At 36.2% G+C, this 55,843-nt stretch overlaps 4 protein-coding genes and 1 pseudogene across 6 annotated transcripts; 3 read left to right on the top strand and 2 right to left on the bottom strand.

Annotated features, from left to right (window-relative positions):
* The first annotated feature begins 3,741 nt into the window (after positions 1 to 3,741).
* LOC145228493 (uncharacterized) lies at positions 3,742 to 5,927 on the top strand. The gene is made up of 2 exons (XM_080093566.1): positions 3,742 to 4,844; positions 4,906 to 5,927. Exons 1-2 carry the CDS (start codon positions 3,742 to 3,744, stop codon positions 5,855 to 5,857), a joined length of 2,055 nt encoding a protein of 684 aa, XP_079949692.1. The 3' UTR covers positions 5,858 to 5,927.
* A 17-nt stretch (positions 5,928 to 5,944) lies between these two features.
* On the top strand, positions 5,945 to 7,720 carry LOC145228512 (uncharacterized; annotated as a pseudogene). Its single transcript, XR_013860090.1, has 5 exons — positions 5,945 to 6,125; positions 6,294 to 6,420; positions 6,488 to 6,761; positions 6,892 to 7,072; positions 7,367 to 7,720. The product of XR_013860090.1 is annotated as an uncharacterized LOC145228512 (transcript).
* Positions 7,721 to 9,658: 1,938 nt separating this feature from the next.
* LOC145228501 (uncharacterized) lies at positions 9,659 to 11,299 on the bottom strand. The gene has a single exon (XM_080093578.1). It carries the CDS (start codon positions 11,282 to 11,284, stop codon positions 9,917 to 9,919), a length of 1,368 nt encoding a protein of 455 aa, XP_079949704.1. The 5' UTR covers positions 11,285 to 11,299; the 3' UTR covers positions 9,659 to 9,916.
* A 2,431-nt stretch (positions 11,300 to 13,730) lies between these two features.
* On the top strand, positions 13,731 to 15,915 carry LOC145232422 (cilia- and flagella-associated protein 20). The gene is made up of 5 exons (XM_080097045.1): positions 13,731 to 14,044; positions 14,482 to 14,673; positions 14,752 to 14,940; positions 15,054 to 15,164; positions 15,401 to 15,915. Exons 1-5 carry the CDS (start codon positions 13,961 to 13,963, stop codon positions 15,404 to 15,406), a joined length of 582 nt encoding a protein of 193 aa, XP_079953171.1. The 5' UTR covers positions 13,731 to 13,960; the 3' UTR covers positions 15,407 to 15,915.
* Positions 15,916 to 19,689: 3,774 nt separating this feature from the next.
* LOC145232407 (casein kinase II subunit alpha) lies at positions 19,690 to 52,295 on the bottom strand. 2 transcript variants are annotated; one of them, XM_080097023.1, is made up of 14 exons: positions 52,199 to 52,295; positions 51,163 to 51,267; positions 44,050 to 44,161; positions 43,883 to 43,987; positions 42,463 to 42,516; positions 38,654 to 38,704; positions 25,335 to 25,394; positions 25,162 to 25,245; positions 24,930 to 25,040; positions 24,596 to 24,697; positions 24,252 to 24,352; positions 23,850 to 23,998; positions 21,157 to 21,246; positions 19,690 to 20,091 (listed from the first exon to the last, which is right to left on the bottom strand). In XM_080097023.1, the coding sequence occupies exons 2-14, from the start codon at positions 51,255 to 51,257 to the stop codon at positions 20,087 to 20,089; spliced, it is 1,119 nt and encodes a 372-aa protein (XP_079953149.1). In that variant the 5' UTR covers positions 51,258 to 51,267; positions 52,199 to 52,295; the 3' UTR covers positions 19,690 to 20,086. The 2 variants fall into 2 exon arrangements, with proteins under 2 accessions (XP_079953149.1, XP_079953157.1); XM_080097031.1 differs by lacking the exon at positions 42,463 to 42,516.
* Positions 52,296 to 55,843: the final 3,548 nt, after the last annotated feature.

The raw sequence follows: 55,843 nt of genomic DNA, 5'->3' as shown, positions 1-55,843 counted from the left end.
GGAAAGGGGTTTGGGTACGGGAACGAACATACCAAACTGGGAACACATATACATTAATAACTATATTTGTACGATAGAAACAAAATTACGAGCCTTTCAAATGAAATTGAATTTAAGAGCCATCATAACTAATGATAAATTATATAGAGTTGGCATATTACCCTCAAAACAGTGCGTTTTCTGTAAAGATTTTCCAGAAACCCTTTTACATATATTTTACTCATGCACTGTAACTGCAAAGTATTGGGAAAATGTTACTGCGTGGATTTCCAGCAAACTGTTAATTGATGTTAGACCTCGTGCTATCTTATGTTTGTTTGGAACTGATGGCCAAGAACTGTTACTGAATACTGAATAAAAATAACATATGTGTGCGCGATATGTTATTTTTCAGAGCAAATACGCGCAAAGTAAACCAACTTTACAAAGATTTATTTATTCCCTAAAAACGGTGAAACAGTCGGAATTCCTACTTGCAATTAAAACCAACAAACGCCCGGATTGTTTACGTAAGTGGTCCGGCCTTTGATTGTCGCGTACTTGACTTAGCGTATTTCTTGTCTTGTGTTCGTATTCTTTCTCATTTCACTTGTTATCGTAATAAAAAAATAAAAAAATAAAAAAGGTGTAGGGTTGGAAGGTAAGTTTTTGTAAATTTTACATTGAGGCCAAAATTTTAGATTTGGTTTGATTGAATTTTAATGATAATACCTAACCCTAACTATAATAGCCCTAACCGTCAACATATTTTGAGATATACCGTTTTTAATAAAATTTGTGCTCTTTGCGTCACCTATCGAAAATTAGCTAAATGTGCGCCTGGCGTGAGGGCATTGTCTGGGTAATACTACTAACACAGGAACTCGTCTGACGCCCGGTTTTTTTTTTATTTTTTTATTTTTTTTTTATTACGATAACAAGTAAAATGAGAAAGAATACGAACAAGACAAGAAATACGCCAAGTCAGGTACGCGACAATCAAAGGCCGGACCACTTACGTAAAAAATCAGGGCGTTTGTTGGTTTTAATTGCAAGTAGAAACTCCGAGTGTTTTAGCGTTTTTAGGGAATAAATAAATCTTTGCAAAGTTGGTTTGCTTTGCGCGTATTTGCTCTGAAAAATAACATATCGCGCACACAGAAGGATGCAGTTCAGTAACAGTTCTTGGCCATCAGTTCCAAATAAACATAAAATTGCACGAGGTCTAACATCAATTAACAGTTTGCTCGAAATCCACGCAGTAACATTTTCCCAATACTTTGCAGTTACAGTGCATGAGTAAAAAAGATGTAAAAGGGTTTCTGGAAAATCTTTACAGAAAACGCACTGTTGTGAGGGTACTATGCCAACTGTATATAATTTATCATTAGTTATGATGGCTCTTAAATTCAATTTCATTTGAAAGGCTCTTAATTTTGTTTCTATCGTACAAATATAGTTATTAATGTATATGTGTTCCCAGTTTGGTATATTCGTTCCCGTATCCAAATCCCTTTCCCATATTTCTTGTTGGTGGAGAGGTGATTCTGTGGTGTAATCTGTTACGTGTAGGTAGGCTTGTTTTACCTCGCTAAATTTGGTGATTGTGTTTAACCAAAATGGGGTCTTTTGAACGTTTTCTTGGCTGGCATGTTTGTCTAGTTCATCCCAATTCGCTGGGATGGCAGAAACCAGTCTAATAAATTCAATGAATCCGTGATTGGTTGGTGTGAAGTTAAATCTTAATGCGAGGTCGTCGTAAGTCATATAGTGGCCTTCTTTGTTAATTAGATCGTAGTAACTAAGTAAACCGGCGCGAATAAGAGTTGGGATGTAGAACGCATTGGAGCGATATTTAATTTCTTTGTTGAGCCAAAGGGGCCTAGAGATGTTTGTGGGTAACCTAGTTAGTTTAGCAAAAAGTTTGCAATCGGACACTGCTTTTCGTAGCGTGCGAAGTGGTATCGATTTTACGTAAGCTTTTGAGGTGGGCGGAATGTTACTGCTTAACCATGAGTTGAATACCCTTGAATTGGCAAGTGAGGTTTCGATGGTTTTCCAGGGAGACGTATACGAATCATCAAACAGCCGGCTGACCCATTTAACACCGAGTGACACTAAGTACGCGTCGAGGTCCAGCATATTAATGCCTCCAGCCTCAATTTTTCCACACAACTTAGTGCGCTTGACCTTTTCCCACTTTGAGTTCCAGATAAACTTGAACATTGTCCTTTTGAGGTCTTTTAGAAATGCACTTGGCAGAGCGATAGGCACGACATTAACTTTGTCGGTCAGGGTGGGAATAACCAAACTTTTTAGTATGCATACCCGTCCGATCAAGGTAAGTCCCCTAGAGGACCAAATATTTAGTATTGTTTTGGTTTTTTAATAATACCAGTAAAATTTAAGTCGAAAAGTTCTTTTGGCGACCCGTTGACAGGAAATTCGATTCCGAGATAACGAAATGACGTCTCTGGCCATGTTAGGCCTTTATCTAGGTAAGGTTTAATCTGCGATGATCTTTTGGACCCAATGTAGAACGCTAACGATTTTTTGATGTTTATTTTACAGCCCGACATAAAGCCAAACTCATTAAGAATCGCAAAGGCTCGATCAAAATTGTTTGGTTCCCCTTTCAAAAAAACCAGCGTATCGTCTGCCAGGAGCGACACTTTAAAGTCATTGCCCAATAAATGAATTCCTACTTCGTCATCTTTTCGCATCGCAGCCGCTAGGCATTCAATGGCAAGTACAAATAAAGTTGGAGATAAAGGGTCTCCCTGCCTTACCCCCCTTTTGATACTAATCTGCCGTGACAAAAAATTATTGTTAATTATGGTGCTTGTGGGATTCGAGTAACAGCATTGTACCCAATGCAGAACATTATTTCCGAAACCAAATGTTTTTAATGCGGCGTAAATGAACCTCCACTCGATTGTATCAAAAGCTTTGTACATATCAAGAGACAGTATAGCCCCTGGATATTCCCAATCAGAATTTTTGTCCGATTTATACCCGATCATGTTTGAACTCTTTTGGGTTTTCTCCGATTATCGTTGGCAAATTATCTCAACGATAATAAGTGCATAATCTATGCACGTATTTTCTACGATCGTCATATATGACCCAGTTTCTTAATTTCAAAGGTAATAAACACATGATCACACCATATAATTCTATGATCACACATCTGACGTAAGTTTTCAATTTTGACCAGAGTACATTTTTAAATTGCTTCCCCCGTTTTTTATCCCCTTACAATAAACATCAGACAGATTTGCCCTGAAAGTAGTATAAATCAGATATAAAGTAATAATCAAGAATTACTTCGATTTGAGATCTTTATTGACCCAGAAAATAAAAGTTTGGATTATGATATTAGATTGTACATTTTTTGACCATGCGGTAACTGGTGAGACAATCTTGTAAATTACTTGTTTAGCGCGTTTTTTGCGTCACGTGACTTGTTTTAGCCAATAAGTGCCTTTCATCGTTATCTCGGTCACGCTTGACAAACGCGCTCTGAAAAAAAAGTTAAGGTAGGCGACAGGATTGGATTGCCGACCAAGAAAGGTAAGACTTGTTTGTTTGGACATTAAATACTGCTATTTTAGTAAAAAAAGTGTTGTTGCCAGTCATGTTTTATAAACCTTTCCTTTTGCTTAACATGCAGTGTTGTCAGTGTTATGTAGGTTTAGGCCACAGCTTGCAAACCTTAAACAAACTGCTTTGTGTGTGTGTGTTCAGCTCTATGCATTGAAAATGCCTGGTAAAAGACCGAAGCTCCAAAGAACTTTTTATAAGCCGTACAGTGACTTATCACGAAAGCAGAAATGGCTTCGTCGAAAAAATGCACAGCAGTTGTGTGAGACTACATGCAGCGATAACAGTTTGGGACTAGGTTCACAAACTGTGAGTTTAGACATTCCTACTTCAAATTTGCCTGTGTCTGCACTAATTATACCTTCAAATAATGAGATCGAAAATTCAGCAGCTGGGAAAAATGATGCACAAGATGTAGAACAAAGACCATTGACAGTAACTGAATTAATAACTGATTGGGCTTTATCACAAGTTAATGTACCAAAAGCTGCAGTCACAGCACTTTTAAAATCACTGCAACAAGTCCATAGTAACCTTCCTTGCAGCTATAAAACTTTAATCCCATCTCCAAATCTTGCCTATGAATGTATGAATGAAGGCAGGTACATTCACATGCCCAACTGGGTATCAACATTAAAATCTGTGTTAGGTTATTGTTATAGCAGTTCGAATGGATCTGTACCTTATTGCCTGGTAATAAATATAGATGGTTTGCCTTTGTTTCGACATTCACCTGACTATAAGCTATACCCAATCTTGGTGTCAGTGTACAAAACAAAGATGCGGCCAATTTGTGCGGGAATCTATTGTTCTGAAACAGGTTGTAATCGAGAAATGCCAGATCCCGGAACTTTTTTGTCAAAGTTTTTGTCAGATGTGAAAGAACTGATTTTAAATCCCATTGTTATCAATGATGTTTGCTTCAATCTTAGTAAAAACTGCATCTTTGTTTGCGATGCCCCTGCCAGATCATCGTTAAAAAAAATCAAAGCACACTCCGGTTATAGCAGTTGTGAGCGATGTCACATTGTGGGAAAATATGATTCTTTATCAAGACATGTATGTTTTTTAGAAACCAATTGTCAGCCTAGAACTGATGCAGTGTTTGCATCAAGTTCATGTTCTGTTCACCATAATGATGACACTTCTGTACTGACAGAGTTTGGAATCCCTATGGTTTCTTGTTTTATATTAGATTACATGCACCTTGCCTGCCTTGGTGTTATGAAGCGTCTACTTTCCTTTTGGAATGGATCTTATCGGTAATAAACAGTTTTTTTTAAACATAGGATGTAATAAAATTTACTTCTTTTTCATTTGCAGAAAAAGACATGCACAGCTTTCTAGTTGTGCGATAAGACTTCTCAGCACCAAAATCAATGAAGTAAAACTGTATGTTCCAAAAGAATTCAATAGAAAACTTAGGCCCATGGCTGAGTTAAGTTACTGGAAAGCAGCAGAGTTTCGGATGTTTCTTTTGTATGTTGGTGTTGCAATTCTAAAGGACAAAGCAATAATGTCGAAGCAAACATACAAGCATTTTATTAAATTTAGTATTTCAATGAGAATATTGGTATCACCGTGTCCAACTGATTCAGACATTGATGTGTCTCGAAAGTTGTTGAAAGAGTTTTGCATGGATTGTCCCAAATATTACCAGGATGGTTTCATGTCTTACAATGTGCACAGTCTAATCCACTTGCCAGATGATTGTTATCTCTTTGGTTCTTTAGAGCTAATAAATTGTTTTCCTTTTGAGAGCTATTTGGGTATTTTAAAACAATGTGTGCATTCTGGCTACAAGCCTTTTGAGCAAGTGGGGACACATGCCTACAACCAAAATGAAAATATTGTAATATCCATGAAGAAAGAAGTTTTATCTTTGCCTCCTGGTTGTGTTTTTAAATGCAATGTAAATGGCTTATCATTGACTGGGTTTGAAAGAACCGATGTACGGCATTATAAAAGAGCAAGGTTGTTTAATGGTTGTACTATTTCTGTTTCAAATGTTGCAGATTCCACCATAAAAAGTAGATCTGTTATTGCTGAAGTAAATGATATTGTTACATTCAATTCAGACAAGTATTTTGTAGTAAAAAAATACTTAAAAATGAAACAACTGTTTAAAACACCCGTTTCATCGTTCACTGTTGGCATTTTTGTTGTTTTTGATTTGGAAAGTGATTATTGTCTTGTGCCATTTGATGTATCTGTTAAAAAATGTTTTCTATTACCTTATGGTAAAAAGTTTGTGGCCATTGAGTTACTTCATTAGGCTATATAAATTAAAACAAAAAAACTATATGAATATGGTCAGTCATTTCAAAACCATGTTTTTGTTTAGATTTCTGAAGTTTAAAAAATGAAAAATTTTGTGTGTGTGAGATTTATCCGAGGAAGCAAATCTGATATTGTTTATAAACAATGGATGATTACTGAAACACGATGCAGATGGCCACAAAATGTACAATAAATGGTTAAGAATAAAGTTTTATCGGAAGAAAATTGGAAAGTATTTTCATGTGAAATTTTATGTCAGTCAAGTAAGTATTTTTACTTGCAAATGTCAACAATATTCTCCTAATTCACAAATATGGTGTATCTTCCTGAACTTTTGCTTTAAATTACACTTTAACTATTACATTGAACAAAATCCTTTGTGTGGCCTTGAGGTGTAATTGTTGGCTACATAATTTGTTCATGTTTATTAGATTCCTATGATTGATGCTTAAAAAAGGCTTACACTGCCGAGGAGCTTAATGACTCCTCCGAAGATGATGGCAGCACCAGTACACAAATACCTACACTACCGCGGGAGAATGCTATTGCACCAAAAAGGTATGTTTAGTGGGTAGAATACAAACAATGTATAAACTACATTGCAAATTTAATGCTTGTGTTTCAGGATATTTTTATCTCCTCAACATCCAGCACCAAGAAAAAGGGCAAAGGTAGATGACCTAACTAATCTGAGCAACATTTGTTGGGAGTTGAACATTATCAGAACGGATGTTGCTAATGTTTTGAATGCTGTAAAATCCAACAAAGTCATGATTGAAGATGCTCTTGCCTATATCAAAAGTTTAAAACAAGTAGAACACCAAAAGGAAACTACATGGACAGCATTTCAACCAGCTTCATAAGAAGAAGAACTAAGTCAAATTCTGAATAACTTTCAAGTAAAGATGGTGTTTTATTTTTAAAATGTTTGTTATACACAATGTTTATAATGTTCCAGTAGAATTTATAATGTTTTCAAATAGAATTTTTTGGTCAGAGTTATTTGTTAAGTACTTCTTATATTTACAGGATTTTCAAAATATTGGAAGAAAAATTGATCGCGGAATGCTGCGTGCAACTGTGAGAGCATTTATGAGGTGCTTCATGACAAGGCCCTTGGCTATGACCTACTCATGGTCTGGACTTGGCAGTCAAAGAAAAGCAACTAAGAAACCATTTGGTGGTTCTCAATTGGATGATGTCCGTCGAAGTAAGTTATATTTACACTCAACTCAACACCTGTGGCATTGCAGGTTATTCCTAGTAAGGTTATGAAAAAGGTTTTGGGGTTAATGACCAATATTTGTAGATCTGTTAATCACTGATGCCTAACCTATTGGCAATGGAGAAATAAAATAGGTAAACAATAGAACAAATTTATGGCTGGTATAGGATTTTTTCAGTTTGCCATGTACCCCTGGAGGTCCACAAACCGCAGTTTGGCATTTCTTGGTTTCAACTGCCCAACAGTGTTGCAACTTTATTGACATTTTTCCTTGTTTAGAGTGTCTGCAATTCACAAGCCATAAATCAGCAAGCAGTCAAGAGGTTGTCAATGACATCAAGACAGTATTGTCCGGTGCTGCGGACTGGGATGGCGGCAGAAATTTAAGAAAAGGCGAAAAGGACAACAAAACATGTGAAGGTGCAGATGTTTCATCTGATGATACCATAAAATACGTTTCATCAGAAGATACAGATTCTGATTGAGTGCACACTGCACTTGTTAGTTGCACACCCTTTTCGTTATAATACCTTCGCTATCTTGCACATGTACTTTTTTACGCATTTGCAAAAGTCGTGATTTTTGTTGTTTCATTTGACTGGTGTAATGTGAAATAAACGTTGATAGACACTATTGCAAGTCTTGATTATGTGTGGATTATGACAGATATGCGTGTATTATCAATGGGCATCATGCTTTTTACAAGCATGATGACAAACATGATTCATCCAAGAAAATCTATCTATGGCCGATGTTACATTTGCGTGCACAATCGGGGATAATAACAATGGGCAATATAGGACATGTCTAGCGTATTATCATACATGAAATCGTGATAACTTTGCTTTGATCGGACATAATTTTTCCGATTGGGTTGTTGATTATCAGCAAGGTCAATCACATCGAACAGTAAACGAATATTATCCCCGATGAACCTCCCTTTAATGAACCCGTTCTGGTCTCGATTGACGAGGTGATCCAGGTTGGATTTTATGCGGTTGTTTATGACTTTGGACACGATTTTGTAGTCAGCGTTTAACAGTGTTATGGGTCTATAATTGGTGATGAGCTGTTTGTCTTTATTGGGTTTTGGTATGAGGGTCACCACTCCTTGGCACTGCGTTGGACTGAAGTGTCCTACTTGCGCGGAATAAGTCCATGCATCCTTAAACATGTCCTTAAGGTCATTCCAAAATGTTTCATAGAACTCGACAGGGTATCCGTCTGGGCCCGGCGATTTATTTCGGGGCATAGATTTAAGCGATGCGTTTAACTCGTTTTCGGAAATCGGCAACTCACTATTTTCGAACTGAGATTGATTTAACGTTGGCAAATTAAGTTTTAAAAGGCGTGATGTCACCTCTGATGTTGCATAATGAGAATCAGGCTGTTGGTAAAGATGTTCAAAAAATTTTACCAACTCATCTAAGATCACCTTTTCGTCTGGGCAAGCGTTATTGTCTATTTTCAACTGATCGATCGATTTTTTCAACGCATGGCGTTTTTCCAGGTTTAAAAAATACTTCGTATTTCTTTCGCCTTTTTCTGCCCACTTCGCTCGACTTCTTACCATCGCACCCTTTGTTTGGGCCTCTATTAGAATGTCCAATTCAATTTTTAATTTGGTTAGTTTTTCTATTAACTCAGGGTTACCTTGGGTTATTTCCTGTTCCAGTTTTTCAATTTCGCTCTCCAACTTCCGCTGTTTAGCAGAGTTTTTTCGATTGACTTTTATGCTGTATTTTATGGTTTCTCCACGAATTACGGCTTTTAAAGCATCCCACCGAATATGCGGATTTGTGTCACATTGAGCGTTGTTTATCTTATAATCCTGAATTGTTTTTTGGATGATGGAAATAAACCTCTTATCCGATAGTAAATTTGTGTTTAATTTCCAATACCCTTTACCTCTAACAGTTTGTGAGAATTTCAGAGAGAATGATACGATCTTATGGTCTGATTTTACCCCCTGTACAATATCGGCAGATGTTACTTTGTTATTTACGTATTCCGAAAGCAGGAAGAAATCGATGCGGGTAGCTACCAAAGGGTTAAGTTGTACTCGCGAAAATCTTTTGGTGGTCGGATGCATCTTACGAAAAACGTCGCATAAATTAAAAGTTTCCATATGTGAGAGAATACTGTTTCGTGAATTACGATTGGGATTAGGGGGCCCTTGGCTTTTGTCTAAATTATCCTGCAACGTTACATTAAAGTCACCGCCTATGATGAGATTTGAGTTATCCTCCTCGCCTACTTTCGCAAAAAGCGTGTCGAAAAAAACTGGGTCATCCTTGTTTGGCGCGTATAGATTGCAAAGTTTCAATTCGCGGTTGTTATATTCGAGGTCGATGAAAACGTACCTCCCTTCGGGGTCTACTTCTACGACTTTGGGTGAGTGCAAAAAGTTTTTTGTGAGCAGGATTACCACACCTTTACTGCGGGTAGAGCCATGTGCCCAAACTATTTTGTTACCCCATTCTAATTCCCATAATTTTTCCTCATTAATTAAACAATGCGTTTCCTGGAGAAACATGATATGAAATGCCTTCCTTTTAAGAAAGTGAAATATAGTTTTCCGTTTTTTATGATTTCTTATACCCCCCACATTAAAAGAGGCAACATTTAATACAGACATCACAGAAAGAGAAAATTAAAAAAGCAAAAAAACAACAACAAACTATTGATATTTTTGAACACCTTCTTCTATATCCCACTCATACTCAAACCCACAATTACAATTATAAGGTTGACTAGGTTCAATGTTGACAGCGGTTTTTTCCCACAACTGCAGTGGACTAATTTTCTTCTACAGGCGGGATTTTAACATTATTTGCTCATAGCTATCTTAGGAAGAGCGTTAACTGTATTACATTCACAAGTAATGGCATACCTTTGGCATCGGATGCATTCGAACAAGTTTCCGTCCATTATGTATTCTGGTTGCATTTCGTTACAGCATGGCATCAGCCTCATTGGTGCTTGACATTTTGGACATTTTGTTTCTGTTTCGAATTGTGGCAAAAGGAACAAGGTTGCCTCATCGCAACAAGCCTTAGCCACTATATATTCTTTTTTGCATTTACAGCAGAAGAAATTCTTGCAGTCTGGGTCCACTAGGCTTCCAGTATTGTAGCTTGGGCACTTTACTGGGATTGTGTATTCGCATAGACTACGAGATTTACTTTCCGGAAAATCTGTTGGGCTATTACGTGGTCGTTTGCGAGCCCCTGTCGGGGCAATAATTGCCGAGATCTCCTGCTTTTCTTGGTTGATTTGTTCAACCTCATGTAATGCCTCTGGGACAGGGTCACTATCATACTGGAGGCGTTGAGTCGTCACCTCCTTATCTGAGATCTGGGTTTGCAAGCGTGACCCAGTTTCCTTATCTTGCGGCGCTGCTTGGGTTTTGTTTTGTTGCTGCCTGTTTTCTAACAAAGGAAAATCCTCCTTTCTTTTTGCACAAGCAGACTGTTTGTGGCCTGTTTCTCCACAGTATTTACAGGTAATTGCTTGACCGTGATATGTTACATAAAATTCACAACCATGTACCCGGATGTAGCTGTGTATGGGGTTTTTTTCTAGATCAACTTTGTTCATGGTAAGTATCCTCATACCGGAAAAAAGTCCTTCTTTGTCTTTTCTATGTACTATTTTATTTACTTTGCCATAGTGCTCCTCCATGTTTTTAGCAATTAAGGCATTTGGAAACGGTATCGGGACCCATCCAACGCCTACATTAATCGTATCGCTTTCATACAGCCTTGAGTTTTGAACATACGATACCTCCAATAATTTCCTGTGCAGGTCCAAAACGTTTTCTCTTGTTGTGCAGGTTACATCCACAAGAGTGCCCTTCATTTCAGCTATTCCTACGATTTTTCTTAAAGGGAAATTGATTTCCTTCATTAGGTTCCATAATTCTTCTCTTTTAAGCTGTTTCGTAGCTTTAAAACTCAAGCAGTTTGGCCTTTTTAGTGCACTCACCGCACTGTCGGTTGCCGCCTGCGCATAACTTGGCTTTTTGCTCATACCTCCTTCCTTCATGAGCGCCAGACACCGCCACTCCGTCTGACGCCCGGTTGGGTAGGTGGCACAACAGAGCATAAGCGTTGCGCCACCTACCAGACATTCCCAGACCGGGCGCCGGCCAAATTCCAGTGTTAGTCGCTCTACTTTTTTGCTCTGCGACCCCATTTTGGAAAAGAAAATTCTACGTGACCACTTGATGGGTATAGCCTAGGCACGTGAATGATGTTTAAACAATAAATTTACGCACGTATACCATGTATTGTGGCAAATGTCTTAACGCATAATGTTTCGCGACCCCAAAATTATATTCCGCGACCCCAATTTGGGTCGCGACCCACAGTTTGAGAAGCCCTGGTCTAGGTCAGTAGTCTTCAACCTTTTTTATAGGCGACCCCAATTTAAAAGAAAATTAAATCAGATTTCACATGCGACCCTATTTTTGTCCGATAGTGAAAAAATGTTTCAAGGAATCCCGAAACAGAAACTATCTTCATGCAAATATGCCAGCCCAATTTTAAAGTAGGCCTTAAATATTAGCATTCAGTGTGTAGCATTACGCTCAAATGATAGCACCCACAAGTTTTATTTAATTTGGCCAACCTAAATAGCGTTAAAGCTCACCAGTTCAGCAGAAATCAGTAAATTTATGTTTTTTTTCCACGAACCCGCTGTATTATTTTGGACACATTATGTCATTCATGGGACTTTATCGCGTAACAATGGGTTGGCCAACTTGTGTTTTATAAGGATTATTGCATCACAATCAAAATGTGACACGAGGTACCAAGCTGTACTGCAAAACATTGGCAAAGGTTGCGAATTAGAAAAAAAACATCATTTTTTTGGTAATAAATTCAAACGCCAATAAATTAAATTTATCGCGACCCCAGAAAAAGTTTGGGCGACCCCAATTGGGGTCGCGACCCACAGGTAGAAGACCACTGGTCTAGGTCGGATTGTGCAGGTTTTGAAGAACTCCACCGAACCCCAAGAAGAGACTCGCGCACTATGGCAATTTTAAAAGCGGCCAAAGGAAACTGAACTTAGACAGGCACCAGTACGAACAGAAGGCGCAATCACTTCTGGATGATAACTCGATATAGCCTACCTACGGTTACCGAAGAATCCGATCTAAAGCATAAAACGGGATATGGTCGTCCGTAGCCTAGTATAGCCTAGTCACAGTTGGAACTTGTATGTTAAAGGTTAAATTAATGGCCCATAATATCACATACATAACGTTTTACACCATATACAATTGTTTCTGGTGTGGTGTGCTACTGTGTTAATAGTTACCTATTTAATAACGTTTTCAACTGTTAGGCTACCATTGTATATAAAGCAACAGGTTGCAGAAAAACACTATAAACATAAGTGCATGAACACAAGTAAACACAAGTAAACTAATTTAAAAAACTACAAAATTTGACTACAACAGTAATAGAAAAACAAACTATAACTTTAAAAAAAATATTGTTACCTAATTGTTCTCGTTCACTATCTTTATTTTGTGTTCCCTTTCCGAACCTTCTACGCAGCGAAAATTAGGCTATAACAAGGCATGTTACGAAAAATGCCACAATAAGAATACGCCACAGTGACGGGCTTTCCAAATGAAAAATGATTGCTGAAATGCTCGCAACTTTCTAGCCCAGGGGTTCCCAAACTTTTTTGGTCTGTGGCCCAACTGTCTATTTAATAGCGATTCGTGGCCCACCACGTGCTGTAAATTTGGGCACAAACAAAAAAATAACTCAAAAACAGGCGAAATTGTCCAGCAATATATTTTTAATGAGATACATGCTCCTGAAATTTGGCTACTAGATTCAGAATTCTTTGCAAAAATTACGTTTTTCAAAACAAAGCGCATAACATCTACAGTATTACAAAACAGTAGAATCTATTCAAATGGCTCTGTGGCCCATTGAAAATGTCTTAATGGCCCACTACTGGGCCATGGCCCACAGTTTGGGAACCACTGTTCTAGCCGAAGGTAGCCTACATATCGATGTCCTTTTTTGTGGTGGGTCATCGGTCGACCATTTGAACGCTACGCTAGGTTACTCAAGAGTAGGCTACATTTTCTACAGTTTTAAGTTGTAGGGCCTACAATGTCGGCTACTTTATTTGCCAACCGAGCGTTTTGAAGAAAAGAGAAAATAAACTTAGAATTCAATCAAACGCACCTTATTAATCTTACCTGGTGATTCGTCAACATGGGGACCAAACTGTCCGGTGAAAAAGGGGTGAAGAAAATCAAAACTATAAAAGTCCTCATAGATAACTAGTATATTTTTTTTTTACAGCAACGACTTTTTCAAAAGTGAAAAAACAATATATTTTGCTTCCATGTGCTCGCGCAAGCGTATCTTTTATCGTGCTGCTTAGCAACATACCGTTACGGTTGATTGGCGATATGCGTTGTTCATGGTTACATAGTAAAGTTTATTAGCAGACAAATGCAGGTCATTGTTTGTGCTTGATTTTTTTGAAATACTTCATTTTATATTTTTAAAGACAAACAAATAAAAAAATTTGATAATTTTAGGATACAGTGACTTCACGTAACGTTGTGGTGCCGAGGCGGATGAATACATAGTTGTCACGGGTCCGTAGTAACTGCCAATTTTCGATCACTACGTAACAACCACATTTTCCCATCGTATACAAATCGTTGACTGAGGTTCAGTGGCCAGTTGCTGTGGATGTTGCCAAGAAGGGCTATAAATTGACGCTATAAACTTTGCTTTCGTTGAGAGTGCAAGATTCAGTAACTAACTTGATATTTTAAGCGCAATAAAGATTTTTATCTGGTCACCGTAACTCTGCAAAAGATTAGCAATGTTCAAAAACACCTTTCAAAGTGGATTTCTGTCCATATTGTACAGTATCGGCAGTAAACCGTTACAAATTTGGGACAAAAAGGTTAGTGCATTTTACGTTAAAATGTGTATCTGTTATCGACAGGGAAATAATTAGCTGATCAATGTACATTTTTTTTTGCACAAATAGCAAGTAGGTTTTGCAAAACGTCGCATAGTAGTGCAGTTCGATTTTTTTTAATACACAAAAATATAGATGTATTGATTTGAACTAATTTTAAAATCTGGATAAAAACAGAAGTTACTTTGTATGATTAATGTAAATTATGGTGGCGAAATGTTTTTTAAGCAGGACACTTGGCAGTTGTGGGATTGGGTAATAGTAACTGATAGATTGTGGAAAGATAAGAAGTTTAGCTTTATTAACAATTAGTTAATTAATACATTGCACCTTGTGGTACCGATTTAGATTTTCTTCCAGAAAATGCAGTAATAAACATGATTCATAGTTTTTTTTTATCAAATCCATTTTTTGTTCAGGTGCGAAATGGGCACATAAAGAGGATAACAGATAACGACATCCAGTCCCTTGTACTCGAAATTGAGGGGACTAATGTCAGCACAACATTTATAACATGTCCAGCAGATCCAAACAAAACTTTAGGAATCAAACTACCATTTCTCGTGATGATCATCAAGAACTTGAAAAAATATTTCACTTTTGAAGTGCAGGTAAAGTTACTTACAATTGCATTATTGCTTGGACTTGTGGTTACAAGCAAGGATTTCTTCAAGCATTCTTTTACTTAGGTTCTGGATGACAAAAATGTAAGGCGACGGTTTCGAGCATCAAATTATCAAAGCACAACCAGAGTTAAACCTTTTATTTGTACAATGCCTATGAGGCTTGATGATGGCTGGAACCAAATTCAGTTTAACTTGTCTGATTTTACAAGAAGGGCATATGGAACAAATTACATTGAGACCCTTCGAGTGCAGGTATTTCGCATTTGGTTAAATGTGCAGAACTGTTTGGTAATCTGATTTAACAGGTCTATTCATCAAAATGTGTACTGTTTGCTATTGACTCTTTTTGCTTTTCATTTTCTTAGATTCATGCAAATTGTCGTATCCGACGAGTTTATTTCTCTGATCGATTATATTCTGAAGATGAACTTCCTGCGGAATTCAAACTATATTTACCCGTACAAAACAAAACGAAGGTAAGTTATTTAAGCAAAGAAAGTTCAGTTAATGCATGTAGAAATATAATGCTTATGAACTACAGTTGATAACCTATCTTTTTCGTAAATATATATGTTGTATGTCTGCACAGAAGGAATGCAATTTTGTTGGGGTATAGATGTTTTCTTAGTTTATTGAGCACAAGAAACTGTTTCATGTATGGCATTTATTTAATCTACACTACTGCACTAACAGCCATTTTTGTGTTTTTTAGCCATAAGGAACTCAACCCACTCTTGGCTGGATTTTTTACCAGCATGCAAGCCACTTTTGATGTTATTCTTTAATGTTTCAACATTTAGGTTTTTTCGTATGATTGGTAATAAAAATAAGATCACCTGCATTCATGTACCAGACATGCAAAGTGAACTAAGTCAACTGGACAATGGGCGCGCTGCTACATGACCATATTACAATGCTTAATGACCAAAAATAACATTGGATGTAAGTAAGCCAATGTATCAATGTTAGTGCGAAAATGTGTTTCACATAATTTTGCTATTTCCAGGCAACTGTATAATAACCATTTTAAAAAGCTGCAAACACAAATTTCCAATGCTTTAATACCCTGTTATTTACTGCAGTAAAAAGCATTGGTTCATTTGTTGCCTATTATTACAAGCCCTATCACTACAATTTTGTTTCCATTGCACAATTTGTTATTACTTTTGTGTTTTGTTAAAATGTTGGTGACTTTTTATTGCGATAATTATAGATTACTTTAAAAGATTCCTACCTAGTTGATTTACAGATCGGAAAGGGTTTACTATGCAGTAGCACAGTCTTAGACATGTCAACAGACTTATTTTAAACAATATGTTTGCAGGGAGCATAATAGTTGGATTTAAAAGCAGGTCTGAGGTAGGCAATTGACAATTCTAACAAATGACCATATGCATATGCCTTATATAACCAACCAATTGTAACATTGTTAAGCCCCCAAATAACAAATTTTTGATATTGATCCCCTTCCTGAAGGGGACGCATGATTTCCTTTTGTTTTTTTTCCCCCAAGGCCTTTCTTGAAATTCACAGCTTGGTATATGTAGTCATGTATTGATACTGTTTCTTTGCTACTTGCCCACAAGAAAAAAGGGTAGAGAAACAAACACTAGAATGGACTATTTCCAGGCCAAGGACAATGGTTTCCAAATGTTTTGATTTACATAACAGTTGTTTCGTAATTTTTCCGAGTAGGACTTGCTGTACAAGATGAATACAAAGCTAAATAAACACTAGAATAGCGGTTTTCCTATATATTGCTGGGTTATATATACTACATCATATTTAATGATGTATCACATATTCCATTTACTATATTTATAATGGATATATATTTGGCACCTACATTTCATTGGGTCCCTATCTTTTTCCTGGCACTTTATAACCTAATTGTTTCTGCAAGCATAATCTAATGGGTCCCCACACATATGCATTGCGATTTGGTAACAGTAAAAATAGGGCACAATCACTGTTAGATATTTACCAATTTACTATACACATCATTTGATCTACATATATGATTGTTTTTGCAAGCAAAAACGAATGGGTCCCCATATGCGCGTTTGTGCGGATTTATGGTAAACAAACATCCTGGTTATTTTTAGATTCTTAAGGACAAGCTTAACCAACTTTAGCCTTAACCCAAAAAGTTTTGTCCGTATTGTTTTTGCATCATTATTGTCATATAATTACAAAAAAACAGTAAATAGGAAAAAATAACAGGAAATACTTTCAATTTATTCTCATGCTTTGACCTTGATATTGTCGTTCAAGGTCAGTTTTCAAACACAATTTTCCAAAACTTAAAATGTGCTTGATAACTTAATAAAACGACATAGCATAGCTGCGCAAAAACAGCTGATTTCTAATCACCGACACGACTGCCTCATAAAACGTCGGTCCGGACGTCAAGCTGAGCACTCCCGCTGCATTCACCCGCCTTAATCGTAAACAAGTGAATTACTCCCTTGAGAGTTGATACTTCTATCTGACTGAGAAAATGGTCACGTAACGACTGCGTTCATGCGTGAAGCAGAGGCATTTTTTCTATGCGCCACTATGGTCAATCACTCCCATTGCGTCAGCTGTGCACTGAGCGACAGGCAAATACGGTCATGACGTCATACGCATCGCCTGTCCCTGCCGTGACCCCGCAGCGTTAACGTTTACAGCGCAATATCACTAACACCGTATCATCTCAATTCCAACCAGAGAGAAAATGGTCAAGTGACGACTGAGTTCATGCGTGAAGCAGAGGCATTTTTCCATGTGCCACTATCGTCAATCACTCCCATTGCGTCAGCTGTGCACTGAGCGAGCACAAATATGACAGAAGACAGCATGTAAAAACATATTTTTACTATTACTGAGCCGATTGCACTGAAATTTTTACCAGCCAACAAGGAGCACCCTATCCACAGCTGTTAAAAATTTCAGCAGTTTAAGTCTTGTATTTCTGGCCTCAATAACATGTGAACAAACAAACAAATATTTGGGGGTAAAGGGGTGAAAATGGATATATACAACTTCAAGTTACAAAATAGTTTAAAATACGCTGCAATGTACCAATCAAAAAGTACGAAACTCCAGAAACATCTGCTTTAGCAAGTATAGCCGTATAATTTCACGTTTTGGGGGGCTGTGGGTGAACCGAGGGGTCAAACGGGGTCAAAATTCACATGGACCATCGTTTGACCAATATCTATAATAAGAGTAAATTTGAGAAAGTTTGAACCATTCTTTCTTGACCAAAACGTGGGAACAAATCTGCGTTAAAAATTTCACGTTTTGGGGGGCTGTGGGTGAACTGAGGGATCAAATGAGGTCAAAATTCACATGGACCATCTTTAGACCAATATCTATAATGTGTGTAAATTTGAGAAAGTTTGAACCATTCTTTCTTGACCAAAACGTGGGAACAAATCTGCGTTAAAAATTTCACGTTTTGGGGGGCTGTGGGTGAACTGAGGGATCAAATGAGGTCAAAATTCACATGGACCATCTTTAGACCAAAATCTGTAATGTGTGCAAATATGAAAAAGTTTGAACCATTCTTTCTTGACCAAAACGTGGGAACAAATCCGCGTTAGAAAGAAAAAAAAAATATAGACAAAAACAATATGTGTCCCCTTCAGGGAAGGGGACCCATAATAATAAGCAAAACGACGCTGACAATCAACAGGCTTTTACGTTTTCCACCTCAACTATGATAGTTAATTGACCAAGATTCGCTTGTGGCGGAATTTTTTTCGGCTGGTGCAGTGTACAATGTCAGGGTCTAAAAGAGTATTTGACATTATTTTACAATGAATAGCCTGTTGTACTGTTTCAACACACAGGAGTTCGTGTTTTTTAGATACATTTTATTATTCCTGTAAGCCAGAGTAGCAAATTTATGTTGAACTAATCAGAAACTTCCACAACAATCACAAATGGCCTTACTTACAATTAATCAAATATCCAACACATTAAACCTTACTTTTTTTAACCCCAGGGCCTGTAAACATGAAAACAATTCTTTAGGGTGAAGGGGTGAATTCAACACAGCAAATTCTACAAGCTGTCCAATTTTCATTCAATTTGAACATTGTTAAAAGAGTCATACATTACAGGGCCAGTTGGTTAAATTGTGGTGCTACAGGGCAAAATACAACAATTGAGGACTTGATTACATGATAAACACATCAATCGAAACCTACAAATGGCATATTTTACATGCCATCCAATTTTAGCCCATTCCGACACTGTTTAATAAACTCACCCATTTTAGGGGGCTACAAGGTTAAACACAACAATCGACACCTATAAATGGCATACTTTACAAGCTATCCAGATTACAGCCAATTCCGACACTGTTTTAAAATTCACCCATTTTGGGGGGCTAGTGGGGTGAATACTGGGGTTATCAAGACAATCAAAGTACGATGCACATCTACATAACTATATCTGCCATCTGTGTAAGTTGCAGTGAAATCCATCATACATTTGATGGCAAAACGATTTGGATAAACTTTGGAAAGAAGAAAAAACATTTTAGGGGGCTAGCAGGGTAAATATTGGGGTTATCAACACAAACAAATTGGGATGCACATCTACAGACTATATCTACCATCTGTGTTAGTTTTATCCAAATCCATCAAACATTGATGACTTTGGGAAGAAAACAAACAAACAATTCAAGTAAAATCAATTCAGGGAAGGGGACCCATAAAAATTCACTTTTAGGGGCCTGTCAAAATTTACATGGACCAACTTCAAGTATTTATCTTGTGTGTTAAGTTAAACAAGTGTCTTAACAATCTTGCATTAGTCAATAAAAAAGGAACAGATGAAAACAATGTGTCACCTTCGGGGCAGGGGATCCATAATTAAAATTACTTGAATTATTCTTATGAAAACAAGAGTATGTACCTGCCTTGCCTCAGGATAAACCAACGTTATTTTTTGCAGTTTTTACTCTCCATGTGGTTCCCATAGCGAAACATTCAAACTAAGGAAACATGAACAGCCAAACAAGCAAGTTTATTTTGAAACATTTGTTCACTGTTAACTCTTACGAAGAACAAAAGATGTCCAAGAATTCAATAATATATCACACAAATATGCTGGTGATCTGCATTTAAACAATGAATTCAAAAAATACCATTGTGATTGATAACAGGATTTATATACCACGAAATATAAATGTTTGCAACAGTGGTTATCCAAAACTGTTGTCAAAAAAATATCATAATATTAACCAGTTGGCACCAATGGTTTGAACGCCCTTTCAACATAATAGTCTTAAAGTAAACTTATGAATTGAATAGGAATATATCCATGAAAAATGTGTCAGAAAGCAAAACATGGATTTTCCTTGATAATTCATCACCTCCATAATACACGCATCAAGCTGAGTTTAAACTGTAAGTAAAAAAAGTTGACCTGAATGTTATATTAGTCTTTCTACCTAAGACAACAAACATCTATAACTATAACACTTTGTACAACATTTTATAAATTTACATATTCATGAAACCTTAGTCAGTTTGTCGGTGACAAATTATTAGCACTCCAAAACCTATTTGCCCACTATTGCATCATTAGTACAAATAGTAAAGATCTTGTTTTTTACAAATAGTAAAGATCCAGGAAAACATGACAGAAAAAGTGGGGCTTTCTTCTATATTTGCAATTTATATTTACACAAATTCCCACATAACATTGATAGTGGGAAGTATATTAATTGGATCCCTATCTTTATCCTGCATTTTACAACAAGTCTCTTTAAGCAGAAACAACTGGGCACCACATATATGTGTCTCTAGAGCAATGGTTCAACCGGGAAGTCCGCAAAGCATTTCCAGGGGGTCCGGAACACCTCTTAATTCGCACACAACGACATTGATATATATATCGCAATTTAAAAAATGGTTTGGTATTTTAAAATGGTGTGAAACTGGTTGAAAAATGTTCTTCATAGATGACAAATCAAAATGCATTATAACATTTAGACTCCATTGTGATGCAACAGACGTAAATTGTTAGTGAAATACAACGTCACAAGACGCAATATGTCTTTCTTGTTGAATCCAGACGTCACAACCCAAACAAACGAATTGAAATTTTGGTCCTGGACCGAAGGTGGTTTCTATTTTATGCACCATGTTTTTGTTGCTTTTTAATGAAAAAAGGATAGAAATACCTAAAACTCAAAGGGGTCTGCGATTAGATTACAGTATCGAAAAGGTTCTGCAAGGGCAAAAAGGAGTCAAAACTTGCATGGACTAAACGAAGTTTAACAAAGGTATGTAGCACATGTGTAAATTTAAATAGTTCTTTTCTGACCAAACATGAGAGACAAACCCACTTAAAATGAAAAAGAATGGACATTATGCATCCATTACAGGAAATGCATAAAAATACAAAACCACTTGGAAACCACAACAAATGCAACCAGTTAAAAGCCATTCAACAACCTATTCATACCAGAGCCAATTGGCACTTGACCAATTTGTGTAGATGATGACGGTAATGTAGCATTCGATGATAAGCCTCCTTGTTCCTTTACTACTGGATCTGAAAAATGATTGCAAAACATTATTAACTAGAAAAGTGGCTTTCTGATATACTTCAATTTTATATATTCTATACCAGGGGCGGGCAACATACGGCCCGGCGGGATTTTGAGCGGCCCGCAGACAGTTTCAGGTCTTACATGATAATGTGGCCCGCGGCCACAGTCTGCCGCAATCCCCCACTACTTGCTTACTGCGTCAAATTATAGTTATAACGGTCAGTAACGCTCCCCAATAGCAAAAAAACTTTCCCGCCGTTGTTACCACCGCACCATACATCCATTGTTACGACATAACTGCCAACCTTGCGTGTGGCCTGCTTTCACTGTTTCCTTTGTTTCCACATGTGTAGCCTAGTTAGTGTTTCAGCAGTATCTAAGTCTGTGGTGTATGCATTAAATTTGCTGTGGCGAATAATTTTATGTTATATCAGTTAGATTGTTTGGACTGTATTGTATTTGTGATGTTCTTGAATGTATTTGGTTTAGGTGGTCAAAAATCCGTTTTAAATCACTGGATAAATACGCGATTAATGTATATCGATTCAGGAATCCGGCCCGCCAAGTACTTCATTTCCCCATATCCGGCCCGCCGACTGGAGAAGTTGCCCGCCCCTGTTCTATACGATATTTACCAATTTACTATACTATACACCAGTGGTTCCCAACCTATGGGTCGCGACCCAAAGTTGGGTCGCCTGAACATTCTGTTGGGTCGCTTGTTTTAGTGACAATTACAGCATCTACTTTTTGACGCCTCGTAGCGTTACTTTTATATTACCCAGGGCTTTAAATTGTTGCCCAATAATAACTTCATCACAACTTATCGTGATAATAGTTAAAACTGTTTGTGACGTCATAAAGTGATGTCTCACAGTAGAGCGTTGTCTGGCAAATAATGCCTCGATTCAGCTCCAAGTTGGTCGTAAAAAACAACAGCGTTTGTTCGTTATAAGGTTGTTGATTTGCTAAACTGGCGTAGTAATTTTCAAAAAACTTTCCTATCTTACAGACAAAAATATAACTAAAATAGCATATTCATGGGTCGCGAGAAACCACAAAACTAAATTTTGGTAAGTATTTGGGTCGCGTTAAAAAAAGGTTGGGAACCACTGCTATACACAATTGTATCTACATGTATGATTGTTTTGCAAGCAAACACGAATGGGTCCCCACACGCGTGTTTATGCGGATTTACGGTAAACCTATATGTTGCAGTTATTTTTAGATTCTTAAGGAAAAATTTTTCACAAAGCATTAACTTAACTTTAAAAGTTTTTGTCCGTATTCTTTTTGTATCATTATTGTCATATAATTACAAAAAATCGGTGAAAAAAGAACTGAGAAAATACTTTCAATTTAATCTCTTGCTTTGACCTTGATATTGTCGTTTAAGTTCAGTTTTCAGACACATATTTTCCTACAAAGCCTTAACTGTTATATTAGAGGCTATATAAAAAAGTCGTTTGCTACAAAGGTATACATAACAACTTGTTTTTCACTTAACTTTGTTTCGCAAAAGCGACCGTTTAATGACCTTTTGACACTGTTTTTAACAGCATGCAGTCCTTAGTGTTCAACAATACCGTTCAGCCTAATTTATACATGACTTAAGTATTGATTCTTGAATGGATTTGTCAAAAATAAAGAAGATACGTTATGACAAAAAATTCTTATCTGTGTTGTAATGCTTACAAGTTGACCTTTAGTGACCCGTGGTTATGCGACGGCCAAGCTGACAACAAGAATTTAAAGACCATTTATCGCGGCGTTCGAAAAAGTTAAGTTTATTTTTTCATATTTATGTTGATCAACGACGTTTTGCCTGACATAAACGAAACCGAAGTACGTTTATCGAGTTTAAGTTACGTCTTAGGTGTAAAACTTTCGCCAAAACTGAAAATGCGTGTGATAACTCAATAAATCGATACAGCATTGTTGCACAAAAAACAGCTGATTTCTAATCACCCAAACGACTGTCTCGTAAAACGTCTGTCCGGACGTCAAGCTGAGCACTCCCGCTCTGCCGCCTTAATCGTAAACCAGTGAATTTCTCCCTTGGGACTTATATCTGACTGATAGCGTACACATATTATGGGTTGTAAAGGTAACTGGCAAAATTTTAAATGCTAAACAAATACCCCGCTTAAACAATTTTTAATTTTTTTCAATATTTCTGCACAATAGGGCCTGTATATCTGGCCTAAAACTAAAACCGATTATTTCGGGGTTTAAAGGGTAAATCCGAAAAAAAGAAGACAAAATTATTTAAAACATCTTACATTGCACCAAACAACAAAGCATGAAACTCCAAGACGCTGTACTTTAGTCAGTATAGCCGTTTTAAAAAATTTACGTTTTGGGGGCCTGTGGGTGAACCGCTGGGTCAATCGGGGTCAAACTTCAGGAGGATCAAATTTGGATTATTAACTAACATCTCTGAAAATTTGAATAAATTTAAAGCACTCTTTCTTGACCAAACGTGTCTCACAAACCAGCGTTAGACAGAAAAAAAATACGGACAAAAACAATGTGTCCCCTTCATGGAAGGGGACCCATAATTATCAGCACAATTCATTTCTAACAACATATACACCAAAATTACAAAAATAAGGGTGTTCCATGGCCTCCCTTGCAGTAAGTCGAGCCTGGTGGTCATATTTGATTAACTTGTCAAGAAAGTCGATAGCTTCTGGGCTGACAAGATGTGTGTTCTCACTGTGGACAAACCTCTCCCATCGTTTTCTTGAATGTCTGAATCAGAGACAAACATGTTTTAACGTTGCCACACGGTTTTTTATTGACCTATATGCCTTGATTTTAACTTTTTGAAACATATGTCTTGATTTCAATGATGTCGTTAACTGAAAAAGTTTTGTGGTATTTGATATGGATTAAACAAAACAGTTGACAAACTATACAAATTGCAAATACCAGCTCTAACAATGTGGTCTGATTTAAAAGTAACTCATTACATACATCAATTGAGACAACTTTGTCACAGTACCTGCCAAGAATATCATTAAATCTGGGATCCAATTCAATGTTGTATTTATCCAAATATTCATACAGGTCCTCTGTACCAAGAACTTTGGCAATTCTTACCAACTAAATAAATAAAAAAGCTTATTAACACGAGTCATTTGAGATTTTGTTCCCTTTGTATACATGTTCCCTTTTATTGCATTCTATGATGATGTAATATCAGTAGTATGCGAACTCTGTATGAAACTTCTGAATGACACAGGATTAAAACAAGTTTGGAAATTGATAAATTCAATACCCCTCAGAAATGAGGAACAATAATCATTAAGTTAGTGTCAACAATCAGCAGTCAAACCACATAATTACCTGGTCATAATTATCATGTCCATGAAAAAATGGCTCTTTTCTGAAGATCATGGATGCCAACATGCACCCTAAACTCCACATGTCAAGCGAGTAATCATAATACTAAAAAGACAAAGTAAGTGTGATGAAGTTTTAAAATACAACACCTCAATATTCCATTCAGTCTAATGTGTAATGATAATACAAATGCAGATCTGGAGATTTTTCAACTTCTCATTGTCATAAAACCTCAAAAACTAAAAAAGTCACATTCCAATATTGCATAACCTATCCTTTGTGCTGCAAATCTTTCCTTGGAAAATCCAAGTTTGACAAAAAAACAAATTAATAGTACCTGGTAATCCACCAGCAGTTCAGGTCCCTTAAAATACCGGGAAGCAACTCTGACATTGTACTCCTGACCAGGATGATAAAACTCAGCCAAACCCCAGTCTATGAGCCTCAGCTAAAAAAGAAATAAACTAGTAAGGCAGCTTTGAACATATTGTTTTTATGCTTTCATATCAATTATTTTATGTTTTAGAAAAAGGTATGCAGACAAACATATCTGTATAATGGCAACTCACCTTTCGGTTTTCATGATCAATCATCACATTGTGGGGTTTTACATCTCTGTGCATTATGCCCATGCTGTGGCAAAAATCTAATGCCTAAAAAAGCAAGTAAAAAGTATTTGTTTGAAAAATTTTAGTCACACAACTGCACACATTTATATACACACCAAATATAAAAACCTTACCTTTAGTATTTCAAACATGTAATATCTGATGTCATAATCTGTCAGCGTTTGGTAAAGTTGCTGTGGACATAAAACAAATTTCACCATAATGTTTGGTAAAAACTGCAGCACTATATTCCTTAAATCTGTACTTATGTTGGGATATGTCCTAAATGTTATACGCTGACAACAAAAATGACACAATTACATACAATCACAGCAAAATCATGGGCTACTAGGTCAGTGCTTTTTCAACCTTGTGTTGATAAATTTTTGAAAGGTGTATCACTTTGATGGCTCTACTGGGGGTACCAGATACAATACCCCGTCACAGACAAATCCGGTAAATCGCATCATTAATGTGCCAAGGTATTTGAAGCAAATCACCAGATTATGCTATAAATCGGTTGCTATGTAAACATGTGTATATTAACACTTCCCCAGCTAAAACAAACTTGCTATAACGCTCAACCTTAAAGCAGTGGTTACCAACCAGGGGGGAATTCCCCACTACAGGGGATTTTTGTAATTTGTAGGGGGGGTTTTTGTGTCACAATATTAATCTCTTACTGGTGGCCTGTGCTATGTGTCATTGCTACATTTGCTGCATTTGCCATATATGAGGTGAGAAAAAGAAAGTTCTCGTATAATCGATTTAAGGCAACAATGCAGATAGTGGATGTACGAAGAAATTTCGAGAAAGATAAATGTTAATGTAAATGATATTTTAGCAAACTACATTTGTAGGGGGGAATTAGATTTGAATGTCAAATAAAAGGATGCGCAGGACAAAAAAGGTTGAAAACCACTGCCCTAAAGACTGGGTACAAATTATGGGTTTTTGTCTGTATTTTTTTTCTTCTTTTTTTCTTTTTTCTTTTTTCTGTCTAACGCTGGCTTGTGAGACGTGTTTGGTCAAGAAAGAGTTCTTTAAATTTATTCAAACTTACAGAGATGTTAGTTAATAATCCAAATTTGATCCTCCTGAAGTTTGACCCCGATTGACCCAGCGGTTCACCAACAGGCCCCCAAATCATATTTTTTTAAAAATGGCTGTACTGACTAAAGTACAGCATCTTGGAGTTTCATGCTTTGTTGTTTGGTGCAATGTAAGGTTTTTTAAAGAACTTTGTATCTTTTTTCAGGTTCACCCATTTTTCACCCTTTAAACCCCGAAATAATCGGTTTTAGTTTTAAGGCAGAAATACATGCCCTATGGTGCAGAAATATTTTTAAAAAATTAAAAATTGTTTAAGCAGGGTATTCGTTTGGTATTTAAAAATTTGCCAGTTACCTTTTCAAACCATAATATGTGTACGCTATCAGTCAGATATAAGTCCCAGGGGAGGAATCCACTGGTTTACGATTAAGGCGGCAGAGCAGGAGTGCTCAGCTTGACGCCAGGACAGACGTTTTACGAGACAGTCGTTTGGTTGATTAGAAATCAGCTGTTTTTTTGTGCAGCAATGCTGTGTCGTTTTATTGAGTTATCACGCTCATTTTCAGTTTTGGCGAAGGTTTTACACCTAAGACGTAATTCAAACTCGACAAACGTACTTCGGTTTTGTTTATGTCAGGCAAAACGTCGTTGATCAACATAAATATGAAAAAAATATACTTAACTTTTTCGAACGCTGCAACAAATGATCTTTAAATTCAGCTTGGCCGTCGCAAAACCACGGGTCACTAAAGGTCAACTTGTAGGCATTACAACACAGTTAAGAATTTTTCGTCATAACGTATCTTCTTTATTTTTGACAAATCAATTCAAGAATCAGTACTTAAGTCTTGTATAAATTAGGCCGAACGGTATTGTTGAACACTAAGGACTGCATGCTGTTAAAAACAGTGTCAAAAGGTCATTAAACGGTCGTTTTTGCAAAACAAAGTTAAGCGAAAAACAAGTTGTTATGTATACCTTTGTAGCAAATGACTTTTTTTATATAGTGTCTAATACAACAGGCTTTTTAGGAAAATTTGTGTTTAAAAACTGAACTTGAACGACAATATCAAGGTCAAAGCAAGAGATTAAATTGAAAGTATTTTCCCAGTTCTTTTTTCACCGATTTTTTGTAATTATATGACAATAATGATGCTAAAAGAATACAGAAAAGAACTTTTAAAGTTAAGTTAATGCTTTCTGAAAAATTTGTCCTCAAGAATCTAAAAATAACCGCAACTAAGTTTACCGTAAATCCGCATAAACACGCGTGTGGGGACCCATTCGTTTTTGCTTGCAAAAACAATCATATATGTAAATAAAATTGTGTATAGTATAGTAGATTGGTAAATATCGTATAGAATATATCAAATGGAGTATATCAGAAAGCCACTTTTCTAGTTTTTATCCCTTTTGTAAGAGAGCATAAAAAGTACTTTTGTCTGGGTATGGTGCAATCACTCATGCGTGGTGAAAAAGAGTAGCAACGCACACACACTTTTTAATGAGCAAACAACTCGCCAACTTGATTTGAGCCTTCTCTTGCAGTCAGGTTTTCTCTAAAGATATATTATTACGATACGTTGTAGCCTTCTATTGAGGCAAGAGAAGTTGCATAGGAAAAGTAGGAAGACCATAGATAACAGGAAAGAAAAAAGAGGAAAGAACAGTGGGGAAAACCCTTGCCAATGTAATTAACTTTTTGGTAAATCGCATTGAGTCTGCTTTTTTACTGGATTTTCCAACCATCTATTAAGACATAGATGCAAAATGTGCTAAGCCACCATGCACATACACTATAACCTATTTTGAAACAATAATATATTTCCTATACTTATTATATATTGGGTCCCATATTAGCCATGGTCTATTACAGGGGTGGCCAAACTGCGGCTCTCGAGCCGCATGCAGCTTTTTAAGCCTTTGATTGCGGCTCTTTAAAGTGAAACATGCACTTCCCCATCTTGCCAAGTTGTTTAACCTGATTTTGAAACTAGAAGGGTGGCTTAGCACATATTGCCCTTGCATATACACTATCACCTATTTCAAAACATTAAAATATTGCCTATGCTTATTTTATATTGGGTCCCATTTTGCCTGCCGGCTTTTTTAACCTCAGTTGTTTCTGCAAGCATGCAAAAACCACACCAATGAAAGAAAAAGAAAAACTACCAAACACGGTAGACATTAAATGAGATGGGTGCATTTGTTTTGCTGCAATTAAATCATCAATGTTTGTTTTGGTTTAGGATAGCGCAACTCTCATGTCGTGTACAACATACAGTCGGTTTCGGTATTTCGCTAAAACCTAAAGTTTAAAAACTTTCTAATATTTTTAACAGTACAGATATAATGTTGAAAACATTCGTTAACTAGAGACTAATATAAAGAAAGCATTACATCCGAGAAAGTTTTATCATTGAATCATATTCAATGCCGTACATTGGGTACCCTCTGAAAATAAAGCAGGGGTGTGCAACAGGCGGTCCGCCAAACTATTTAGTGTGGCCCTCACCAACACACTCATTTAGAGAAAAATGCAATTGTTCTGAGAATTCAGCAAAATTTTTCACTAGTTTTTGGTGAATCTCCAAAGCAACTATACTATACATAACTAGTATTAGCTTTTTAGGGGGCTAGAGGGGTAAATATTGGGGGCTACAGGGTTAAACGCAACAATTGACACATATAAATGACAATTCTACAAGTTAACCAAAATTTATTTAATTTTAACACCGTTAAAAAAACTCACCCATTTTAGGGTGTTGGTGGGGTAACTGATGGGGTTCAACACCCAAAAGTATAAAATATGATACCACAATGACCCAATAAACAGTCACGTGAAATTTTATCCAAATCGGACAATGTTTAAAATTTAGACCGCTAGAGGTGTTATTAGCAACATTTGTTAACCCTTCTGACGTCATAAGGCTGTTAATACCCCTCTAACTGGCATGTGCAAAAACGTCCTCAAGTAATGTACCAACACAAGTACCATATGTTCTGTTGCCTTTATTATACTATTGCACCAGAGAAATCTTTTGTTTGTGGTGCGCAGCAACTTACAAAAACATTTTACATTTGGGGGGCTAGCGGGGTAAATATTGGGGTTATCAAGTCAAACGAAGCAGATGGCACATCTACATAACTATATCTACCATATGTGAAAGTTTCATCCAAATCCACCAAAGATTTCATGCCAAAAGTGCATGGACAAACTTCAAGGAAAAAAGAAAGAAAAAAAACAGAAAAAAACATAGTGAAATCAACATGTGTTCCCTTCTGAGAAGGAGACCCATAATTAACCTATTTATAAAACAATGCATTCTATCACGTATTAATAATAGACTGACTGTTTGTAATAACCAATGTACATTCCGAAAACGGAAAGAATATTGTTGCACAGAAGCGTGCTAGCTTGTGCATTGTAGTCAAATATATTGTCAGATTGAAGCTGTAAGTCAGGGCTGACATTAAAAGCATTTACATACAATTGCATTGCGCCTTATACTAGCATTAACTGCAAAGTTTAGCCAAAAAATGTCGTTGAGAAATAATTGCAAAAAAAGACAGGAAAATATAACTTGTAAAACAGGATGTGAGGAGCAGTTTGCATTCATTGATAATTGAGGTAAACCTGTGTGTCTTATTTGTCCAGCTTCGCTCAATCATTACAAAACTAGCAACTTAAAACGACATTACAAATCTAAACACAAAAACTTTCCCATCATATCAGCCTAAGTTTAAGCAGTGGAGACTTACAGTATCACTTCATTGTGAGTGAATCAATTCGTTTTTGATTTTTTGTGTTGCAGCTCTTTAAAACTAAGTTTTGTGATATGTTAGGGTTGCCATATTTTATGAAACACAATCCCTGACAAAATTTATCTCGGTTGCGTGAACCCAGTTTTTCTCAAACATTAAGTCTGAGTGTGTATTTCAGAAAAACGAAAGTTGATTGCAGGATTTTAGCTAGTTATGCAAAATTGCGCATAACAATGATCCAAATCTGACATCACAGACAGGACAAAAACATTACAATTGTGCACGAACAATTGCATTTTTGTTAGTTGTCATGCAATAAAGCCTATTGTTTAACAATGGAGACGGTCGATTCTCACTTGAACTTTGATTTCAACTTATCCAGTTGCACAAACTGACGCCAAATAAGGATATAGAATTACTTCCACCTTTTCGAGGTCCCCGCAAAATGCCCTAAGGACCGTGGACCCCAGTCTGAGAACCGCTGCGTTGACGATTTTTGCGATCCAAACACTTCATTCCGGAATAAATTAGAATATTGGGAAGTCACACGGACAGCGACACGAGAAAACGTTACATACGATACTCTGATCCTTGTCAATTAACTTTCTGAATTAACTCTAAGAAAAATGCCTCTGTAAAAATGTTCTGATGTCTCACGCATTCGACTTTTAGTTGTGAGTTAGTTCCCTGCATAATAGGTACACAGTTAAATGAAAGTTCCCACGTTCTCATATAGCTTCGAATGCTGTGTTTTCTTGAGACGCGGATTTTTATTTGTGTATTTAACGCATATTGTTAAATATCTAGTAACAAACAGGTATTGTTACGCGCGCACACACATCAAACAGTAACAGGTACGTTAACCTGCGCGCCGCCAGTTTACCTCTTATCGTTTCATGGTATAGACGCGGTTGTAGCTATCTACTAGAAACTTTCTCCGCTGGTACATTAATTTTATAATATATACAAATAATTTTTCCTGAATTCCGGACTTTTAGGTACATTTTGACATTTCTCCCTGACGCAGATTTAAACACTAAATTCCCTGACATGTCAGGGAAAATCCGGACGAATGGCAACCCTATGATATGTGGCTCGAGCATGATGCAGGTCTGGCCACCCCTGGTCTTTTATAACCTTAGTTGTTTCTGCAGGCAGAAACTCTTGGGTCCCCACACATGCAAAAAAAACTACACAGGTGGCTTTCTGATATACTTCCATTTTATATATTCTATTTCCTTTTTACCAATTTACCATACACATCATTGGATCTACACATATGATTGCTTTTGAAAAAAAAAAAAAATGGGTCCCCACACATGTGTTTGTGCGGATTTACGGTAAACAAATGTTGCAGTTATTTTTAGTTTCTTAAGAAGAAATTATTAGAAAGCATTAACCCGACTTTAAAAAAGCTTTGTCCATATTCTTTTTGCATCATTACTGTCACATAATTACAAAAACAGTAAAAAAGAACAGAAAAATACTTTCAATTTAATATCTTGCTTTGAGCTTGATATTGTCGTCCAAGGTCAGTTTTTAAACACATTTTTTTAGAAAGCCGTAACAGTTGAGTTACAGACACTATAAATTGAAAAGCCATGTATGCATTGAACTGTAGTAACCTCTCACCGTGCAGACGCCGAACAACCGTTTAATGACCTTTTGACACACTTTTCAATAGCATGCAGTCCTTAGTGTTCAACAATACAGTTTCGCTTAATTTATACATGACTTAAGTATTGATTTTTGAATTAATTTGTCAAAAATATGTTATGACGAAAAATTGCCCTTAACTGTGTTTGTAATACCTTTAAGTGACCTATGGTCATGCCGCGGCCAAGCTGACAACAAGAATTTAAAGACCATTTATCGAAGCTTTTGAAAAGTTCATGTTTATTTTTTCATCTTTATGTTGATCAACAACGTTTTGCTTGAGATATAAGAAACCAAAGCAAGTTTATCGAGTTTAAATCACGTCGTAGGTATGAAAAGTTTGCCAAAACTGAAAATGCGCGTGATAACTTAATAAAACTACATGTCATTGCTGTGCAACAGCAGATTTCTAATCACAGAAATGTCTGTTTTGTAAAATGTCTGTCCTGACGCCAAGCTGAGCACTCCCGCTCTTTCTTGACCAAACACGTTTAACAAACCAGCATTAGACAGAAACGAATATTTTGTGGTTTAAAGGGTGAAAATCCTTTTAAAAGGTACAAAATTCTTTAAAAAAGCTTACATTGCATCAACCAACTAGAAAGGTGGCTTTCTGATATACTTCCATTTTATATATTCTATACGATATTTACCAATTTACTATACACACCATTTGATCTACATATATGATTGTTTTTGCAAGCAAAAACAGATGGGTCCCCACATGTGCGTTTGTGCAGATTTAACGTCCTGGTTATTTTTAGATTCTTAAGAAAAAACTTAACCAACTTTAGCAATAACCCAACTTTAAAAGTTTTGTCCGTATTCTTTTTGCATCATTATTGTCATATAATTACAAAAAAAAACAGTACATAAGAATGGGAAAAAAACTTTTAACTTAATCTCATGCTTTGACCTTGATATTGTCGTTCAAGGTCAGTTTTTAACACAATTTTCCACAACTTAAAATGTGCTTGATACTCAATAAAACGACATAGCATAGCTGCGCAAAAACAGCTGATTTCTAATCACCGAAACGTCTGTCTCGTAAAATGCCTGTCCGGACGTCAAGCAGAGAAATCCCGCTGCATTCACCCGCCTTAATCGTAAACAAGTGAATTACTCCCTTGAGAGTTGAGACTTCTATCTGACTGAACGTGTACACATATTATGGGCTGTAAAAGTAACTATTTGGCCGATTAAGGCAAAATTTGAAGTACTGAACGAATAACCTACTGCAAACAATTGTTTAACATTTCAGCACATTAGGGCTTGTATTTTTGGCCTAAAACTTATTATTTGGGGGTTTAAGGGGTAAGATGGTTGAATCCAATAAAAAGTTACAGAATTCTTTAGAATACCTTACATTGCACCAACCAACAAACCATGAAACTCTCAGATTATGTACTTTAGTCAGTACAGCCGTTTTTAATTTTTTTTTTGGGGGGGGGGCTGTGGGTGAACCACTGGGTCGTTTGGGGTCAAACTTCAGGAGGATCAAATTTGGAACAATAACTAACATCTGTGCAAATTTGAATAAATGAAAAGCACTCTTTCTTGACCAAACGCATTTAACAAACCAGCGTTAGACAGAAATGAATATTTGGGGGTTTAAGGGGTGAAAATGGATGAATCGAAAAAAAAGATACAAAATTCTCTGAAATATCTTATATTGCACCAAACAACACAGCATATCACTCAGAGATGATGTACTTTAGTCAGTACAGCCGTTTTTAAAAAAATACGTTTTGGGGGCCTGCGGGTGAACCGCTGGGTCATTTAGGGTCAAACTTCAGGAGGATCAAATTTGGATTAATAACTAACATTTGTGTAAATTTCATTAAATTTGGAGCACTCTTTCTTGACCAAACGCGTTTAACAAACCAGCGTTAGACAGAAAAAAGAATCAAACAAAAACAATATGTGTCCCCTTCATAGAAGGGGACCCATAATAAAGCATATAAATCCTAGATGATATACTTTAGTCAGCACAGCCATTTTCAAAATTTTACGTTTTGGGGTCCTGTGGGTGAACCGCTGGGTCATTTGGGGTCAAACTAAAGGAGGATCAAATTTGGATTAACTAGAAGGGTGGCTTTCTGATATACTTCCATTTTATATATTCTATACGATATTTATCAATTTACTATACACATCATTTGATCTACACATATGATTGTTTTTGTAAACAAAAACTAATGGGTCCCCATGCGCGTGTTTGTGCAGATTTACGGTAAACAAATGTTGCGGTAATTTTTAGATTCTTAAGGACGAATTTTTAAAAAGCATTAACCCAACAATAAAAAAAATTTGTTTGTATTCTTTTTGCACTATTATTGTCATAGAATTACAAAAACATTAAAAAAGAACGAAACAAATACTTTAATTTAATCTCTTGCTTTGACCCAGATATTGTCGTCCAAGGTCGGGTTTTAAACACATTTTTTTCTAGAAAGCTGTAACAGTTGTGTTACAGACACTTTAAATTAAAAAGCAATTTGCTACAAGTGTACACATAACAAATTGTTTTTCATTTAACTTTGTTTCGCAAAACCATTGACCTGTAGTAACCTCTCAGGGTGCACACGCCAAACGACTGTTTGACCTATTGACACCGTTTTCGATAGCACGCCGTCCTTACTGTTCAACAACACTGTTTAACCTAATATATACATATACATGCCTTGATTATTGATTCCTAAATTGATTGCAAAAAAACGCTACATTATGACGAAAGAAAGTTCCGAACTGTGTTAGTAATACCTACTAGTTGACCTTAAGTAACCCGTGGTCATGCGGCGGCCGACCTGACAACGAGCATTTAGAAAAACACTTATCTTGCAAAAATGTCAAGTTTATTTTTTCATCTTTATTTTGATTAACAAGTTTTACTTGACATATACGAAACCGAAGCACGCTTATTAGGTTTAAATCATGTCATAGGTGTGAAACCTTTGCCAAAACTGAAAATGTGAGTGATAACTTAATAAAACGAAATAGCATTGCTGTGCAAAACAGCTGATTTCTGATCACCGAAACGACGTCTCGTAAAACGTCTGTCCGACGTCAAGCTGAGCCCTCCTGCTATCGTAAACCATTGAGCTACTCTCTTGGGACTTCTGCCTACAGTGCCTTTCTTGACCAAACGAGCGTTAGACACATTTACGTTTCGGGGGCCTGTGGGTGAACCGCTGGGTCATTCGGGGTCAAACTTCAGGTGGACCAAGTTTGGATTAATATCTAACATATGTCCAAATTTGAATAAATTTAAAGCACTCTTTCTTTACCAAACGAGCGTTACAACCAGCGTTAAAAATTTTACGTTTCAGGGACCTGTGGGTGAACCGCTGGGTAATTTGGGGTCAAACTTCAGGTGGACCAAGTTTGGATTAATATCTAACATATGCCCAAATTTCAATAAATTTAAAGCACTCTTTCTTTACCAAACGAGCGTTACAAACGAGCGTTAAAAATTTTACGTTTTGGGAGCCTGTGGGTGAACCGCTGGGTAATTTGGGGTCAAACTTCAGGTGGACCAAGTTTGGATTAATATCTAACATATGTCCAAATTTGAATAAATTTAAAGCACTCTTTCTTGACCAAACGAGCGTTACAAACCAGTGTTAGACAGAAAAAAGAAACAAGAAAAAAAAATACGGACAAAAACAATATGTGTCCCCTTCAGGGAAGGGGACCCATAATAACTAACATCTGTCCAAATTTGAATTTGAAGCACTCTTTCTCGACCAAATTGGTATAATAAACCAGCGTTAGACAGAAAAGAGAAAAAAAATACAGACAAAAATAATGTGCCCCTTTCAGGGAAGGGGACCCATAATAATGCATTTCAAGAGATAACCCTCAGAAAGTTTGGTGTTGTAAGGTAAAATACAGTGATCGGTAATGAGCAAATAAATAAAGTATATAAGTCTGATTCATTTCAGGCATTGGTTGAAGTATGTCCATTTTCAGGCCAGTTGGTAACCGATGGGGTTCCAAACATAAAACTACACCCAAACATAAAACCACAATGAACCAATCAAGAGTCCTGTGAAATTTTGTCCCAATCAGCCAAAGTTTAAAATTTTGACCACTAGAGGTGTTTCAGGAACAACTGTTAATATTTCTGATGTCATGAAGCTGTTAATGTACCCCTAACTGTCATGTGTTAAAACATCCACCAAGCAATCCACAAACACAAGTAACATATGTAAAGTTGCCTTTTACACCATAGAATTGCACAGTTATTGCTCAGGAAGGATAAATGTTGTTAGGTCTTCATCAGTTGCTGACCAATACAGGTCAGACAACACACAACAAAGGGTGTAGTTTGTGGCAGTAGTTGATGCCCAGGCTGGTTGTAAGTTCTGCCACTCCTTGAAAATTAGCAATTTTTTATTAAAACTCACATGATCGATTGCATTACACCCAAGACAGTTTGTAGGTGTGACATACTTTATGTGCAGCCACTGTAGTGGCGTAAGCACTGGCCAAGCTATGCAACAGTGATTTACTTTATTCTGGACTATTTTAAAGAGAGAGAGAGAGAGAGAGAGAGAGAGAAGCATCCCTGTTGCCTTGTATGAGCTTCATAGCAACCTTTTTATAGCTGGTGAATTAGCAACTTTGTCAACAGTGTGTACTGTTCATACACAATCAGTATAATCAGGAAATCCTGATAGTTGGGACAAAATACTTAAATAAGATCCCAATTACCTGATTTTTGTCTGTACAGCAAAATTAATCATTGTATTTTTGATGCACACAAAGTAAATCTGTTTTTATAACTAGAAAGGTGGCTTTCCAATATACTTCCATTTTATACATTCTATATGCTATTTACCAAATTTCTATATACATCATTTGATCTACACCAGTTCTCTTCAACCTTTTTAGTGGCACGGAACCCCCATGGTGTTTTGTCAAACTTTGTGGAACTCCCCATAAAACAACTTTAATGAATGTAAGAAGTAGGCTACATAAAAGAAAAAGACTTGAATTTTTTAAACACACCCCAAGCACATAACAAAAGTTTACATCAGTTGAACGATTCTTTGAAATACATTGCCATGTTACTTGGATCAGTTGTTTCTACATTTATCTCGCATTTTGGAGTGGATCATGGCTGTGTTTATTACGGCACAATTGATTAATGGTGTACTCAAGGTTAACAATATTGTACAGGCATGCATTGCTGTTCGCAACAGTGATATTTATGAATCATTCATGTTTAACACTTTCAGTGCGGTTGATGTAAATCTACGTCAAAAGACGTTTTGCGCAGAGTGCGGCTTGACTTTAATTAACGTCAAAAATTTTCGATCAAAAAAGCGGCTGCCCGTTAATGTATATCAAGACCAAACAGCCCATGCCATAAATGCGTGATCGGCGCGTGTCTTGGGCAACGCTTGGCAGGCATTACACTCGATTATGTGAATTGAATCTTATTTCATAACAATGTAACAAAGCCGACTTTTCTAACAAATGCTTGAGGTAGTTATATTGTATAATCGTTGGCAAAACTTTAAAGTAATTATTGTGCATAAGTTTTTGTAGTAAATTATAGTGCATATGATTTTATTGTGCATAAGTTGTAACATTACTTTCATTGTAATTCGCTATTGATGCTGTTGAAGCCTTGCAGCAGACAAGACAATGCAATTGTGTGCAATAATCAAAACAACTAACAAAAGCCCGCACTGAACGTATGTTTGGGTGATTGTTGGTCGCACTGAAAGTGTTAAATTGCTACACCAAACCACTGCGAACCCCAGTGCAATCCCTAAAGTTCACGGAACTCCTGCAAGGGTTGTACCCTAGGGTTCCGCAGAACCCCTGTTGAAGAGCCCTGATCTAAACATATGATTGTTTTTGCAAGCAAAAACGAATGGGTCCCCAGATCTGCGTTCGTAATTAGTCGACAAATTAGACCAATTTTTGGAGGCAGCTAGGTAACAGGTGGGACTCCAGGTTTAAGAGGTTGGAACTGGGCGCAAAATGCAACAGTACATACCCCAGAAAGGTATATTCTAAACCTGTTAAAATTAAATCTTATTCTGACATTTTTAAAAGTTTTGCAAATTTTAGCCCACCAGTAGGTATTTGGTAGGTTGCAATGCAACAACTAAAAAAACACAATGATGCTTTCTACGAACTGTTTTTGCAAGATGTTGAAAGCATAGAAATCGAGTGGAAGTCAACGCTCTACTTCCTTGCAGAAACTTAATTAGAACCGGGTTTAACATGTACGAAAACAAACAGACAGCAGCAAACTTCTCATTAAATTGAATTTTTCATACTTTTTTGAATTGCATTTTGTCGTGAGAAAGCCCACCGGTACACAAAATTTGTTTTAAAAAGTTTACCGGCCTGCAAACTTAAAACGTTGATAACCAATGCTTTAGGCAGTACAGCAGTTTAAAAAAATAAAACGTTTTGGGGGCCTGTGGGTGAACCACTGGGTCATTTGGGGTCAAACTTTAGGAGTAAATTTGAAGCACTCTTTCTTGACCAAACAAGTTTAACAAACCAGTGTTAGACAGAAACAAATATTTTGGGGTTAAAGGCGTGAAAATGGGTGAATCCTATTAAAAGTTACGAAATTCTTTAGAAAACCTTACATTGCACCAATCAACAAAGCATAAAACTCTTAGCTCATGTAGTTTAGTCAGTACAGCCAGTACAAGCACTCTTTCTTACTCTTTCCTTCAGGGAAGGGGACCCATAATTACATGTTAAAATTCCAAACTTTTCAGATATTATTCAAAATTTGACTAGTTTAAGGTATCACTTGACCAATGGTTAAACAGCCAATCTAATGAAATACCATAATCAATGACAAAACTTACATATGGGGTCGTCAACCTTTTGCATGGCCTCAATCAAAACCAAGATAAGCCACAGCAGGCCATACAATACCGGACACAAATATTGTCATAAATGTTTTTTTGTTGTAAGTATTCCTGTGGTAAAACATTACCTTGAAATCAATGTTGTTGACATGTTCAAAGACAAGAGCAGGTGTCCGGGACTGCAACAAAAACGAATCAATATGTTAGTTCAGCAACAGGTAACAGTGGTAACCCAGAAATTTGAATTTAACACTATATATTTTAACATGCAATAATGTTGCGAGGGGTATAAGTGTTGCCAAATTGCCTAAACCAGGGGTGTCCAACACGTGGCACGCATGCCAAAAGTGGCACACAGAGCATTTGAAAATGGCATGCGAGCTTTTGCACATTCATATGGTAAACATTAGGATTTGTTACGCAATTAAATTTGCTTCTATTGATTCCTCTTGGCCTTTAGTCTAACTTTGGTAAAGATGATCATTAGTAAAGTTATACAACCCACTGATTAAATTGCATTTTTAAAAGCAATTCACGTTTCAAACATAGCTGACCGTGTATTGTTGACGCCTAAACTTAGGTCATCTTGGATCAAATTTAGGCTGTTGCAGTGCTTTTCAAACGGACATTAAACACGGCTTAGGAAACCAAACCTACATAACAGCATCTAAAAGCGGCTCGAAGCACCTTGTATTATTGTTTGATGTTGGCCCAATGAATTGATTTAACCAAGAAATTTACAATTATTTTATTTCAGAAAGTTGCTGTGCCACATAATATTAAAACGTGAGTGTACGTGCCATGTTTATGTTGCAATAAAATGCCCGTTTGTTTCGAAACAATTGTAATTGTTGCGTTTCAATCGATGTCAATTCAATTAATTACGTGACTACAAACGCATTTGTGGTTAGTTGGAAATACGTTTTAAAACCAACGTAACTTCAACAAAGATGCGATTTCGATGTTACACAAAGTACTCTACGCCAGCAAACTATTCGTATCTTGTGTCGCATAAACAGAATAAAAGGTTTCTGGAGTATCATGAACAAGTTTACTCGCATTTGACGACATATTTTTTTCTAACCATTTAATATGGTTCTACATATTGGCCAAATATGCGGATTGAGCCCGTACCGTTAAGACGTTTTAGACATGGTTTGGAAAAAGTACCAAACGTTAGCACGCGAGTGTATTTTAAAACAAAAATTGGCACGGCGGTGTAATCGAGTTGGACATCCCTGGCCTAAACCCTCATGCGTGTTTGTAAAATGTATGTGCAAAGTTAAGACAACATCATTCGTCTTTTGGATGTTTTGTTCATTCCAAGTTTTATATGTTTTTACGTAGAAAAAGATATATAGCACTCCATAAGCCAAAAGTTTTATTGTTAAAAAGTTAAATAGTTGTGAAATCAAAAAGTATAGAATGCTTTCATCACACAAAATGCTACAATACTATAGCTATCTACAATTCAAATGAGAATTTCTTTGTTATGAACAAAAATTTTAAAACAGGAAATTTGCGTAAAACTATTTTTTGCAATATTGCTTTTTTGGGTGTTGTCCAGATGTTGTATTTTAAATATTCGTGAGGTCTATACACATATAGCTATGGTGCAAACACTGTAACCTATTTTAAGCAGATATAATATTTTGAATATATTATTTAACATTGGGCCAATATTTGGCAACATTATGTATAACCGTTATTGTTTCTGCAAGCAAAAATTAAAGGGTCCCCACACAGGCAAAGTTGCAAATTCATATTACTAAATAAACAGGTGAGAGTGATATTGCACAAGTTAATCTTGTGATCCTATCATCTCCCGAAAGCCAAACTGGCAATGATTGTTTAATGACCATTTATCGCAGCGCTCAAAGATATCACTTAATACCGATCAACAATGTTTGTCTGACATATAAGAAACTGAAGCACTATTTATTGAGTTTAAATTACACCTAAGGTATAAAACCTTCGCCCAAACTGAAAATGTGCATGCTAACGCCATAAAAAGTGTAGCATTACTGCGTAACAACAGCCCATTTCTGATCAAGGAAAATACAGTTTGTGCATGAAGCAGAGACCACCCACTTTGCATTAAACCAACACAATTGTAAACTAGTGAATCTCTCTTGGGATGTCTGTGTTATGGTATAGAAATAAGGTTCAGTGAATGTTTAACGCATACTCACTTACTCGGGGCTGTAAAGGTAACCACTTAACAGATCAGGTGAAAAATTTAAACAACAAACAAGAAACCCATCAAAAACAACAATTTAAAATGTCAGCACATTAGGGCTTGTATTTCTGATCTAAAGGACTGGAGAAGCTAAAACCGAATATTTTGGGGTTTAAGGGGTGAATCCAATTAAAAGTTACAAAATTCTTTAGAATACCTTACATTGTACCAATCAACAAAACTAGATACTCCTAAATCAGGTACTTTTCAGTACAGTACAGCTGTTTTAAATATTTTATGTTTTGGGGGCCTGTGAGTGAACTGCTTGATCATTCGGGGTCAAGCTCAGGAGGGGCAAATTTGGATAACTACCAAACATGTGTGTAAATTTGAATAGGTTTGAAGCACTCTATTTTGACCAGATGCTTGAAACAAACCAGCGGCAGACAAAAAAAGAAAAAAATATGGACAAAAACAATAATTTGAAAAGACTTACTTTAGGTTAACAGTAAATATATGGTAGCAATCATGCTACATGCAAATCCTGTTTATTGCCTAATCCTTTGTTCTAATCATGGAAACAATGTATGCACACTAAAAGGTTATTCAGTTTACTATTCCAGTAAACATGCATCGCCAAAAGATCAAAAACAAAAACTACTGAACTAGTGTTTCGTCCACAAGGTTGCATATTTAACAAATTTGTCAGTCAACTGGTGTGATGCTAAACAAAATACGGTTGTTTTTCAAGAATTTGTAGTTTTGCTGACATTTCACCCACCAGAACGGTAGGGCTTCTTCAGGTCAAAACCGGAGGAAAGAGACAAAGTGAATAAAATACATGTCACTTCGGAAGAGCCAACTAAACACTATGACAACAAGCTATTAATTCAATTGCAACAGTTCTAGAGTTTAGTTTAACAATGTCCTGATGTACCAGAAACTTTGGACAAGCTGGTCCAACATACTAATTTCTGTAGGCCCACACTTTGCTTGTCATGGTGCGTTTGAAAACGATCCAAACTGACTGATCAAAAGTGCTAAAATTTGTGACCATGTGTTTATGTTACTGAGAGTTTCAGCTAAGACTTTTTGAGTGACAAAAACATAAAAAAACTTTGGAAATGGTTTACAAACTTCACCAATTTTAAGGAACTGATAAGGCTGCAGGGCAAAACAACGATTGACATGTAAAAATTGCATATTATATAAACTGATAAAATGTCATCCAATTCAGGAACTGTTTACAATTCCATATTGGGGCTACAAAATGGTTTATTCTTAATCTGTCTAAATTTCATCCAGTTCCAACATTTTTCACCCATTTTAAGGGTCAAGGTTAAAACGCACCAATTGACACCTATAAATTGCATATTCAACTGTCCAAATTTTGTCCATGGAATAAATTTACCCATTTTAGGGGAGTAGTGGGGTTCCACACCCAAATTTAAAAAAAAAAATACTTAACCACAATGAACCAAACTACAATCCTATAAAGTTTCACCCTGAATGACCAAAGTTTAAATTTGTGACCACTAGATGTGTTTTGAGCAGCAACTGTTAACGCTTCTGACAGCATAAGTCTGTTAACCTTCCCCCACCCCCTCTCACCATGCAACCAGTGCTTAGCATTAAAAACATACAATTCAATTTGGTAAAAAAGAAAAAAACTTCCAGACACAAACAGATAGTTATATGGCATAAAAATGCACTTCAAGATAAAATCATGCATTACATTTTTTCTAAAATGGAATATACCAGAACACATGAATTCAAAATAACTGGTGTCACCAAGAAGAAATTTTCCATCATCTACACAAAAGATTTTCAAATAGATCTTTAATTAGTAAGTTGTGGTTTTAAGGCAACCAGCTCTACACACTTCTAAGAATTGTTTTAAAATAATACACTGTAGTATATTCAAGTTACTACCATAAACCAAAGTAAGCACAAATGACTATTGAACAAATAAAGATTGGTTTGCTGAGAAGAGAAGAAACAGCATCATTTAGAGGTAGGAGAAAAATTAAATAGACAGGTCAACACTAATGTAATCCATTACTTTTTTATTGAGTCCTACTTAAGATTACAACAAGGCAGCACATATCAATATGTCTCAAAGAACCTCATGTCAGCAAATTTTGTGTAATATATTAAGTTTTTGGAAAAAGGCTTACTGGCACATTAATTCAACATGCCTATGCAAGAAGATTCGTTATATCAAACTTTTTGAAAAAAATATTAAATGAATAATAGCAGGTATGTCAGATGTTATCACATAAATCTGGCAACTGTAACCAGACATGGGGCAATTCAATTCGAATACAGGTGTTGCTGCCGCCATGCTGTATTCGAATGATTTTGACTTTTATTTGATAGTGCATGAATACAATTGTTGTAGATCTTTGTTAACCCAAAAATTCACAAATACATGACTACATTTTTTATAAATACAATTCAATTTGTTGTCCGCCTTACAATTCCCAAAGCGTAATAATTTGCAAATTCGAATACATGACTAGATTTGTTATGAATATGGTTCAAATTGTCGGTTACCTCTACACAACAAGTATTCGAGAATATGTCGCCACATTTTTTTGGCAAAATAGATTTAAATACAATTCGGTTTGGCAGTGAATGTAACCTGATTCGACAAGTTTTTGTTTATGTTACCAAAAAATGACACATGTAACTTTGGTTGTGCCGACACATACACAAAGTAATGATACATGTAACTTTAACGTAAAAACTTCTTGTTGGTGAAAATTAAAAAAAAAGAGATTTAAATTATTCAAGCTAATGTGGTGAAACAAAGTTAGTTGGTTTACAATTTTACATCTTTACCAATAAATTTGCCATTCATTTGCCACCCAAATGTCACTCTTTGTTCAGATACTTTTTTTAGTTTCGGGACGCTTTTATTTCCTTTATTTTTCATAAACATTCATGATAACTATTCATGATGCATGTATTCGACCCCATGTCTGACCGAAACATGACCAACAGCTTCTTTTAGATCTTTTTTAGTTGAGCAAAATACTTCCGGAGGGAAATACTGTGTGCAACCAACTTTTCAATGACATATGATATACTTTTATCAATCATCAGTTGCTCGCACACTTTCAACAACCAATAAAAAACAGGAAAAATTAAACACACAATAAAAATGAATACTTACAACAGGATCTTTAACAATGTCCAAAAGCGTGATTATATTTGGGCCACCACCTCGAAGATTCTGAAGGATTTTAATTTCTCGTTTTATCTTTTTAGTCTTCACAGGCTAAAACAAACAAAAAAGTTTTTCATTCACAATAGCAGGTAAAAACATCTAAAAACTTATACCTTCAAAATTTTTATGACGACTTTTTTGTTTTCTGTGACATTAAATGCTTCAAAAACTTCACTATATTTTCCCCGCCCAAGCTTACGAACCAGTTGATAATCATCTTGGTTTCTGCAAAATTCAACATTGCAGAGATTGGATATACAAAGAAGTAAGTATTTCATGCAATATAGACATAAATTTTGAATTTCTAAAGATAAAAGTTTAGAATAATTCATCATGGTAAGCAAATGACCAAAGAATGGATCAACAAAGGTGTGTATGTGAGCATAGCCATTTCCAGGTTTAAACTAGAATGGTGGTTTGGTAAAACGCAGTGATTGGCACTGGGCTTAAATAACAATACTATGTAGAGTACAAACTATCTATACAAATCGGATTCAACCAGACATTGTTTGAAATATGTCTTATTTACTGTTCCATTTTAAAGAATAGAAGTAAATAGTGGCATAATTGCATAAAACAGAAAAATCGACATCTATGAATAGCAAATTCTACAAGCTTTCTAACTTTTATTTAGTTTGAACAATTTTAAAAAAGACACCCATTTTAGGGACCAGTTGGATAAATTGTGGGGCTACTGCAAAATTTTAGCCAAGCAACCCACAAACACAAGTAACATACGTCTGGTTGCCCTTGTAACACTATTGCGTCACAGAAATCTTTCGTTAGTTGTGCCCAGTAACATACAAATCTGTTTCACACTTTGGGGGATAGTGGGGTAAACGTTGGGGCTACAGGGTTGAACACAACAATCAACACCTATAAATTGCATACTCTACAAGCTATCCAAATTTCAGCCAATTCCGACACTGTTTAATAATTTACATATTTTAGGGGGCTAGCGGGGTAAATACTGGGGTTATCCAGTCAAACACAGCAGAGTACACATCTACATAACTATATCTACCATCGGTGTTTCATGCAAATCCATCAAACATTTAATGGCAAATCCAGTCTGTCAAACTTTGGGAAGAAAAAAACAAGAAACACAAAACAAAAACAAATTGAGTAAAATCAACAAGGGGATCCATAATATACCGAATCCAACAATTTAATCTCTAGGTTTGACCTCGATATAGCTGTACAAGGCCATTTTTGAAACAGTTGAAACAGACATTAAGCCTTTTTACATGGAGCGTTTAAGAGTATTTGGCATACATTTCTCTTGTTTCTGAAAAAGAAAAAAATCAAAGCGTATCACACATCTCTGATTGTCAATACGGCACATGTGGTTTGAGCACGCTTACGGCACGAATACGCTTACAAGAGATTGCTTGTGACCAAGTAGGTCAACTTGAAACCAATGCTAGTTTGTTTACTTGTGCCCAAAATATTGGTAAAATTTGTAGTCAATGCCAAACAACGTTCCATACACTTGCATATTTAATGAGATTTGTACAGTCATATAAAGGAATTTTCTAAAGTGCTACTGTATGGCCTGGAAATGTAATATTATATAGTTTTAGTATCTACAATTACTAATTGACCATGAAATCAGAGTGATCTATACATTTTGAAGCTTTACTTCCAACTATTCCTGGTGGTTCAACAGTTCACAATAAACAAATTCATACATTTGGTACAGTGGTTCTTAACCGGGGTTCGATCGAACCCAAGGGGTCCGGCCAGGGGTTCGACGAAGGTCTTTTTGAAGTATAATAAAAACACTCGTTTTCGTCAAATTTTAGGGTCTATAGTCGCTAAAAATGGCATTTCTGTTTGCCAAATATCAAAACGCTGGAAGGTTACACTAGGCAGGGGTAACTTAAACTCTTTTGCTAAATATTTTTATGTTTAAACTGTTCTAAACGGTTTTCGTGGTACTAAAAAGAGTACAGACGAATCCGGTTAATCGCATACCGGTTTAATTGCATCACAATCAAAAATCCCAAACCGTCGCCCATCGTTTGTTAAGAAAATCGTCCGGTTAATCGCATACCGGTTTATCGCATAAACCGGATATTCGCATCGATTTTCAAAGAAATATGCGATTAACCGGATTGATGATCTCTATGTGAAAGTCGAACAGACGGAGTTTTTCGAATAAAAAACGACGATATGATAGTAAAATCCTCCGGAGGTAATGTACACGAAAAGACGTGGATGCATGTTTGCATTCTACACCAAATAACGCATCTAATTTCAACGTTGAAAATGACACGTCTCGACTATAAAATATTTTGGAAAAGTCATTAGGAGATTAAAACGGCGTTCAGTTTACCGCTGTGCGATAACAAGGAGTCGTTATCTCAAAGCCGTGCACATTGATCTTTTTTATTGGCTTATCTAATCGCCAATAGTGATATAACAGGCGTTTAAAATTTAAATGAAGAGTTCAACGTGTCAAAATTATGAAACTGGTGTTCCGGCAAGGACGCTGATTGTAATTTCTTACTAAGTGCGAACTGCACCAAATTCGAAGTGTTAAACTGTATTGAAATTTAAACAATGTTAAATGTAAAACAAATGTTTAAAAATGTTTTCTGTTATATTGTTCATGACCCGCCAAACACAAAATGTTAGATCGCAAGTAATCACACGATGTTGTTTAGATTCACGTAATTGGTAACGTGCCAACGACTGACATATTTTATGTCTTCTATTCGTGACCTTGCGCAACTTATCAGGAAGAACACCGATTAAAAAAGGCATTTATTCCTCTAGTCTAGTACTTGCTGCTTTAAATTTTTGAAGCAACGATCACACGTTGATCACGTGACAGTCACGCTAGTCCTGCAGCTGCAGTTTTGCTGTGTAAGCTAGAAAGTAGCGCCACAATCTGAGTCTTTAAAGTTTTGCTAAAATCAATTATTCTTTTTGTCAATTGTATAACGGGTTTAATAGAAACTGCTGCAGCTCGCCTTAGCGCCTTTGCGCTGTAGAATGTGCCAAAGTTGTAAGTTTGACCCGGTTTCGGTCGTGTACTTTCGGGTTTGGGCCTGCTTACAGATATGCACCTAGCACTTTGCCGCTTAACGCGTTGGTTTGAACTAGAAAACGAAATAGGTTAGAAACAACAGGCCATTTTATGTGTATATGAAGCGAGATGCCTGGCACATTTATAAGGGAAACTACCCAAAACAAGACTAAAACGTCATAAACCGTCTTCATAGGGAAGTTCCCAAATTTAAATGTTGGGCCCCTTGGCTACGATGCGATGTAACATATCTTTTCAAATAAACCTTACTGCAAGAGAAAGCACAAATCAAGCGAACTGTGGCGCGCGCGCCAACTAAGAGTGTGTGTGTGCGTTTCTACTGTTTCTTCAACACACTTGGGCGATTGCACCATAGCCACGAGACAGTTAGGAAGCATGACGTCATGCATTGCGCTGAGAGTAATAAATCTAGTTTTGACTTGAGAGTACTTTTTTCGATTGTCGGCAACAAAAGAGAGAAAATACTGCCCCGTTGCCATAGTTGAGCGTCACTGCAACTTTGTTTTAGCTGGGGAAGTGAAAATGAGCACTTTCGTTAACGGCGTGTACTGTTTACACAGCAACCGGATTATCGCATAATCCGGTTAATCGCATCAAATACCCGTGGCAAATCGATGATGCGATTAACCGGATTTGTCTGTATTACCAAGCCTCATAACCATGTGCGTTAGACTTTTTGTACGCTTATTGTGTGCAAACAATGCGAACAAGACAGGTACCACAAGCATCACAATATAGATTATGACATCATAAACACTTAAGACTGATCTCCACGCTGTGCAGCTCAATCTGTGCACCAAGCTAGAAATTAATCTGGGCTTTTGGGGCACTATTAGATGGTATATATATGATATAAACCAAGTATTTGAAAACAAAAAGCAGATAAATGGCCGTTGTTGGTGAAATAAGTATTTGCGATGCGGGCATCCAAGCAAAAAGGCTGTGTACCCCTGCACTCGGGTTTTATTTTTTTGACGTAACAAAGAGCACTGTGCGCGTTGTTCGTAAGTAACGAAATTTTGTTGGCAGCAAAAAACTTATTACTTCATCTTTTTCATGTTTGTGTAGAGATGCTAAAAATACAATGCTTCATTTTGGTAAAAACAAAAAATTGCCGGAATTTAAGCAATCCTGAAATTATAAGTTGCTGGTATTATTATGCAGAATTTAACAAAATGACAAACAGAAACTGTTGCCACTACGTTTGAACAAAACTAATTACGACCCACCAACCAAAATGGGTTAAACCTAGGATGTAACTTTGGGGTTCGACCAAAGGCTGAAGAATATCGTAGGGGTTCGGCCGTTATAAAAAGGTTAAGAACCACTGATTTGGTAGGTATAAACTCTACGCAAACGACTGCTGCAAACAAATTGATTTAGATTTTTTGTGAGCATAGACAAACAGTCCAAAAAAACACAAAATTAACAATTATCTGGCCTTTAGTGATGGGACGATACCAGGTTTTGAAGCGAGTACCGATACCGAGTACCACGTGAAAACACCTTCGATGCCATGTTGCACCTTATTGTATATTACTAGCTAATTTATCTGCCATGGCCGGGGTACATGCGCACACATACACACATGCAGAAGCATGTAGAAACTAGAATAGTGGTTTTATGTTGCCAGTTTATATATACTACATCATATTTACCGATGTATCACATATACCATTTACTATATTTATAATGGATATATATTTGGTTCCTACATTTCATTGGGTCCCTATCTTTTTCCTGGCACTTTATAACATAATTGTTTCTGCAAGCATTTAATGGGTCCCCACACATATGCATATGTGATTTGCTAACAGTAAAAATAGGGCACTATATTGTCGTCCAAGGTCAGTTTTTAAACACAAATTTTCCTAGAAAGTCGTAACAGTTGTATTACAGACACTATAAATTAAAAGCCATTTGCTACAAAGGAATGCATAACAAATTGTTTTTCACTTAATTTTGTTTCGCAAAACAAGTACCATTGACCTGTAGTAACCTTTACGGTGCAGATGTCGAACAAGCGTTTAATACGTTTGGGGGCCTGTGGGTGAACTGCTGGGTCATTCGGGTCAAACTTTAGGAGGATCAAATTTTGATTAATAACTAGAATAGTGGTTTTCCTATATATTGCCAGTTTATATATACTACATCATATTTAACGATATATCACATGTACCATTTACTATATTTATAATGGATATATATTTGGCACCTACATTTCAACATTTGGGTCCCTATCTTTTTCCTGGCACTTTATAACATAATTGTTTCTGCAAGCATAATCTAATGGGTCCCCACACATATTCATATGCGATTTGGTAACAGTAAAAATAGGGCACAATCATTGTTAAAGTGGAATAGTGGTTTTCCTATATATTCCATTTTAAAGAAACTGTGCCATATTTACACACCATTAACGTCTATTTTTCACGGTTTCATTTACGTCAGCGATCATTGTCTCGCGGTGTGCGAATGTTGTTAGATAAAGATATGGCGCCTGTTGTTAACCCCCATAAGACGCAAAACTGCATGATACAACAATTGCATACCTAGCGTTTTTAAATGATCTACAAACATATCTTAATTGCAGAGTGCAAAAAAACTGCCTGATAGCATGTCCAGTTAGGTGCGAGGTCGAGATATTCGCTTTTCAGTGGGCAGGTTTGTGCTTTTCGCGCCCAATTGGGCTTTTTTCGACATGAAGTTGCACGTTGCTTTCACGAGGTGGAAAATGGACGAGTCCAATTTTTTTTCCTTAATAGCCCTTTGTTTGCTGAATTATGATTTTTAAACTGCACATAGCGTTTCCTGGCGTCGCTAAGTTTCTACATACCAACAATACGATTGCTTACCTGGGCTTTTTATGTCCAAAACCTGTTCTGAAACAGTTTTATTAACGCTTTCAGTTTGAGAAGTCACGTTACACAGGTGTAACAAATCGTGCTGCGTTGTCGCTCTGCATTTCGAAACAGTAATAAGTTGACCTACATTAACGTTTACAGCGCAATATAACTAACATCGTGCCACTATCGTCAATCACTCCCACTGCGTCAGCTGTGCACTGAGCGAGCACAAATTTGACAGAAGACAGAATGTAAAAACATATTTTGGGCTGTACGAGTAATTACTGAGGCCGATTGCACTCAAATTTTTAACAGCCAACAAGGAGCACATCCACAGCTGTTAATTAAGTCTTATATTTCTGACCTCATTAACATGTGAACAAACAAACAAATATTTGGGGGTAAAGGGGTGAAAATGGATATATACAACTTCAAGTTACAAAATAGTTTAAAATACGGTGCAATGTACTAACAAAAAAAGTATGAAACTGTATTTGAAAAAGTTTGAACCATTCTTTCTTGACCAAAACGTGGGAACAAATCCGCGTTAGACGGAAAAAAAAATATAGACAAAAACAATGTGTCCCCTTCAGGGAAGGGGCCCATAACTAACATCTGTCTAAATTTAAATAAATTTGAAACACTCTTTCAAACGTGTAGAACAAACCAGCATTAGACAGATAGCGAACTCAACTAAATTGTAAAGACCACGATCTACCTGGATGATTTTTATTGCTAAACATAAACCTCAATATGGGCAAATAGTGTGGGCAATAATCGATTAAATTAGGAAATTAAATCATTTGCAACACAAACCTAATTCTAAACTTTAAAAAAGAAAATGGCTCACTGACTTTTGGTGGGTGTTTATAGTGAGCCTACACCCATGACGACTAAATAAAGCTCGTGGGTCCTGGTTAAGAACCACTGCTTTAGGGACTCATAGTAATAGATTTTAGTGAAACTTATAAAATTTTAAATTAAACAACTACAACCTAGCTTAGTCAGAAAAACTGCAGCTGCCAAAAAGATAAGCATTAATGTCACGTAATCAAAATACGATTGTTGCTTCATAAATAGAAAACATCATCAAATTAAAAAGGACAATGATAAACAGGATGTTTTGAGAATAATTATATTCTATTCTGTTTCCAAATGCAGATGATTAAGTCAAGCAAAAGAGAAGTTTGGACCCCAAACCCTTTCAGAAGTATTACACTGGGTTGGGAAAACATTACTCATACTTAAAGTAACATTATTTTAGCTGAATATGCTTAAATAAGTGCATGTTGTGTTAAACTCTATCCCAGTGTGAATGTACTTACCCCCATTCTACAACATGTGATTCATAGTCCCAGTAATCTCTAGGTCTGTGAGTGTTAACATCATGATACACCCTTGCTCGACTTGGAATTGCCATTTTGCACAATCTGCAATGAATTAAAAACAACTAACAATGGGCATGATGTTAATGCCAATTGAGTGTTTTTCAAAGATTGTGGTGTTATAATCCAGCTTAAAACCATGCTACTGGTGTAAGTAAACAGTGTTGTTATAATTATACCATTTTGCCTAATTTATACAAAACTCATGTTTTGTTTCTGTAGTTTATTCATCCAAAAATAAAGAAGTTCTCATAATGTTTTGCCATACCTACAAGTTGACCTACAGTGACCTCGGCGGTCAAACTATGGTGGCATTTATCTAGTTCATTTTTTGATCTTTATGTCAAGCAACAACAATTTGCCTGACATATAACAAAGCCAAATACTGTTTATCAAGTTTAAGGTATAAATCCATTTGCTAAAACTAAAATTGCACATTCTATCCTAATTAGGGTTCCTTCATTAGAAATTGTCTAGAAATCTCAAAAAAAGAGTCTCGACTCTCTAGAAATGAATAAAAATTTCTCACGAAAAATTATGTCACATATCATAAACAAAAAGTAAATGTGACACCTCTTACTATGTGTATTTTTTTGTTTCAACTCTGCCCTAGAGCGCACAAAGATTAGTCACAGTTTAACACACATTCACCTTTATGGGGCTGTAAAGGGAACCATTTGGCCCATTGAGCTAAAATTTTAAATACTTGAGAAACCTACTACAATAAATTGTTTGAAATCTAACTAAAATTACACAATCCTTTAGAATACTTTACAATGCACTCTTTGTGTTAGTTTTGGACAAAAACAACAGACACACTACACAAAACACACACACACAAAAATAACACAAAACACTGTTGCCTAAGTCATCATTTCATTTTATCGACATTGTTGTTGTTAGCTATAAGCTAATAAGCTTTTCTAAATACAAGTTTTTTGGCATAAATTGTGATTAAAACAATTGCTTTACTTACTCTGAAGTCTTTGAACGTTTATGCCTATTAGCAATGATGATTTATTGCATGCCAACAATAAAATCACACAATTAACAATCTAAAAAAGTAAAATGTGGAATATTGACATGTATATTTATAGGAAAAAAACGAAAAATACAATTCTCTGTCACTTTTCAAACATGAAATACCAACACATTTATTAGAATTACTGAATTACTAGTTTTTGCTCCCATAGGTAGTTCACAGACTCAACGACTGAACTCCCTTTACCGAATTTCAATGATCACAATTCACAATCAAAAACTTTCTACTTTGTAGCAGCTGTTTCGTCAGCCTGGCCTAGTTCTTAGTCCTTTTTTCTTATCGTATCAACAACATGATCTTTTCAACAAACACGGCTGTTTTTTGTTTAAACTCCTTCAACCTATACATCGCTTAACCTTTTTAATATCATTAATTTGTTTTTTCCAGTTCGCATCGCCAATTCGGTGGCCTCGGTACTGCATGGTACCTCATGTTACTTATGGTAAAGTTTATCTTTGAACCATGGTAGACAATTTTTATCAACCTAAATGTAGAGTTAGGCAAAATTATTAATTTTCGGCTTTTGAAACACCTTTTCGAGTTGGGGACCCAACTTGGGGTGGTTATAAAGTGTTGTCAGATTGCTTTTTAGTTATCTCGGCATGGTAGAGCAACTAGCCTCCTAACACAGAAACTCACACCAGAGGTTTAGGAATTTCCGATAAGTGGCGCAACGGAGCATAGCATTTGCATGTGTGACGAGCATCAATGCGTTACGCACATTAAACAAAATAGCGCACATTGCTATTCACAGTTTTGTCTGAAATTACAAGATTTAATACTAAAACAGCCGGTCAAAATTTCTTGAGGGGGGGGGGGGGGGGGGCATGGCACCTTGTCCCTCCCCCCCCTAAATACGCTAGTGCTTGCAACGCTAAGTTGCGGCAACTTAGCGTCGCAAGTTAGCTATCTTGCCGCAACTTAGCGTTGCAAGTTAGCTAAGTTGCTGCACGTAAGCTATGTTTCGTTGCAGGTTAGCTATCTTGCTGCAACTTAGCTATCTTGCAGCAACTTAGCTATCTTGCAGCAACTTAATTTATTCGACAACGGCGCCCCCTAATTTATTCGACAAGACCTCAGAAAACAACCAAACATTGCTATTTTAACTACCAAAGTAATAATCTTCAGTGATTTTCTCAAGGTTTCGTTTTTTTGCGGCTCCCTACACACCTAAAAATTTGCCTTTTGGCCCGACAATAAAAAAGTTTGAGAACCACTGCTATAAACCCTGGATTGCGCTACTCCGTTGAACGATTGGGTGATTTTTGAAGCAAATTGAAGCGCAATGGCGGCTGGAAAGGAAGCCCCAAAAATGCATTGCGGGCAATGGGGGAGAGAGTGGAAAAATGTTGATAAATTTTGTTTTAGGCATTTTTGTGGCGATTTTTTCAGATATGATCAGTAGTTTAATAGGACGCATGTATTCCAGTGTGTAATAACCTATAAATATGCGTAGATTGACTGTGAGGTGTAAGTATGTGTACTGGGAATTAAAACGCTTTTAAGTTAATGTTGAAATAAATCTTTACTGAGTTGTAATAAATGTTTTTTGGTTCAATATGAGTAGTTTACGTGCGTTCCTCTATATTTAAGACATAAATCCAACAAGAATGGCTCTTTCCTTCACACATGATGATGTGATACTTCATTTAACATCATCTTGTGCTGATCCAAACTGCTGTTTTTGATTGTCACCAAAGTCTTGGAACTAAAATGTGACTTTAAAGTTTTTTAAAAGTTTGTTGCAGTAGGTTTAACATTTTTACTTGTATGCTACAAACTGTAAACCTATAGTATGCTCAATTTTTTTGGCTTATTTAATGTAACCTTTTCAGTTTGCAACCAACATGTGTAGAATAATTTTTTGGTAAAATGTTTCGAATTCTCAAACTTAACTAAACTCCAAAATCTCAAAGAGATACATGTACATAAATGCATTTAAGACCTCACACCCAAATAAGATGCCTATTTATGTACTATTTTAGTCAGAATCATGACATATTGTTTTATTTCCATTTCATTTCCATTCAATATGCAATTTCCTGTAAAAAACATGCCTACACAACACTCCAACACTTAAATTCTTTTTTGCAAAACAGGAATGAAGGCAACGATTACAAATGCACTATATAGGCAAGTTCATACAGATATCCTGCATTTATTGTCAGATGCATCACTGTTATTGGTGATCCCATTATAACAGATGGTGCATTCACCAGACAAAAAACCCTCTAAAGTTGTTAATTAAGTGTAAAATGTGCAGCATATCATGTTACAGGCTATGTTTCAGAGATGATTACAAGACATACTTAGTCCTAGTAAAAGAGTATACACACAAATATATTTAATGTAAGGCTGTATTGTAATCTTGCAGTGTCGTGAAGCTTGAGGGTGTGGGAAGAGACTAAAACATTTCCAGTGGACTTTACCTAAGAGAATTACGTTGCTTATTGGAGAAACATAAACCCGATTGTGTCTGAATTGTTTCGAAACAACTTCATGAGAATTTTTAAATTTTATAATAACACCAATTTTATAATAGATAATAAACACCCAAATCAAATGCACTCAATCAAGAAAAAAAGTCAAATACTGTTAAAAATATTTTGAGCAAAATAGTTGAAATATTGTATTATTATTTTGTGTTTTTAATTAAAACGTTCAAACCACTTGTTCCTCAAAATTTCCTGGAGTTTGATGACAGTAAAAAACAGCAGTTTGGATAAGCAAGGTAATGTGTGAGTATCACATCACCTTGTGTGAAAAAAATAGCCGTCTTGTTGGATTTAAGTCCTAAATACTTAAAAAAACACGGAAATTACTAAAATTGTACAAAAAAACATTGATTACCACTCTTTTTTTTTATTTCAATTTTAAACACTAACTTTTATTTCAACACTAACTTAAAAACGTTTTAATTTCCAGTACACATACATACACCTCACAGTCAATCTACGCATATTTATTGGTTATTACCACTGATCTCTATAAACCCTGGATTGCGCTACTGGCCGTCGGTAGAGCTACTAACACCATAACGAGAATCTCACCTCAAAATTATCCTAATTTCCGGTAGGTGACGCAATAGAGCATTCGCGCCAAAAAGGCGTTTGCGCCACGTTTGTAACTAGTTTAATTAAGTGTGGTGTGTAAACGCCACGTTTGTAACTAGTTTAATTAAGTGTGGTGTGTAATTAGTTTAATTAAGCGTGGTGTGTAAATAGTTTAATTAAGTGTGGTTTGTAGTGAAATTAAGCTAAGCTTTAGTGAAATTAAGCTGAATTTAATTAAGTGTAGCTCATAAATAATTTATTTTCGCAAACAAACATGGTGGAGGACTCAAATTCACAAGATATGACTCCATGCAATGCTAAAGAAGCCACGTAGGTTGTTTTGTAAATAAATTGAGAACAAAAGGATAGTTATTTTTTTGCAGAGATGAAAATGCAAGAACCTTGCATGAATTGGATTTTGCAACATCAAACCAAATTCAAAAGGTTGGTAATTGCGTGAAAATTTTGATTTGATTTGTCTTAAAGTATATTTTATTGGCTGAAGTGGTTTCAATGTAAAGAAAAT

The sequence above is a fragment of the Phallusia mammillata genome, chromosome 1 (genome assembly GCF_965637545.1).
Source record: "Phallusia mammillata chromosome 1, kaPhaMamm4.hap1.1, whole genome shotgun sequence".
Classification (NCBI taxonomy): domain Eukaryota; kingdom Metazoa; phylum Chordata; class Ascidiacea; order Phlebobranchia; family Ascidiidae; genus Phallusia; species Phallusia mammillata.
This window is presented reverse-complemented; position numbering and strand designations above follow the sequence as displayed.

What these genes read in the sequence shown, in the direction of transcription:
- LOC145228493 (XM_080093566.1), top strand. Translation starts at nt 3,742, where the DNA reads ATGCCTGGTAAAAGACCGAAGCTCCAAAGAACTTTTTATAAGCCGTAC. An exon ending in TTTTGGAATGGATCTTATCG is followed by an intron (nt 4,845 to 4,905) that starts GTAATAAACAGT and finishes TTTCATTTGCAG; the next exon opens with AAAAAGACATGCACAGCTTT.
- LOC145228501 (XM_080093578.1), bottom strand. Translation starts at nt 11,284, where the DNA reads ATGGGGTCGCAGAGCAAAAAAGTAGAGCGACTAACACTGGAATTTGGC.
- LOC145232422 (XM_080097045.1), top strand. Translation starts at nt 13,961, where the DNA reads ATGTTCAAAAACACCTTTCAAAGTGGATTTCTGTCCATATTGTACAGT. An exon ending in TACAAATTTGGGACAAAAAG is followed by an intron (nt 14,045 to 14,481) that starts GTTAGTGCATTT and finishes TTTTTTGTTCAG; the next exon opens with GTGCGAAATGGGCACATAAA. An exon ending in TTGAGACCCTTCGAGTGCAG is followed by an intron (nt 14,941 to 15,053) that starts GTATTTCGCATT and finishes TCATTTTCTTAG; the next exon opens with ATTCATGCAAATTGTCGTAT.
- LOC145232407 (XM_080097023.1), bottom strand. Translation starts at nt 51,257, where the DNA reads ATGGCAATTCCAAGTCGAGCAAGGGTGTATCATGATGTTAACACTCAC. An exon ending in TCAACAACATTGATTTCAAG is followed by an intron (nt 25,395 to 38,653) that starts GTAATGTTTTAC and finishes TTATGTCCACAG; the next exon opens with CAACTTTACCAAACGCTGAC. An exon ending in ACATGTTTGAAATACTAAAG is followed by an intron (nt 25,246 to 25,334) that starts GTAAGGTTTTTA and finishes TTGCTTTTTTAG; the next exon opens with GCATTAGATTTTTGCCACAG.